A 72089-nucleotide genomic window follows, 5' to 3' on the forward strand; every position below is an offset into this window, starting at 1 on the left:
TGTGAAAATATTATTCGTGTAAGTTTCGTGTGTCACAAAGACGTTTCGGGCAATTAAAGTCAAGTTCGGGCAATCATGGCAACATGTAAATGTAATAACATACATTCGTTTAATCACACGTATTAATAATAATAATTATTAATAAATAAAAGTTGGAAATTCCAGGGTCGTTACATTACTCACCTGTTAAAGAAAATTTCGTCCCGAAATTTAAGCTGAGGTAGATGGAGGAGTCGGGAAAAGGTGAGGATACTTCCGCATCATTTGATCCTCTCGCTCCCAAGTAAACTTAGGTCCTCATTTGGCATTCCATCGTACTCGTACAATCGGAATCTTGTTGCGCTTCAAAGTTTTGATCTCACGATCCATAATCTCAACTGGTTCTTCCACAAAGTGGAGTTTGTCGTCAATCGTAAGCTCCTCAAGTGGTATGATAAGTTCGGGTGCAGCAAGACACTTCTTCAAGTTCGATACATGGAAGGTAGGATGAACTGAGCTCAATTGTGCTGGTAAGTCTAAACGGTAAGCAACGGGTCCAACACGTTCCAAAATTTCAAAAGGACCAATGTATCGTGGGTTCAACTTTCCACGTTTTCCAAAACGGATCACACCTTTCCAAGGTGCAACCTTCAACATTACACGATCACCCATGTTGAATTCAAAGTCCTTACGTTTAAGATCGGCATAACTCTTCTGACGATCACGGGCAGTCTTAAGTATAGCTTGGATCTGAGCAATCTTCTCCGTGGTTTCGTGGACTACCTCGGGTCCGGTGATTTGCTTTTCGCCTACTTCGGCCCAACAAATAGGAGATCGGCACTTACAGCCATACAATGCTTCAAAAGGTGCAGCATTAATGCTAGAGTGATAACTGTTGTTGTACGAGAATTCAGCTAGTGGCAAATGCCTTTCCCAGGCCTTTCCAAAATCAATGACACATGCACGCAACATGTCTTCCAAGGTCTGAATCGTTCATTCACTTTGCCCGTCAGTCTGAGGATGATAAGCAGTACTCATGTCCAGACGAGTTCCCATGGCTTCTTGCAAAGAACGCCAAAATCTAGAAGCAAAACGGGGATCGCGATCTGAGATCATCGATAAAGGTACACCATGACGAGATACAACCTCTTTGATGTATAACTGAGCAAGTCTCTCCATTGTATCAGTTTTCTTCATCGCTAGAAAGTGTGCAGATTTGGTAAGGCGGTCAACAATAACCCAAATAGTATCGTATCCGCCCACCGTCTTTGGTAGCTTGGTGATGAAATCCATTGTTATCCGTTCCCACTTCCATTGTGGGATTTCTGGTTGTTGAAGTAAACCAGAAGGTCTCTGATGCTCGGCTTTAACCTTCGAGCAAGTCAAACACTTACCAACATAAGTCGCAACGTCCTTCTTAAGATTCGGCCACCAATACTGTTCTTTAAGGTCGTGGTACATTTTGCCCGCTCCAGGATGAATCGAATATCTCGATTTGTGTGCTTCATCAAGTATCAGGTTCCGTAGATCTCCATAATAAGGTACCCAAATTCTTCCGGCATAACATCGGAGTCCAGACTCCCTAACCTCGAATCGAGAGACAAGTATGTTCAAATGTTCGTGAGATATGTTCTCCTCCTTGAGAGCCTCAACTTGGGCTACTCTGATCTGGTTGTTGAGGTTCGAATGAATGGTGATGTTCAGAGCCCTAACACGAAGAGGTGTCGTTCTCTCCTTTCGGCTTAAAGCGTCAGCTATAACATTGGCCTTGCCAGGGTGATAACGGAGTTGACAATCGTAGTCGTTGAGCGTCCTAATCCATCGACGCTGTCTCATATTCAGTTGCTTCTGATCAAAGATGTGCTGGAGACTCTTGTGATCGGTGAAAATAGTGCTCTTAGTTCCATAAAAATAATGTCTCCACAATTTGAGCGCAAAGACAACGGCTCCAAGTTCAAGATCATGCGTAGTGTAGTTCCGCTCGTGAATCTTCAATTGGCGGGAGACATAGGCAATAACCTTTGATCGTTGCATCAGTACACAACCAAAACCACTCTTCGATGCATCACAATAAACAACGAAATCGTCACTGCCTTTGGGAAGCGACAGGATAGGTGCGGAGGTTAACTTCTTCTTCAAAGTTTGAAATGCTGATTCATGTGCGGGTTCCCAAATGAACTTCTTGCCCTTGTGAGTCAGCGCAGTCAAAGGACGCGCAATCAGAGAAAATCCTTCGATGAATCTTCGGTAGTAATCGGCGAGGCCTAGGAATTGGCGAATATGCGTTGGAGTAGTGGGGGTCTCCCACTTGCTGATGGCTTCAATCTTGGCGGGATCAACTTTGATACCCTGGTCGCTTACAACATGACCCAAAAATTGTACTTCCTTTAACCAAAATTCACACTTGGAGAATTTGGCGTAAAGTTGCTCTTGTCTTAAGAGTTCAAGCACTAATCGGAGGTGTTGCTCATGTTCTTCTTCGCTCTTATAGTAGATGAGGATATCATCTATGAAGACGATAACAAACTTGTCCAAGTAAGGCTTGCAGACACGATTCATGAGGTCCATGAACACGGCAGGTGCATTTGTCAAACCGAATGGCATCATGAGAAACTCATAATGACCATAACGGGTTCTGAATGCAGTTTTCATCACGTCACTTTCCTTCACCCTCAATTGGTGATAACCGGATCGCAAATCGATCTTTGAGTAGACACTCGATCCTTGTAGTTGATCAAAAAGATCGCCAATTCGTGGAAGAGGATACCGATTCTTGATAGTCAATTTGTTGAGTTCACGGTAGTCGATACACATACGGAAGGATCCATCATTCTTCTTCACAAACAACACAGGTGCGCCCCAAGGTGAGAAACTTGGTTGGATAAATCCACGATCAAGTAGTTCTTGTAGTTGACTCTGTAATTCTTGCATCTCGGAAGGTGCGAGTCTATAAGGTGCGCGATCTACTGGTGCAGCTCCTGGCACTAACTCAATCTGAAACTCTACTGCTCTCTGCTGTGGTAATCCAGGCAATTCCTCTGGGAAGACATCGAAAAATTCGTTCACAATTCAAACGTCATTCACGCTCTTCATCTCAGTTTCTACCGCTTTCACATGTGCTAGGACAGCAAAACGTCTCTTCTTCATAATCTTTTGCGCTTTCACGCAACTAATGAGGTTCAACTTCGAGGTACATCTCTCTCCATAGATAACCAGTGGTTCACCATCTCCTTGTGGTATGCGAAGTGCTTTATCTCCACAGATAATATCAGCCTTTATCTTGCTCAACCAATCCATACCGACGATCACGTCAAAACTTCCCAGTTTGATAGGTATCAAATCAATTTCGAAATCTGCACCAGCTATGTTGATAACAGCTCCACGACTAATATGGTCAACCTTTTCAAGTTTACCATTGGCGACCTCGACAAGCATACTCTCTTTTAACGGGACTAATGACCAATTAATCTTATCGCAAAAATGTCTACATACATAACTTCTATCCGCACCAGTATCAAACAAGACAGAAGCTAAAAGATTGTTGATTTTGAATATACCTGTCACCAAGTCGGGGTTATCGCGTGCATCCCTTGCATTAACATTAAAAGCTCTACCACGGGGTGGCCCGCCATCTTTTCGCTTGTTGGGGCATGCGTTTCTGAAATGGCCCGTCTGCCCGCATTCGTAGCACTTCTTCGGCCCATTGGTGTTTGGCTTCCCATTCAAAGTAGTGACCTTGCAGTCCTTCCCGATGTGCCCAGCCCGTTGGCACTTCTCACAGACAACATTGCAATACCCAGTGTGGTGTTTGTAGCACCGTTTGCATTGTGGTAAGGTTCCTTTGTAGTTCGGGTTGGTGTTGGTGTTGTTGTTGGGATTAGGGTTTCCACCATTGTTGTGCTTCTTGGCGGGGGTTTGATCGTAGTTTCTCCCCCTGTTGTTGTTGTTGTTGTTGTTGTTGTTGTTGTTGTTGTTGTTGTTGTTGTTGTTGTGGTTGTTATCCCATTTCCTATTTTCGCTACTACCAGCTTCAAACTTAGCCTTCTCCGGCTCATCAATAAGAATCTGATTCATGAGAGTATGCACCATGCGCATTGCTTCGGGAACATTCGGTGGTTTGGGTGAGGTGACATTTCCTTTGATGGACTTAGGGAGTCCCGAGAAGTATTTATCCATGCGCTTGAATTCGGGGGTGACCATGGTCTGACACATCAGTGCTAACTCCAAAAACCTACGATTGTAACTGTTAAGGTCGTTCCCTACGGCCTTCAACTGCATGAATTCAATTTCCATCTTCTGAATTTCGGTTCTCGGACAATACTCATCAATCATAGCCGCCTTGAATTCCTCCCATGGCGTAGCATACGCCTCATCGATACCTTTCGCTTGAGCTAACGTGTTCCACCACGTTAGCACGCCGTCAGATAGCGTGCAAGATGCAAACTTGGTCTTATTGTCCTCCGAACAGTTGCTAACTCGAAATACTGATTCAAGTTTCTCGAACCATCTGGTGAGACCAACTGGTCCCTCGGTGCCGCTGAAGTTATGCGGTTTGCAGCTCTGGAATTCCTTGTATGTACACCCATTTCGAACAGGTGGAATAACCGGTGGTGGTGGCGGTGGAGCTTCGAGATTTCTTTCTGCTAGGGCTGCAGCGACCTGTTCGTTGATCATGTCCTCAATCTGGGCGGCGGTAGGTGTGGATCTTCCGTTAGCCATGGTATTCTAAACAAAATTTTTGACTCAAGTCAAAATCCAGTATGTAAGTGGTAGTAATACAGTATATAGTGACCAACATGGAATCAAAACATCACATGTTATTAAATAATGCATCTAGGTACAAATACCACAGAATCATCGTACAGCAATGTAAATAGAACATCGTGCAAGAATTAAATAACGCAAAGTTCCATTCATTAATAATAATAAGTTTCATACATCTGAATAAGTTCGTACAATACATATGAAAAACATGAAACTATATCTAGATTACATCATGTAATCTAAATACAAAGTCCTACAGTGAAGGCAGGTGAACTGCTCCTCGAGCTCAGTGACTCGAGCTCGGAGAGTCTCAATCTCCCTCATCAGTTCCTCGTTAGAGGGAGCTGGTGGGGTAGGCGGTGCAGGTGGGGCGGGTGGTGAGGGTGGTGCCGGTGGTGCTGATGTAGATGGTCCGGCTCCGGATGTAGACGGTACGTCCCTAGATGTAAGTGGTCCGTATCTAAATCTAGGTGGTACGGTTCCAGGAATAGTCAATACGTAACGGGGAACCTTACGTATCTGTGGGTCGGAAGGGTATGGCACAACTCGTTTACGAGCAGTAACCCTACGACGATGGCCAAATGCGTCAGTAAAAGCATGACCTCCATTCACCCCTGGAATGACGGTGCCGTCGAAACGGTACCGCTTCTTCGGCGGGGTGGAGGGTGCCTGAATAGGTCTATCAGCAGGATCCTCATCATCGCTGGAGTCGTCTGATGATGAAGAATCGGCGGATGATGAGTCATCCGAATCGTGTGGTGGTGACACTGGTGGCTGAGCTGGTAATCCGAAGCGTCCGAAGGCGGCCAACATCTGTCTGTGTCTGCCTGGCGAAATCACGACTAAACGTCCATCGGGAGTGCGTCAGCAAGGCATGCGCATGTGGTTACGAAACGGCCCTTCCCCAAACTCCGCGGGGATCTCAATACCACCAATGCGGGGCTGTGACCTCGAGGGTCCGGGAGCAGACGCTGGGGCAGGTGCACTAGTACCAGCTCCGGAAGTAGAAGCGCCGGGATCACTAGTGGGTGTCGGGGCCGGTGTATCGGCAGTAGCAGCAGCAGGTGTAGCAGTAGGTAGGGCGACGGGGTCTGAGTCTGTACTGCCCGAAATGCCAGTAGGTGGAACATCCGACATCTGAACAAGGAAAAATAAATTTTCCATGTCAGTATGTCATAAAGCAAGCAATTAATAGGCCAACAGTTTAAATCATGTATAACAGTAACTATCATGGCAATAACAGCAATTCGTATGAAAGTAGCATGCAATCAAAAGCAAGTAGCATCATGCAGTAGTGATATCATGTAGTAGCATACGGCATATAGCAGAAAAAGTAAGCATTAGCATGTAGTAAGCTCAGCGGAAACAAGTAAACTAGCAAGTTGTAGATTAGTCCTATTAGTGAATCCTACTAGGGTCGGTCTTAGACTCACTAATGCAACCTAATTCCCTACAACCAATGCTCTGATACCAAATGTGATGCCCCGTACAAAACCATCGTGTACGAATCATCAACAACAGGATCATTACAAGGTTAAGTACTATATGCTGTAATTAAAGAAGTTGCATTCACGATAAAAAGGTGATGTCATAACCGACATCAAATGTTTTACATTTCAAAAGCATGCTTCACTAAGTAGAAGCAAATAACAAGTGTATGTGACCACAATGGTCGTTACAAGTCATAGTTCAAAAGTACGAATGTTTAAATGCAAAATAAAGTAGTTCATGCGATGACAACTCTAAGCAGCGGGTGTCTACAACACGACTAGTACACAGCGGAAGCTAACCTCAAGCACCTGAGAAAAACATGCTTAAAAACGTCAACACAAAGGTTGGTGAGCTATAGTTTAAGTATAACAGTATGTAAGATAGGCCACGAGATTTCAGTGCTACAAAGAGCGTTTCAATGCAGTATGATAAAGTATATGTTAACCGTGGGCACTTGGTAACTAACTTAACGTTTATACCCCCTGAAAGTACACTTGGCAAGTGCGTATGTCTACGAAGTATTAAACACTTGTTAAATGCTAGCGCTACTAGCCCGAGTGGGGATGTCAAACCCTATGGATCCATATCTAAGATTCGCGTTCACGGTTCAAAAACCAATGATTAAACGTTACCGAGCTAAAGGGAATGTTTATGCCGTTATATAACCCACACATACATAAGTTTAAGTACTCGTGCCTAGTATGTAAAACATAAAATCCGCACGTATTCTCAGTTCCCAAAATAAGTTAAAGTAAAAAGGGAATGCTATAACTCACAATGATAATGTAGTCGTAAAGTCGGTTCGGAAAAGGTGTGCAAGTAATCGGTCCGAAGGTCCTCAACCTAAGGCAAATAGTACTAAGTTAGTAAATCATCTTAATATGTTTAAAAGTATGTAATTAAGGTCTTAAGGGTCATCATCATTCATCATCAAACAAAAGGCGTAAAGTAAGTTTCGTTTATGAAAGTAGTTTAAAATAAAGTCTGACTTCAGTCAGTCACCACGGCCTCTACCCTTACTGAATTAAGGTGAGACCAGTGGCCATGGATCCATCTATGGGTCCCTTAAGTGTGGTAAAATTTACAGAAGCAAACTCGTCTTCGTTTAACCGTGGTGACGGTTTAAGTGCGAGTAGGTCTGAAATTTCTGCACAACGTTAAAGGACATAGTGACGATCGGAGGGCCATAAATCCTAAACCGTAACTCGGATTAAGACGAGTCCTATATGAAAAGTTATCTACTCGAAAAGTTCTATCTAAAAATCAAGGTTAGAACAGCCCAGGTCTACTGGTCTGTTACAGAAACATCAGATCAGTAGCTTTTGGACAGAAACAGTAAGTTTAAAAGGGTTCCGGTGGTCTTGGTGCTTGATGTTCATCATGGTTCTCATCCTTGATGCATATAGCTTCAAGTGTACAACTCATTGATGTATCTACATCATCTTAACCAAGTCTTGACCATCATAACCCTAGTGCAAGTCTAAGACATGAAGCACAACTCACTTAAGAGTTGTATGAAGTTTGATGAACCAAAGTTACATCAAAGTCTTAGATCTAACACATACATGAACTTTAAAAGAAATATTGAACTATAAACTTGAAAGTTAACTAACTAATCAAGATCTTAAAATGTAGAACATAGTTCTTAGTTAGATCTCGAAGATCCAAGACTCAAAAGTCTAGATCAAGCATAAGTATACGAAGTTATGTTTAAAGAAAACTTATTTGTGTGTTCTTGAACTTTCAAGTTAATTTTTAGTTCCAAGAGATATGAGATCAAAGTTAACTAGTAATATTTGACCAATAACAACCAACAAACATAAATTAAAGTGCATGTAACTAAATAAACAAGTAAATAAGTTCATGGATTGTTCATACTTTTAAAGATTCAACCAAGGTTTGATCTTTAAGTAAAGTAAACTTTAAGTTTACTTCAAGAACTACAAGTATGAGTTACAACACAAGAATTTAATCTTTGAAACATTATATGTAGAACCTAAACTAAAGATTTTAATTCTTGAATGTTCTTGTTAATACAAGATAAAGTAGAATAAACTAGGTAGTTTGATTCTTGAAAACATGTAAGTAGAGAAAGAAAAACAACTAGTAAGTAAGTAACAATAATCAAGTAAACAATTACAAGTAACAAAAGATTATAACAATCAAAGAATGATGATGATTTAAGGGTGTTAGGATTCGGTTTTGGCCAAGAAAGAAGAGAGAAAATATGTTCATGTTACTTACAATTTTGAAAGAAAAAGAGAGGAAAGTTGAGAGAAAATATGAGAGAAAAGTAAGGTGTAATTTTGAAGTGAAGTGTGTGTGAGAATACAAGTGAGTATGTAATGCAAAAAAAAAAGTTTTGAATCCCCTTCTAACCATCTAGGCCGACGGTTTTGGCCTTCAAGGAGGGGGGATGGATTAGTTTTGTGGTCACTAGAATGTAAAGCTTCATAAAGATGGTTAATGGGTGTGTTTACATGGGAATGAGAAGTAACAAGATTCCAAGTGTAACTTAATCCATCTAGTTGCCATCTAAATGATACTTACAAGTCTTAGTGGACTAGTTAATCCACTTAAAATGTAGGGTGGGCTTATAAGCCCAAAGTCATAAGTCCATTTCACCAATAAAGCCCAAGTTCACTTAATTAACAAATTAAGTCCAATTAAAGCCCAAGTAATTAACTAATAACTATAGTTAATTAAAATGATTAATAAAATTAATCATGAATGCAAATAATATGTGAAAATATTATTCGTGTAAGTTTCGTGTGTCACAAAGACGTTTCGGGCAATTAAAGTCAAGTTCGGGCAATCATGGCAACATGTAAATGTAATAACATACATTCGTTTAATCACACGTATTAATAATAATAATTATTAATAAATAAAAGTTGGAAATTCCAGGGTCGTTACACTAAACGTATTTATACTAAATGTATTTATAGTAATCGTATTTATACTAATAAAATTCTTTTATCAAAATTATTATTAATACAACGAGTACATAACAGTCGTTAACGTCAACTAACGACGTTACAACAGTCATATATACATAACGGTTGTTAACGTCAACTGACGACGTTACAACGACTATATTTTTCAAATATAAAATAAACATCTCCGTTTTCACATTTTCACATTTTCACAAATCAATCTTCATTTTCTCATATTACCACTCTCAAAAAAGTTTTTGTAAAGATGATTCACACAAGGATGATTTTTCCTATTGTATTGGTCATACTAACTATCATCATTGTTGCTAATATACCACTGGGTGAACCTATATTCTATTCTGCCCTTGTGGTTTTATTATTTGTAATCATACTATTATTCTATTGTTTGCTACTTATGAATTTAAAATGATTCTAATTTTGATGTTGTTAGAAATTAATTATGATTATGATTTATGTTGTTCATCTTTTTGATAATAGAAATTGTTTAATTTGAAAAGGCTTAAATTTGCTCCTTTAAAATCAAGTGGGAACAACTACTTAACATGGGTTATGAATGTAGAAAAGCATCTCGAATCAATCGGTATTTTAGAAACCCTGAATGAAAATAACAATTGTTCCGAACAAGAGAAAGCAATAGCAAGTATTTTTCTTAGCAAAGATATTGACGAGTCCTTAGAATCTACATATTATATGATCGAAGATCCAAATGTATTATGGAAAATACTCAAAGATAGATACGATATTAATTATCAAGAAATAACGGTGATCCATGAAAGAATAAAATTGAAGATGTTAGTAGACGCTCTTATAAGAATCCCATAGATTCTTATTAGTGATCTGGTAACGTGGATCATCAGTCTAGTATTTATTGAATACATGAACATCTTGTTTATCTCTACAAATAAGTCCCAAAAGAAAAGAAAACGAGAGTGAATCTGTTGAAAAATCTTGATTAAATAAACCCTGAGCTACCTTGAGACTTGAATGGTTTGAATTTTCTAAGATGCCTAGCTTGTTATGTATCACTCATAAATAAATGGTTTTAGACCACAACGCATATGTTTATTAAGTGTTATCTTTTATGTACTTCAGATTGTAACTTGTTTGCAGGTAATATAATTTGATTATCTTGCTGAAATATAACTCATTATTTGCTTATCTTATTTGAAGTTTTAGTATGAATCCTGCTGAAATACAACATCAATTAAATGGTAAAGACCTGTGTATTGCAGATAGTGGTAACATACACACTATGATCAAATCTAAGAAATATTTCATCAATTTAAATCAAATGATGGAATTATAAATACTATATCAGGTCTTGCAAACTTGATATAAGGAATGAAAAAGGCAAAAATTCATATTACCAAATGGTACGAATTTTCTGATAAACAATGCTTTGTTTTCTCCCAAATCAAAGAGAAATTTGTTAAGTTTCTCTGATATATATCATAATGGATATGGTTAAAAGCGGATATGATAAAAAGTGCATATGATAAAAAGCGCATCGCATATGATTAAAAGCGCATATGATAAAAAGTGCATATGGTGAAAAACGCATATGATGAAAAGCGCAGCGCATATGATTAAAAGCGTATATGATAAAAAGCGCATATGATGAAAAGCGCAACGCATATGATTAAAAGCGCATATGATAAAAAGCGCATATGATGAAAAGCGCATATGATGAAAAGCGCATCGCATATGATTAAAAGCGCATATGATGAAAAGTGCATATGATGAAAAGCGCAGCACATATGATTAAAAGCGCATATGGTGATTAATGAAAAAACACATATGGTGATTAATGAAAAGCACATATGGTGATTAATGAAAAGCACATATGGTGATTAATGAAAAGAATATTGAGAAAAAATAACCAATGTTTCTTGAAAGAATTCAAGGTTATATATATGGACCAATTCATCCATCATGTGGACCATTTTGATATTTCATGGTTCTAATAGACGCATCTAGCGGATGGTCTCATGTTTGTGTGTTATCAAGCCGTAATATGGCATTTGAAAAGTTTCTTGCACAAATTATTAAATTGAGAACACATTATTCTAATTACACCATTAAAAGGATGAGACTTGATAATGCTGGTGAGTTAACATCTCAAGCATTTAATGATTATTATATGTCTACAGGGATTGTTGTTGAACATCCAGTTGCTCATGTGCATACACAAAATTGGTTTAGCTGAATCAATAGATAAACGCTTGCAGCTAATAACTAGACAATTGGTAATGAGTACAAAACTCTCAATATTTATATGGGGACATGTAAATTTACATGATGCGATATTAATTCGCATTAAACCAAGTGCAAGTCATAAGTATTCTCCATTACCAACTTAATTTTGGTCGAGAGTCAAATATTTTTCATCTTAGAACATTTGGTTATGCGGTTTATGTTCCTATCGCACCACCACAATGCACTAAAATGGGCCCTCAAAGAAGCGTGGGAATATATGTTGGATATGAAACATCTTCAATCATAAGATATATTGAACCCATGACGGGTGATGTTTATACAGCACGTTTTGCTGATTGTCATTTTAATAAAATATTGTTCCCTAGATTAGGGGGAGTAATAAAAAATAAAGAAAATGATGTTTCATGATGTGAACCTCAATTAATGTATCTTGATCCTCGTACAAAAGAATGTGAGATCGAAGTTCAAAAAATAATGCATATGCAAGAACTTGCGAATAAATTGCCTGATGCATTTACAAATATAAAAAAAAGTGACTAAATCATATATACCGGCAGCAAATGCTCCAGCTCGAATTGAAATTCCAAAAGCTGACAATAATGTCACTCTTGAGTCTTTGCCACACCAGAAACGTGGGAGACCAATTGGTTCCAAAGATAAAAATCCTCGAAAAAGAAAATCATCTGATAATGAGGTAAAAAGGTGTTCAAGAAGAACCACAAATCAATATTCCTTCTGCAGAGGATATTGACGATGTGAATACATAAATTGCAATAAATTATGCAATATTATGGAACCGAAAAAAAATGACAAATATTGATTTTTCATATAATCTTACAATGACATCATGAATAAAGATGATGACCTGGAACCAAAATCTGTCATTGCATGTCAAAATAGACATGATTGGACTCAATGGATAGGAGCAATACGAGCTGAATTTGAATCGCACAATAAAAGAAAAGTTTTCGGATCTATCGTTCTCACACCTAAAGATGTGAAACCTGTGGGGTATAGATGGATTTTTGTGCAAAAAAGAAATGAGAAAAATGAAGTTACAAGGTATAAAGCTAGACTTGTAGCTCAAGGTTTTTCTCAAAGACCGGGAATTAATTATGATGAAACTTATTCTCCTGTTATGGATGCAATTACTTTTAGATACTTAATCAGCCTAACAGTTTCTAAAAAATTTAGAAATGCATCTCATGGATGTTATTACTACTTATTTAAATGAATCACTTGATAGTGATATATACATGAATATCCATGAAGGGTTTAAGGTATCAGAAACATCTAATGCAAAACCCAAAGAAATGTATTCCATTAAATCACAAAGATTTTTATATGGGTTGAAACAATCGGGTCGCATGTGGTATACCCGATTAAGTGATTACTTGATAAGCAAAGGGTATATAAATAATCTTATTTGCCCATGTGTTTTCATTAAGAAAACAATGTCCGGATATGTGATTGTAAGTTGTTTATCTCAATGATCATAACATCATATGAACAAATAAAGAGATCTATGAAATCATTCAACTTCTAAAAAAATTTAAATGAAAGATATTGAAAAAAAAAATCAAGTATTGCCTTGGATTGTAAATTGAGCATATGCCTAATGGTTTACTTGTACATCAAACAAACTATACCGAAAAGATTTGAAAACATTTTTAAAGACAAAACCATTGGTTGATATATCATTCAATATTGACACTGATCCATTTCATCCCCATGAAGATCATGAAGATCTTTACGGATCAGAAGTTCCATATCTTAGTGCAATTGGGGTTATTATGTATTTTACAAATGGTACAAGACCTGACATTTCTTTTGCAGTTAATTTGTTGACAAGGTTCAGCTCAACCCCTAAAAAAAGGCATTGAAATGGGATCAAGCAGATTTTTGATACCCTTGAGGAACTGTTGATTTAAAATTATTTTATTCTAACGCTTCAAAACAAGATTTGGTTGATTATGTATATGCAGGTCATTCATCAAATCCTCATAAAGATAAATCTCAAACTCGATATGTATTCCTAAATGGAGGCACCACAAAATTATGGCGTTCTTAAAACAAACACTTGTTGTAACATCATCAAATCATGACGAAGTGATTGCATTATATGAAACTACTCGAAAATGTGTTTGGTTGAGATCAATGACACAAATCATTATTGATTCTTGTGGACTAGAACGCTATAAAAGACCAACAACTATCTTCACCAACAACTATATATGAAGATAATGCAGCTTGTATAATACAAATGAAAGAAGAGTATCAAAAGTGACAGAACAAAATATAAATGCTGACGAGGCGCCAAAGCCAAAGACGGTCTTCACGGTCATAAGTTTGATGGAAAAGAATGGTATGTTTGTAAGGCTCAGAAAAGACTAAAAGGGAATAGGAATTGAAACAAGGATTTGAGCAAACTATGAAGAAGACTGTAGATAAATCACAGGGGCTAAACTTGTACATAAAAGATTTAGATGATAAAGTTTCAGATGAAAACCTCAGATTCTTCTCATATACTCAAGATCTCGTAAAATACAACCAGATTAAAATGAGATACGTTCAATCAATAACTCTGTTGATCTTTATACCAAAGCATTGTCAACCGCTATTTTCAGAACACACGTTCACAATATTGGCATGAGGCAAGTTCAAAAGATGTGACGACTCAGCGATGTCTACTTGAGGGAGAGTCAACTCTATATTGCACACTTTTTCTCTTGACTAAAGTTTTTATCCCACTGGGTTTTTTTTAGCAAGGTTTTTAACGAGACAGTACTAGTTGCACTCTAATAAAATTGATCATCCAAGGGGGAGTGTTATAATATGAACGTACAAAAAGTCATATGGAGATATGGATGATAAATTTTATAGTCAACTTTGTATAGCTTGCATAGTAATATTTTACACTATAAATAGGCATGTATGGTAGCCATTTAATGGTGTACCATTTTCTCTTAAAATATCAATATCAATATTTCTTCTCTCTCTGTTCTTATATATTGTTACATATTTAAGTAGTTAATAGGCCACTAAAGGTAGTTATAAACTACTAAATTATAAAAAATATGTATATATATAATAGAACCGAGGTTTCGGTGAAACAACATTGAGCAGATCATACCGATCTGTAGGAGTACTTGGTCACAAACGACCAAAACTCATTGACTCTCATTCTATTCGTTCTAACTATGAACGACTACTACAGAGTGAGCAATAATGAAACTACAATAGAATTGACAAACATACAATAATCACCAAACCTAAGCCTAAAACATACACATAAACTCGAACCCGTATCCAACCCCGCATCATCACTCCTCAGAGACCGCCAATCCAAAGCATTCATCGGGCAGCCCAAGAACACCTAACCCGAGGCCTATTTGGCAAAGTCAACTAAGTCAACAACGCCGTCAACAACATCAAGCCCACTAAAGACTCGACGATGGGAAAAATGGAATGAATGAACAAACCGGCAACAACAAAACAGCACAAAATGCAGAATCAAACCATATAGGGACCAGTTAGATAACATATAAGATGTAGATGCTTATTTCTATGCAAACACTAATAATCATCATATTTTATATTTGTAAAGGTACCTCTTCGATTGGTTCTAATTATTGCCTAGATATGCTACAATCCCAATATCAAATTAGCAACGAACGAAAGAATAGTATTCTAATCATATTTAAGAAACAGAATATTAAAAACATATATAAGAAACAGAATATTAAAAACAGAAAACTAAACATGTTAGATGGATGTCCAAAATTGACTCACATTTAAATGTGATAGTTTATTATTTGCATTGAAAATATGTGGCTGCTAGAAATAGTCCAAGACAAGTTTGATTTGGCATGATCACAAGTCTATGTTGGCATGTTTATCATAGTTGCTTTCACATGGAGGTAGGTGTGGCCTGGAAGTATCCTAGCAAGTGTATGCATGTAAATGTTTCATGTATAAACAGGTGTTTCATGGAGAGAGTTAAAATCATCCACATAATAAGATCACAAAAGAAAAATACAGTTGATCGATAATATCAACAGAGAGTGTGTTTTTGTGAGGTTGAGAGTTTTATTCTTGTAAGGAGTGTAAAAGAGTGTACGAGAAACTTAGATTTTATACTAAAATCTAAAGGGCTTGGGTTTGGGTTTAACTCATAGTGTATTTTTTCTTGTACCGGGTTCTTTTATATTATAAGAATAAAGGAGACTCTTGGGGTGGACGTAGGCAGAATTTTGCCGAACCACGTTCAATCGTCATGTTATCAGTTACCTTATTTGCTTTCTATTATTTCTCGCAAATTTGTTTCAAACAAATTATATCCTCGCTTACGCTGGTGTGGGTGCACTAGGCAAATTGTCATAACAAGTGGTATCAGAGCGTATCCAGGTTTATCGGATATTTTTTGGTTTGGAGATGACGGGAAATAGCAGTATGCAATTTAAGGTGGAGCCATTTGATGGAACCGGGAATTTCACCTTGTGGCAAGCAAGGGTGAAGGATGTCTTGGTTCAGCAAGGTTTGGCAAAACCGTTAAAGGGTAAAAAGGACGGAAAGCCAGAAAAGATGACGGATGACGATTGGGATGACATCGAGGAAAGATGTGTCAGTACCATTCGCCTTTCCATCAGTGATAAGATCATTAATAATGTCAGTGGCGAGACAAACGCGACGGGGTTGTGGGTGGCCCTCGAGAAGTTATATCTCGGGAAGAATATGACCACAAAGCTAAACTTGAAGCGTAATCTTTATCGTTTGAAGATGGAGGATGGCGGGAATATCATTGAACACATGAACGTGTTTAATGGTCTGGTGGATCAACTTGCAAAAGTTGAGGTTAATATTGAGGAAAAAGATAAGGCCCTTATTCTTCTTACCTCTCTTCCCAGTTCGTATGATACTTTGGTTATTATTGTTCTTTACGGAAAGGCTACTGTAAAGATGGAGGAGGTAGTACCGGCGCTTTTATCTCAGGATAAGAGACAAAGATCCGATGGCCGGTTATGAGCATGAGTTTGCTATGGTTGGTCATGGAAAGGGAAGGTTTGCCGAAAAGAGATCTGGCAATAAAAGTAGGTTCAGATCAAGAGAAGGTGTGAAGGGTGTCCAGTGCTTCAAATGTCAAGAGTGGGGTCATTACAAGAAGGATTGTCCACTCTGGAAGAATGGTGAAGATAAATCTGGGGGTTCATCAGCTGCAGTAGCAGTTAATGAGTCGGTTAATTTGGGAGATGTTCTCACAGTTTCCAAAAGTTCTACTTCTGCTCAAGATGAATGGATTTTAGATTCTGGTTGTACGATGCATGTGTGTTCCAAGAAAGCTTATTTTGATAAGCTAATATTAAAGAAAGCGGGGGTGATGACTTTAGGTGATGGTTCAACATGTGATGTTGAGGGTGTTGGCATGGTGAAAATAAAATTGTTTCACGGAGCTGCTTACACTTTTGGTGGTGTGGCGTACGCACCAAAGATGTGCAAGAATCTAATTTCCTTAAGCCAGTTGGATTCTCAAGGATACGGCTATTCGGCCGTAGGTGGAGTTATGAAAATCACATGTGGCAGGAAGGTCCTGATGAAGGGAGAGAAGTATGAGGATGTATATCGTCTGATGGCGAGTACCAAATGTACTCGTGTCTTGAAGGTTTGGAAAGTGTGCACACGGGAAATTGATCGGGAACATGTGACGACATGTTTGATCAAGTTAGACGATGGTGAGAAGGGAAATCCTACTGAGAATGGAGAGGTGATTCGAGACTCCTATCCGGAGTCAACTATGTAAGTTGAAGGGGTCAGCTACACATGTTTATTGGCCGTTTTATTTGAATCAGATTCAGGACCGAGGTGATTGAAGGTGTGTGCAGCGGTGATAACGGAGGCCAATGGTGAAAGTACTAGGTGTTAGTATTTTCGGCGACGAAGAAGATAAATGTTCGTCAAGGTGGAGATTGTTAGATGGATGTCCAAAATTGACTCACATTTAAATGTGATAGTTTATTATTTGCATTGAAAACATGTGGGTTGCTAGAAATAGTCCAAGACAAGTTTGATTTAGCATGATCACAAGTCTATGTTGGCATGTTTATCATAGTTGCTTTCACATGGAGGTAGGTGTGGCCTGAAAGTATCCTAGCAAGTGCATGCATATAAATGTTTCATGTATAAATAGGTGTTTCATGGAGAGAGTTAAAATCATCCACATAATAAGATCACAAAAGAAAAACACAGTTGATCGATAATATCAACGGAGAGTGTGTATTTGTGAGGTTGAGAGTTTATTCTTGTAAGGAGTGTAAAAGAGTGTACGAGAAACTTAGATTTTATACTAAAATCTAAGGGGCTTGGGTTTGGGTTTAACTCATAGTATTTTTTCTTGTACCGGGTTCTTTTATATTATAAGAATAAAGGAGACTCTTGGGGTGGACGTAGGCAGGGTTTTGTCGAACCACGTTAAATCGTCGTGTTATCAGTTACCTTATTTGCTTTCTATTATTTCTCGCAAGTTTGTCTCAAACAAATTATATCCTCGCTTCCGCTGGTGTGGGTGCACTAGACAAATTGTCATAACAAAACACATTCAAAATTCACCTAATTTGCTCTAATTGTTGCATATTTCGCTCTGATTATTAAAATGTTAAAAAATTCGCTTTAGTCGTGTCTGATTCAAAAAATAGGAATATTCGCTCGTATTAAGAAAGGTAGAGAAACGTGTATATTAAATCCATTTAACATATATGTTTACGAAAATGAGATATTTATTCCTATATATATTTGAATTTTTTTATTCCATATTTGATTTGATGTAACAGATAATAATTGGAGAGCAGTTATGTGGATGCCCAAAGGAGGGGTTAGAAATTTGGGTGAAAGCAACTTCTTGTTCAGTTGACTGTCATTGACTTTCAAAAGTATAAGTGTTTGTGTGTATAATATATATATATATATATATATATATATATATATATATATATATATATATATATATATATATATATATATATATATATATATACTCTCAGTACCAATCATAAGAATATATTATTATCATCATCGTATATATCATCCTCAAGTTTTTGATAAATAAACAAATTAACAATGTATCTGATTTCCACCATGCATATTTTCAGTCTTCTTACAATGCTCGTTTTCATATTATCGAAAACAGGTGCTAATCATTTTAACAAATCAATAGAAGGAGAAGCTTTGTTGGCTAGTCATTGGTGGGAAGATGGAGTTGTTGGTACAGATCATTGTACTTGGGAGGGAATCATTTGCAACAAAGCAGGAAGTGTTAAAGAGATACTATATGTTTACTATATGGGCAGTAATAAAGGTGTGAGAGACTTGGGAAGCCTACACTTTTCTTCATTACCGAACCTTCAAGTCCTTGAAATTGTAGACATTGGACTTGAAGGAAGTATTCCAGACCAGATTGGTTTGCTATCAAATCTGGTTGAACTTTCACTTCGTGGGAATTGGCTCACAGGTAAAATACCAGCAGGTTTACTAGCCAATCTTACCCAATTAACACACCTTGATCTTAGTTTGAACAACTTTATGGGTTTAATCCCACCATCACTCACCAATCTTACCCAATTAACACACCTTGATCTTAGTCGGAACAACTTTACTGGTCCAATCCCACCATCACTTACCAATCTTACCCAATTAACACACCTTGATCTTAGTCAGAACAAGTTTACAGGTGCAATCCCATCATCACTTACCGATCTTACCCAATTAACAGACCTTCATCTTAGTCAGAACAAGTTTACAGGTCCATTCCCGTCATCACTCACCAATCTTACCCAATTAACAGACCTTGATCTTAGTCAGAACAAGTTTACAGGTCCAATCCCGTCATCACTCACCAATCTTACCCAATTAACAGACCTTGATCTTAGTCAGAACAAGTTTACAGGTCCAATCCCACCATCACTCAACAATCTTACCCAATTAAAACACCTTGATCTTAGCCAGAACAAGTTTACAGGTCCAATACCGTCATCACTCACCAATCTTACCCAATTAACAGGCCTTGATCTTAGTCTGAATAAGTTCACAGGTCCAATCTCACCATCACTCACCAATCTTACCCAATTAACAGCCCTTAATCTTAGTTGGAACAACTTTACTGGTCCAATCCCACCATCCTTTGGCTCCATGACCAATCTTACGTTCCTCGACTTGAGCACAAATCAACTGAGTGCATCCATCCCAAAAGAAATAAGTTACTTGCAACATCTTTATTGGTTGGACCTGAGTGATAACAATCTTGATGGTCCCATTCCCTCAAGCTTTGGTAATCTAACCCAACTTAAGTTTTTAAACCTTAGCATAAATCACATTAGTGGCTCCATTCCTCCAGAGTTAGCTAATTTAAAGATGTTAGAAAATTTCGACCTTCATCGTAATAGTCTTGTGGGTCCCGTTCCACCCGCATTCGGGGAGTTGTTAAGTCTTGGATATCTTGATTTTTCGTCAAACAAGTTGTCTGAAAATGTATTAACGTTTCAGTATCCTTGTTATCTATCTCATCTAGACCTCTCTATGAATCGTATAACTGGAACATTAACAAGACAGCTAGATGAGTGCTTTTCTATAGAGTTCTTGGACATTAGCAGTAATGGTATATCTGGAGACATACCATTGTTACACATTGAACATTTGACCCACATAAATCTGTCTCACAATCATCTCACCGGAATAGTTCCTTCTTATCTAATATCCCAATATATAGATGTTGACTTATCATGTAATAACTTCAGCGGGCAATTTACCCCCAAAGAAAGTCACAATATTCATTTGGTTATTATTCTTCCTATTACTATTATCGTTGGGTTCTGTTTCTTAGTGGCCTGTTATGCGTGCTACCGTCATCAGAGTAAGGCTAAAACAAACACAGTTCATCCAGAAATAGAAAAACATGGAAACATGTGCTCGATATTGAATTACGATGGAACAATTGCATATGAAGACTTCATCACAGCTACACAGGATTTTGACCTCAAATATTGTATCGGAACTGGTGGCTACGGTAGTGTTTACGAAGCAAAACTACCGAGTGGTAAGACTTTTGCTTTGAAAAAACTCCATCAGTTTGAAGCTAAGCAACTTGCATTCGACCAGAGTTTCAAGAACGAGATCGAATTGTTAACCAACTTAAGGCACAAAAACATTGTAAAGCTCTATGGTTTTTGTTTGCATAACAAATGCAACTTCCTTGTATACGAGTACATGGAAAAGGGGAGTCTATTTTATGCATTGAATCGTAGTGAACTAGCCGTTGAGTTAGATTGGATGAAGAGGGTAAACATTATCAAAGACGTGGCCCACGCTTTGGCGTACATGCATCGTGACTGTAACCCACCGATTGTTCATAGAGACATATCAAGCAACAACATTCTTTTGAACTCAAAAATGGAAGGATTTGTTGCTGATTTTGGAGCAGCCAGGTTACTTGACCCTGATTCGTCCAACCAAACCGTGATTGCAGGAACCTTAGGATATATTGCTCCAGGTATTACAGTTAACCGAATTAAATGAATTGTAGTTTTAATTGTTGGAAGCTTTGACGAGCCCAACACACCCACTATAGAGGACCTAGGTTTTACTCACTCACTAGACCAACACTTTGACGTTGGTTAGCCTTTAATTTTATAAATCCTTAGTGCACAATAATATTTAGGCGACAGTGTCGACCATATATCTTTAGGCGGTATAACCGACCATGTATTACTTATGTAACGACCCGCACTTTTTCGATCATACTATACTTATAAGATTAATATTTACATAAATTAAACCTTGCCAACATGATAAGCAATCCAAATTGTCGAGATTTATATTTCCGAAAAGAGTTTTACACAACGTTTGACCGTCTAGTTTGACCGATGATATCACGAACTATACAATATATGATAACTATACGTTTGTGTATATAAATGTATATATACATATTTAACATGATTAATAAATGTTTTAATATCTCATTTTGTATTAATAACAACAAGTTATATGTGTATTTTGAAACTACTAACTTAAGTTTTCAAAACGATAACTATACGTAACGTTATTTGACATAAATACTTAAGACATATAATGTTTATACATATATTGTATAAGTAATGTATTTAATCACTTTTAAAGACTTAAATACATAAAACCATATAAGTATATTCACAAAAGATAGCTATATTTGAATCCTCATTCCATTTTTCACAAAATTTCTATACGTATATTTAGAGTATTTGTACTCGTATCATACCTAGCTCCTATACGTATTTACTAATAGTAAATACACATCAAAATCACCACCTAACCAGCCATTATTCATGCCCTTAGAGCTAGGTAATTACTTTTGAATCATTGCAAGACTAATTACAAAAATACAAACTAGAATTTTGTCATGTTATCCTTAAAGATCACATTTTTAGGAGTATATATGTATCATCATTTTTGATTCATTTTTACTTCAATCTCTTAACTAAAAACACACACTCTTTCTTACTCTCTAAACTCCATAACAACCCAGCAAAATTCCATAAAGATCTAGCTTCAAAAACCATACTAAAACACCATAAGAAAACCATACAAAAACATTTCAAGAAAACCCTCCAAGAACACCAACTTACTTCCAATCTTTCATCCACTTCCATCACCCTTTTGATTCTAGCTTCTTACTTCTCTTTTACAGCAAACTTATCCAAGGAACTTGAGGTAGAATCTATGTTCATAACCTTATTCGATTCATATATATATAGCTATCTTATTTTGTGGTACAAAAGTTTAACAACAAGAACATAGTTTGAATGTTTTCAAACTTGTTTGCAAACTAAATAGATCCTTCTAACGTAACTTTTAAAATACTTCAAGACCTGTAATATAACTTATGTATATGCTAATTTAACAAGGTAAAACTTGGTTTTTCAAAGTATAAGTATTTTTAGAAAAATGGTCATTAAATGATTTTGTTGTAACAAAAATGTTTAACTTCATATGTTTCACTAATGTTTCACTTATGCCGTATGATTTTGAATACAAACCAAGGTATTTACAGTTCATAGTCTTAAAGAAGAACTCGATCCAAGAAGATGGCAATTTGAATCAACGAAAACGGACTTGTAACGAAGAAACTATGACCGAAACAAAATTGGCTATCCTAGATCATTTCAACTACGGGATCAATTGGAAAAAAATGATATAAATCACATATTTCTAAGATAACATGATATTTTATATATATGTACTTATAATTCAATTTTATATGGTTCAGGATCACCCGTAAGCAACACGAGAAGATTAATCATAAGATCTCATGATTGTACGCAACACGTCATTTGACAACACCGGTACTTTATGTACGCAACACGTCATTTGACAACACCGGTACCATGGGTCAAGATTAATCTCGACCAATACATATACGATGGGGTTTTATTTATTTCGTTGGGGGTTTTATTTATTTCATTGCGGGTATATTAAACATCTAAAAATGAACCATTAAAAATTGAATTGCTAACCTCGGACAGCTAACTACGGACTAAGGAAATATTCAAAATATTAAAAGTATAACAAGTATATATATATATAACGTTTGTTTTAAAATGAAAACATATTGATATATTATATATGGATAGGTTCGTGATATCAACCGGAAGACCGAGTCAAATTATTTATATCATCAAGACAAGAGTGAGTATATAGTCCCACTTTTAAACTCTAAATATTTCGGGATGAGAATACATGTATTTTATGTTTTACATTATGGACACAAGTAACTGAAAAATATATTCTACGTTGAGTTGTACCACTGGCATACTTCCCTGTAGCTTGGTAACTAATATTTACAGCGGTAATGTAAACGCGAATCCTGTTGATAGATCTATCGGGCCTGACAACCCCAATCGGACTGGACGACCAGTATTCAACGGTTGCACAGTACTTCGTTTTGTGACTACACTTGGTACGGTGTAGTAAGATTTCATATTAAAGGGAATATGCGACGTGAAAATGTTAAGTATGGTTACCAAGTGCTCAACCACTTAGAATATTTTTATTGAAATGTTTATATACGAAATCTTGTGGTCTATATATATATATTGCTGCGCACTAAACCTATATCTCACCAACTTTATGTTGACGTTTTTTAAACATTTTTATTCTCAGGTGATAATTAAAGCTTCCGCTGCATTATGTTGAATCTAAGCAGGATCATGCGTACTCATATTTGTGTCAAAAATAAAACTGCATATCCGAGGACGTGTGTTGTAAAATATGCTAGAAATCGTGTTGTTATTATCATTTGTAAAGTTTGTAAGTCGAAGATTATCGTTAAACGATAATCATCTTTTTATTGTCTAAAGCTTGTAACAAAAATAATGGTTTGGTTTGTAATGTATAATATATGCAGTTTTCCTTTTTAAAAATGTCGCATATAGAGGTCAATACCTCGCAATGAAATCATACGTTATCTAACACGTTCTTATGGTTAAGGACGGGTTATGACATGTGGTATCAGAGCGTTGGTCTTAGCGAACCAGGTCTGCATTAGTGTGTCTAACCGAGAAGCCGTTAGGATACATTAGTAAGTCTGGACTTTGACCGGGTCTGATTTAAAAAAAAAAAAAAAAAAACCATTGCTTATCACTGTTGGTTAAAATTTATATGTAAATATTATATAAGTACTAATGGGTTAGTTGTTGTGTGATAGATGTCGAGCTCAAAAATTGTTATCACAATCAACGACTCCGAATCAGAATCTTCAGATGGCGTTCCAGTCATTAACCTATCCGATGACGAAAATGATATCCTTGGGGAAGACTCACAAATTCCGGATGAACCAACTATAGAGAACCCGGAAAGTGAACCCGAGGAGGAAAGTGAACCCGAGGAGGAAAGTGAACCCGAGGAGGAAAGTGAACCCGAGGAGGAAAGTGAACCCGAGGAAGAAATACAGGAAATTACAAAAGACGAGTTCGAACTAGGAAAGAAACGAAAAGCTAGTGAATTAGAAAATCCAAATCCCGAGTTTAATGAGAATGATGTGGCACCAATTCCACTCAACACTACCACCCCTATCCCCGCTATTCCTATTCGTTCTGTCCCGGCATCCAGTTCTTCAGTCCCACAGCCAAAATATAGGCAGACAGTTAGGATAAGCGTTAAGCAAATCTTTGTGTCTAAACGTCCTAGAAAATAGATCAAACGATGCGCTGCTGTGTCAAACCATGGAACCGAATAATGTTTTGTATAATATTAATAGTGTGGTTTGCTTAATGTTCGATGTAAGATAAGCATATGTAAAATATTGAAGTATGAAATGCAATAATTTTCCATGGTTAAGTATTATTTAGATTGTAGTAATTGATTCTGTACTAAGCTGTTAAGTATGAACATTAACGGGTAGGTACTACCCAAGATATAATTATAAAACGCTAATAAGAAGAAAAGGCTTTTATAATAATACCTAGTTCATATTATTAATAAGCTATAATGTACTATAAATACACACTACATCTATAATAATCCATGTGAATAATTATTTTCTTTCATTAGGAAATGGCGCGATTGAATCGAATGACGGAACAAGAACTCGAGGAACTCATCAACCAGCGAGTGAACGACAGAATGTTATGGGTTGAGGCTGCAAGAGCTGCTGCAGTTAATCCAAATCCTCGTGTAGGATGCTCCTACAAGACGTTCCAAGCTTGCAAGCCATCATCATTCAGTGGAACCGAAGGACCTATCGGTTTAACCCGATGGATAGAAAAGATGGAGACAGTGTTCAAAATCAGCGGTTGTGATGAAAAAGACATGACCAAGTTTGCATCGTGCACTTTACAAGATAGTGCACTCACATGGTGGAAGAATTATGTGAAGGCGGTAGGAGGAGATGTAGCTTATGATACTCCATGGGAAGAATTCAAAGCAATGATAATCACCGAGTATTGTCCAAGGAATGAGGTTATTAAGTTAGAAGATGAGTTACGAAGTTTGAAGGTGGTTGGTACTGAAATCACCAACTACAACCAGCGATTCATGGAATTGGTTTTACTATGTCCTGAATTGGTTCCAACCGAAGCACGGAAGATTGAAATGTACAAAGGTGGTTTGCCCAAAAAGGTCAAGGCAAACGTTACGGCGTCGAAACCTAAGACAATTCATGAAGCTATAACCATGGCGAACGAGTTAATGGATCAGGTCATTCTGGATAAGAAAGCATTCACTACTGAGGTGAAGGTATCAAGTAACAAAAGGAAGTGGAACGGAAATTATGATCGAGGTTACCAACAGCAATCTTTTAAGAAACCAGAAACCCCGAAAGGTGCGGGTAGCGGTTCAGGCTTTGGTTACAAAGGACAAAGTCCTTTATGCAACCGTTGTCACAAACATCACTTTGGTTACTGTAGTGTGTTGTGCACCAAATGCAATCGACAGGGACATCTTGCTGAAGATTGTAAGGCTCTCGTTACAAATGCAAATGGTAACAAGACTCCTGCCACCAACGCAAATAGAACTGCTTTGGCTAACATTACTTGTTTTGGGTGTGGAAAACAAGGTCATTATAAGAGCCAGTGCCCGAATCAGAATGGCGGACCTGCACGTGGAAGAGCGTTTGTTATTAATGCTAGAGAGGCACGAGAAGACCCGGAGCTTGTTACGGGTACGTTTACCATTAATAACTTATCAGCATCTATTTTATTTGATACTGGCGCCGATAGAAGCTACGTGTGTATAAATTTTTACACTAAATTGAATTGTTCATCATTACCTTTAGATGCTAAGTACTTGATTGAGTTAGCTAATGGTAAACTAATTGAAGCCGATAAAATTTGTCGTGATTGTGAAATAAATTTAGCCGGAGAAACGTTTAAAATCGACTTAATACCCGTAGAATTAGGAGGTTTTGATGTAATAGTCGGCATGGACTGGATGTCCAAAATAGGAGCGGAAGTTGTTTGTGCCAAGAAGGCAATTCGTATTCCTGGTAAGGATAAAATGCCGGTGATGATTTATGGAGAGAAGGGTAATTCAAAGCTAAAACTCATTAGCTGTTTGAAAGCCAAGAAGTGTTTAGAAAAGGGATGTTACGCTATTTTAGCACATGTTAATAAAGTCGAAAAGAAAGAAAAGTGCATCAACGACGTGCCTGTGGCAAGAGATTTTCCTGAAGTTTTTCCGGAAGAATTGCCGGGATTACCTCCATTTAGATCTGTAGAATTTCAAATAGATTTAGTACCAGGAGCTGCACCAGTGGCTCGTGCGCCATATAGACTTGCACCGTCCGAATTAAAAGAACTTCAAAGTCAGTTAAAAGAATTATTGGACCGTGGATTCATACGACCAAGTACATCACCGTGGGGAGCTCCAATTTTGTTTGTCAAGAAGAAAGACGGATCTTTCCGAATGTGTATAGATTATCGTGAATTAAATAAGTTAACTATCAAGAATCGGTATCCACTACCGAGAATTGATGACTTATTTGATCAATTGCAAGGATCATGTGTTTATTCGAAAATCGACTTAAGATCGGGCTATCATCAACTACGCGTTAAAGAAGAGGACATTCCGAAAACTGCTTTTCGGACACGTTATGGTCATTACGAATTTTTGGTTATGCCGTTTGGATTGACAAATGCGCCAGCTGTATTCATGGACCTCATGAATCGAGTTTGTAGTCCGTATTTAGATAAGTTTGTTATCGTTTTCATTGATGATATTCTTATCTATTCCAAGAGTGAGCAAGAGCATGAAGAGCATTTAAGGTTGATACTGGAATTGTTGAGAAAAGAACAACTTTATGCTAAATTTTCTAAGTGTGCTTTCTGGTTGAAAGAAGTGCAATTTCTTGGTCACGTTGTTAATAGCGAAGGAATTCAGGTTGATCCAGCAAAAACTGAAGCTATTGAAAAATGGGAGACTCCTAAGACACCAACGCAGATACGCCAATTTTTGGGTTTAGCCGGTTATTATAGAAGGTTTATTCAAGATTTTTCTCGAATAGCTAAGCCGTTGACAGCATTAACGCAAAAAGGGAAGAAATACGAATGGACCTCGGAGCAGGAGAACGCATTTCAATTATTGAAGAAGAAGTTAACTACGGCGCCTATTTTATCGTTACCTGAAGGGAACGATGATTTTGAAATATATTGTGACGCTTCGCGACAAGGTTTTGGTTGTGTTCTTATGCAACGAAAGAAAGTAATTGCATTTGCATCCCGACAATTGAAGATTCACGAGCGGAATTATACGACGCATGATCTAGAACTGGGAGCAGTCGTGTTTGCATTGAAGATGTGGAGACATTACTTGTATGGGGTTAAATTCACTGTGTTTACTGATCATAAAAGCCTTCAACATATTTTCGATCAAAAACAGCTGAACATGAGGCAACGTAGGTGGGTTGAGTTAATAAATGACTATGATTGTGAAATTCGTTATCATCCCGGGAAAGCGAACGTGGTGGCCGACGCTCTAAGCAGAAAGGAACGAGAACCAATTCGAGTACGAGCGATGAACATAAAAATTCGCATGAATCTCAACTCACAAATCAAAGAAGTTCAACGAGAAGCACTTACTAAAGAAAATATAGGAAATGAAATAATGAAGAAGTATGAGAAGCAACTCGTTATGCGGGAAGATGGAATTCGATATTTTGCAAATCGTATTTGGGTACCGAAGTTGGGTGGATTAAGGAAGTTGATATTGAACGAGGCACATAAGACAAGATATTCGATACATCCTGGAGTTGGAAAGATGTACCAAGATCTTAAGACGCATTATTGGTGGCCTAATTTAAAAACAGACGTTGCAACATATGTTGGGGAGTGTTTAACTTGTTCCAAGGTTAAAGCAGAACACCAGAAGCCGTCAGGGTTACTTCAACAACCAGAAATTCCAGAATGGAAATGGGACGGTATTACCATGGATTTCATCACGAAGTTACCAAAGACTGCCTGGGGATACGACACCATTTGGGTGATTGTTGATCGTCTCACCAAGTCTGCACATTTCTTGCCTATAAAGGAAACGGATAGAATGGAGAAACTATTACGATTGTATATAAAGGAAGTTGTTTCAAGGCATGGAATACCTATTTCCATTATATCCGATCGTGATAGTAGATTTACCTCAAAATTCTGGCAATCACTACAGGAGGCACTAGGAACTCGGTTGGATATGAGTACCGCATATCATCCACAAACCGATGGACAGAGTGAAAGAACGATTCAGACTCTCGAAGACATGCTCAGGGCATGTGTGATCGATTTTGGAAACGGATGGGATAAATATCTACCGTTAGCAGAATTCTCGTATAATAATAGTTATCATGCGAGCATTGGAGCTGCGCCATTCGAAGCATTGTACGGAAGGAAGTGTAGATCTCCTATCTGTTGGAATGAAGTAGGAGATCGACATTTAACTGGTCCCGAGATCATACATGAAACGACTGAGAAGATAGTGCAAATCAAGGAGAGATTGAAAACAGCCCGTAGTCGCCAAAAGAGCTACGCCGATGTCCGAAGGAAACCATTAGAGTTTCAGGTCGGGGACATGGTTATGCTAAAGGTGTCACCTTGGAAAGGTGTAATACGCTTCGGAAAAAGGGGTAAACTGAACCCAAGGTACGTAGGCCCGTTTAAGATCATCGAACGCATTGGACCGGTAGCTTATCGACTCGAGTTACCGCAACAACTCGCTGGAGTACATAATACCTTTCACGTCTCAAACCTGAAGAAGTGTCTTGCAAAGGAAGACCTCACCATTCCTCTTGAAGAAATCCATGTCGACGAGAAACTACAATTCGTCGAAGAACCAATCGAAATCATGGACCGTGAAGTTAAACAGCTCAAACAGAGTAATATACCGATTGTTAAGGTTCGTTGGAATGCTAGAAGAGGTCCCGAGTTTACTTGGGAACGAGAGGATCAGATGAAACGAAAGTATCCGCATTTGTTTCTCGATGACGCAAAATAGGTACAATTTTAAAATTTCGGGACGAAATTTATTTAACGGGGAGGTAATGTAACGACCCGCACTTTTTCGATCATACTATACTTATAAGATTAATATTTACATAAATTAAACCTTGCCAACATGATAAGCAATCCAAATTGTCGAGATTTATATTTCCGAAAAGAGTTTTACACAACGTTTGACCGTCTAGTTTGACCGATGATATCACGAACTATACAATATATGATAACTATACGTTTGTGTATATAAATGTATATATACATATTTAACATGATTAATAAATGTTTTAATATCTCATTTTGTATTAATAACAACAAGTTATATGTGTATTTTGAAACTACTAACTTAAGTTTTCAAAACGATAACTATACGTAACGTTATTTGACATAAATACTTAAGACATATAATGTTTATACATATATTGTATAAGTAATGTATTTAATCACTTTTAAAGACTTAAATACATAAAACCATATAAGTATATTCACAAAAGATAGCTATATTTGAATCCTCATTCCATTTTTCACAAAATTTCTATACGTATATTTAGAGTATTTGTACTCGTATCATACCTAGCTCCTATACGTATTTACTAATAGTAAATACACATCAAAATCACCACCTAACCAGCCATTATTCATGCCCTTAGAGCTAGGTAATTACTTTTGAATCATTGCAAGACTAATTACAAAAATACAAACTAGAATTTTGTCATGTTATCCTTAAAGATCACATTTTTAGGAGTATATATGTATCATCATTTTTGATTCATTTTTACTTCAATCTCTTAACTAAAAACACACACTCTTTCTTACTCTCTAAACTCCATAACAACCCAGCAAAATTCCATAAAGATCTAGCTTCAAAAACCATACTAAAACACCATAAGAAAACCATACAAAAACATTTCAAGAAAACCCTCCAAGAACACCAACTTACTTCCAATCTTTCATCCACTTCCATCACCCTTTTGATTCTAGCTTCTTACTTCTCTTTTACAGCAAACTTATCCAAGGAACTTGAGGTAGAATCTATGTTCATAACCTTATTCGATTCATATATATATAGCTATCTTATTTTGTGGTACAAAAGTTTAACAACAAGAACATAGTTTGAATGTTTTCAAACTTGTTTGCAAACTAAATAGATCCTTCTAACGTAACTTTTAAAATACTTCAAGACCTGTAATATAACTTATGTATATGCTAATTTAACAAGGTAAAACTTGGTTTTTCAAAGTATAAGTATTTTTAGAAAAATGGTCATTAAATGATTTTGTTGTAACAAAAATGTTTAACTTCATATGTTTCACTAATGTTTCACTTATGCCGTATGATTTTGAATACAAACCAAGGTATTTACAGTTCATAGTCTTAAAGAAGAACTCGATCCAAGAAGATGGCAATTTGAATCAACGAAAACGGACTTGTAACGAAGAAACTATGACCGAAACAAAATTGGCTATCCTAGATCATTTCAACTACGGGATCAATTGGAAAAAAATGATATAAATCACATATTTCTAAGATAACATGATATTTTATATATATGTACTTATAATTCAATTTTATATGGTTCAGGATCACCCGTAAGCAACACGAGAAGATTAATCATAAGATCTCATGATTGTACGCAACACGTCATTTGACAACACCGGTACTTTATGTACGCAACACGTCATTTGACAACACCGGTACCATGGGTCAAGATTAATCTCGACCAATACATATACGATGGGGTTTTATTTATTTCGTTGGGGGTTTTATTTATTTCATTGCGGGTATATTAAACATCTAAAAATGAACCATTAAAAATTGAATTGCTAACCTCGGACAGCTAACTACGGACTAAGGAAATATTCAAAATATTAAAAGTATAACAAGTATATATATATATAACGTTTGTTTTAAAATGAAAACATATTGATATATTATATATGGATAGGTTCGTGATATCAACCGGAAGACCGAGTCAAATTATTTATATCATCAAGACAAGAGTGAGTATATAGTCCCACTTTTAAACTCTAAATATTTCGGGATGAGAATACATGTATTTTATGTTTTACATTATGGACACAAGTAACTGAAAAATATATTCTACGTTGAGTTGTACCACTGGCATACTTCCCTGTAGCTTGGTAACTAATATTTACAGCGGTAATGTAAACGCGAATCCTGTTGATAGATCTATCGGGCCTGACAACCCTAATCGGACTGGACGACCAGTATTCAACGGTTGCACAGTACTTCGTTTTGTGACTACACTTGGTACGGTGTAGTAAGATTTCATATTAAAGGGAATATGCGACGTGAAAATGTTAAGTATGGTTACCAAGTGCTCAACCACTTAGAATATTTTTATTGAAATGTTTATATACGAAATCTTGTGGTCTATATATATATATTGCTGCGCACTAAACCTATATCTCACCAACTTTATGTTGACGTTTTTTAAACATGTTTATTCTCAGGTGATAATTAAAGCTTCCGCTGCATTATGTTGAATCTAAGCAGGATCATGCGTACTCATATTTGTGTCAAAAATAAAACTGCATATCCGAGGACGTGTGTTGTAAAATATGCTAGAAATCGTGTTGTTATTATCATTTGTAAAGTTTGTAAGTCGAAGATTATCGTTAAACGATAATCATCTTTTTATTGTCTAAAGCTTGTAACAAAAATAATGGTTTGGTTTGTAATGTATAATATATGCAGTTTTCCTTTTTAAAAATGTCGCATATAGAGGTCAATACCTCGCAATGAAATCATACGTTATCTAACACGTTCTTATGGTTAAGGACGGGTTATGACAACTTAGGCGGCAGAGCCGACCATATAATAAGAACAACAAAAGTGCACTAAGAACTTAAACACAAACTAAGGCTTGATTGAGAAACTTAACAAAAACACTTATATTAAATTACAATTACAATATTACTTACAAGCTTTCTTTTCTCTACTTTCTCTAACTCACACTCTTCTTCTCTTCTTCACAACTCACTTCTTATTTCACTCTCACAACTTCACAACTTACTTCACACTCTACAAATGAAATCCTCACCCCTATTTATACTACTCCATGGAAGTTTCTAGAAACTAGATATTTCCATGGATATATATAAATATCTAGATATTTTTATACATATAAATATCTAGATATTTCTTACACACATAAATATCTAGATTTTTCTTTACATTTTAATATCTAGATATTTTTCATATACATATTAATATCTAGATATTTTACCCATATACATATACTAATTCCATATTATTCTAAATTTGCATTGTATTTTAACACTCCTCAATGCAAATTTTCTTCCAACGATGTCTTGCAGACCATTCCAAGTGCTTCTCTGAATTTTGTAAACTTCGGTTTACTTAGGCTCTTGGTGAATATATCTGCTACTTGTTCATCTGTCTTTGTTGGCACCATCTTGATCTCCCCTTCAAGGACCTTCTCGCGAACATAGTGATAGTGCACTTCTATATGTTTTGTCCTCGCATGAAAGACTGGATTTTCTGCTAGACGTATAGCTGATAAGTTATCGTAGAAAAGCTTTACTTGATAATCTGTTGATTGATGAAGATCTTCCATTATCTGCTTCAACCAAGTAATTTCTTGTGTTGCTGATGCTGCCGATCGATATTCTGCTTCGGTGCTTGATAAGGATACAGTTGGTTGTCTCTTGCTGCACCATGATATTACTCCCGATCCAAGACTAAACATGTATCCAGTTGTTGATTCTAACGACCCATCCCAATCCATCTGGACGAAGTCCATATCGATTATAAATGATTCACAGTAGTTGGTTACATCGCGAGGTACTTGACCTCTATATGATACATTTGTAAAACATTGCATTCATTTTAAAAAGACAAACTTTCATTTACATTGAAAGTTGACGGCATGCATACTCTTTCATAATATATCCAACTATAATTGACTTAATAATAATCTTGATGAACTCAACGACTCGAATGCAACGTCTTTTGAAATATGCCATGAATGACTCCAAGTAATGTTTCTAAAATGAGCAAATGCACAGCGAAAGATTTCTTTCGTACCTGAGAATAAACATGCTTTCAAGTGTCAACCAAAAGGTTGGTGAGTTCATTAGTTTAACATAAATAAACATTTCCATCATTTTAATAGACCACAAGATTTTCATTTCTCATAAATATACGTCTCATGCATAGAGACAAAAATAATCATTCATATGGATTGAACACCTGGTAACCGACATTCACAATATGCATATAAGAATATCCCCATCATTCCGGGATCCTCCTTCGGACATGATATAAATTTCGAAGTACTAAAGCATCTGGCACTTTGGATGGGGCTTGTTGGGCCCGATAGATCTATCTTTAGGATTCGCGTCAATTAGGGTGTCTGTTCCCTAATTCTTAGATTACCAGACTTAATAAAAAGGGGCATATTCGGTTTAATAATCCAGCCATAGAATGTAGTTTCGATTACTTGTGTCTATTTCGTAAAACAATTATAAAAGCAGCGCATGTGTTCTCAGTCCCAAAAATATGTATATTGCAAAAGCATTTAAAAAGGGAGTAATGAAACTCACAATACGATATATTGTAGTAAAAATATTCATACGACGAAATTGAACAATGCAGGGTTGACCTCGGATTCACGAAACCTATATCATTTATATATATATATATTAACACATATAATTGTAATCGAACAAGTTTATATATTATTAATGATATAATTGCTATTTTAATAAATTATATATTTCATTAATAACTAATTTAAATATTTCTATTTTATGTACTTTAAATAAATAATTAGTATTTATTATTAAATGTTAATATAGCTTTGTTATATGTATTAACTATAGTGTTATATAGCTAAGAATCATTTGATAAAATAATATTAATAAAAATAAATAAAAAGTTGTATTATTTTATGATAATATCATTAGTAAATATACTTAATAATGATAATAATAATAATTATGATATTAAAAATAATAATACTTATAATGATAATAATATTGATAATAATAATAATTAAAATAATAATAGTAATAATAAAAATGATAATAATAATAATTATACTACTAATAATAATACATATAATAATAGTAATAATAATAATAATAATAATAATAATAATAATAATAATAATAATAATAATAATAATAATAATAATAATAATAATAATAATAATGGTAATAGTAATTACTACCTCAAAGAGTAGCCCTAAAAAAAAAATGCCCAAGTCCAGGTTTGAATCCCGACGTCCCGCTAACCCGATAACATCCTTTAACCATTCCTTTGTCACCTCACTTCTGATTTAATTGCTACACCAAATCTATTTATCCTAATACAACTGTCTGTCTTCTTCTTCTTCTAAAAAAAATGTTATAACTCAAGCTCGAACTCGAGACCTCTTGTTCAATGACAGCACCCCTAACCATCACTCCATCCGTTTCATTTCTATTATAATTACCCGATTAATTACTTTTAACACTTTATGACTGTTTATCTTCTATCATTACCATTATCGTCATATTTTAACACGTATCATCATCATTCTATCATACCCGCTGCAAATTTCATATTGTGTATCACCATTTTATTTCCTAACATCTCGGCCCAATAATAAACCGCAGCCCAATAAGAAACTTTAATGAAGTAAATGGTGGTGATTGATGGTGTGGGTCTTTGGATTCTGTGGGTGATTGATGATCAAAAATGGTGACAGTTTGTTCATGGTCGATGGTATTGGTATTTGGATTATGTGGTTTATGAAGAGGATGGTGGATATATATATATATATATATATATATATATATATATATATATATATATATATATATATATATATATATATAATGGGAAGTTGATCAAATGAGACCAACAGAAAAACAATAATAGATGGAATCACGTGGATTTAAATTGTATAGTAATATAGAAGATATTTGGCTAGTTTGCAACCCCACACAAAAATCAAAAGGCAAAAAATATTCGAGTAGTACTATGTGATGATTCATATTATGTGTTAGTGCATGTATGTGGTACATATTATGTATATAAATATAAATAACATAATAATTAACTAATCTAAAAGTTAAAAGAAGACGTGTGGTTTGAAAACATGGTAGCCACCATTTGTTGTTATATGCCGTCAGTTATTTACGGTTGTCTATATTGTGTCCATTGCTAAACAGTTAATACATAAAAGTGTTCCTAAAAATCCCAAACTTTTAGATTAAATATAATTAATTATTTCACTCATTAACTGTTTGAAACCTGATCAAAAAGGTTCGATAATTGTTTATTTTCTGTTCCAATTTATGTGTACGGAGTACTAATATTTAAACTTAAAAATGTGAAAATATTTTTAACAAATCTAAAATCTTCGTAATCGATTTACAGTCCAATTTTTATTTCAAACCTTCCAGATCATGTACTATACCTATATTAACACTAACAAAACATCAATCGAGTGTTGCTGAAGTTTACTAATTAAGCTCGAATTCATTTATTTTTACTATATTCACTTTCTATATATAAACAGTTTTAAAATAGTAAGACTAATTACTAAAACAAATATATTAAATAGATTTAATATAACTTTATATATTTACAAGAAATATTTATATATACATATATATATATATATATATATATATATATATATATATATATATATATATATATATATACATACATATCTATATATTTATAATAGTAGTTTTCATTACATCGCATATTATTTTACATAATTATTTCTTAAAATTTAATCATATATTATATCAAATAATATTTCAAATTATTATATATATATATATATATATATATATATATATATATATATATATATATATATATATATATATATATATATATATAATATATATGTATCTATTTACAAATAGTTGTTCGTGAATCGTCGAGAGCAGTCGAAGGTCAATTGAATATAAGAAACAGTTCAAAATTTTCTAGACTCAACATTACATACTTTGCTTATCGTATCGAAATCATATAAAGATTAAGTTTAAATTTAGTCGGAAATTCCCGGGTCGTCACAGTACCTACCCGTTAAAGAAATTTCGTCCCGAAATTTGAGTGAGGTCGTCATGGCTAACAATTAGAATGTTTTCCTGACGAATATGAGATGATAAATAGAGTTTTATCATTATTGAATAATATAGATAAAACAACTCGATTATGTGAAGCGTACGAGTGAAGCTATCACTAAATAGTGAAATGAAAATGACAATTTTCATCATAACTTTTGACGTTGTTTTGATTGAATTTCGGAATTCAAGGGATTTGAAGAAAATCTTCGAAATCTATAAGATTTGATTCTTCGGTGAATAATGAAATGAGGATCTCTTTAATTAAATGCGACCATCTGCCTCGATTGCGTTGTCTGATATTTTCACTATAAATTTACCTTTTCCGTTCCATTATTTTCCACTCCTATACTAAATTCCTAAATTCAAAAGATTATGAAAATGCTTAATCCAGTTCTGATCATTGTCCTCACCCTTACTATCGGAATATTCCTTCTCCTTTTCCAACTTCCACCAGAGGAGTCTGCTTTCTTCTACTTCGCCCTTGGGGTTATAGTGTTTTTAATTTTCCCGTGTCTTTATGTTGCGATAAACATTGATATACACGGTTTGTAATTTATGTGTTGTTATCGGGATTTATATTCTCCCTTATATTTCGAAGCTCTATACTTTTGTTTTCTCTTCTCGACTTCAAGTCAAGCGAATAATGGTCCAGAATTTGTAGAGATAGAGTTCCGAATGATTATAATGTTCTAGAAAGGAGCGTGATAGCACGATTTGATTTTCAAATTTATCAATATCACGGAATATAGAACCACCAAGAATACATTTTCTTGATATGTTTAGGAGTTAAGTAGAATGAAAGAGTTATGTAACATGGCACATGATGACGTTATGATCTGTGAATCATCATGTTCCAATAGAACTTCCAGCATGACTTACTATAATATAATCACGTTGGCCAAGCGCCATTATATTATACTAACTCATGCTTCAATTCCCAACACTTCTCCACAATTCATTCATAATTTATACTTAGATTTTTTAGAAATTTTCAATATAATGGAATACAGAAAACACGAAGAGGTAGATAATTTCGAACAAGAATATTTATGAAAATATCCTCAGAAATATCGAAGATATTTATGATGATATTTTGGAATTTCTAAATTCGAAGGTTGATGAAGAAAAATTTTCCGCAAGATTTTAACATGACTTCGGAATAAGATATTCTCTAAAGATTTCGACGGATCCAGAATTACCTGGATTCTTTGAATATAGGGTTTGGTCCTTGTATTTGTCCTTGGTCTCTTTCATGGTTAGCTCAATCCGTTTTTCAGTACCAAACTTTTAATCGAGCGTTCCCAACACTCCATTCTTTATCATCAACCTCTTGGCCACTTAGGCCATCTATAATTTTACTGTTTCGTCTGCATTTAATGCAGCCATATCTGAATCGTCGGTTATCAATCCGAGGTGTTTCAGGAGAATTGTGTTTTTACATGATTAAACGCTGATGGTAGTATGGTGGAATATAAAAGGTTCCCAGTTAACAATAAAAGAGCACACATATATATCAAGGTTATAATAAGGTTATTTCGAACGAAAAGTCGATGTTGACTTGTTGGAGCTGTGACAAAATTTGCTACTTTGAAATGAATTTCCAAGTTATTTTGGGTAATAATAACACTAAGGAATTAGCATAGCTACGTTTTAAACGTTTACTCAATTGCCGAGAGTTTCTCATGTGCATAACTATATGCATCAATCTTTTTTTCCGTAGATAAAGTGCGGTTGGTTTATCATTTCGGTTGAGGTGTTTTCAAGAATCATGAAATGTTTGAACGTAGATTGTAATCGTCAAGATACAAATGAGGTTTAAGATGAAATCAAGTGGCAAACTTGAAGAATTGTTTAGTTTAATATGTTATAATCAATATTTTAATTCATTTTAATTATTCAATGTTATTAGTCCACAGTTGATAGTCCACAGTTAACAGTCTAATAATTCATATATAGTTTAATTTATAATATTTGAATTAATTAATACGTATCATGACCCGTATACGTCTTAGACTCGATTACAACTCAAATTATATATATTATTGTAGAATCAACCTCAACCCTGTATAGCTAACTCCCGCATTACTGTATATAGAGTGTCTATGGTTATTCCAAATAATGTATATATATATATATATATATATATATATATATATATATATATATATATATATATATATATATATATATATATATATATATATATATATATATATATATATATATATATATATGCGTCGATATGATATGTCAAAACCTTGTATACGTGTCCCGATATTTAAAGTGCGTAAAATAAATAACAGAAATTAAATGACGATAAATAAAATTGCGAGAATATAAATTGCGATAAATAAACTGCGATAAAATAAAATGTAATACGGAATTAACAGTTAGCTAGGAACAATTAGTTAGGATCTTGTTAGCATGGTTTCTTAACAAAATTTCATATTGTTAATTAGTCTGTTTCTAATCAATTTTTATTGTGTCCATTATTTCTTCATTATACCACTTGTTGGATTCTGATAGATCAAAATCCAAATATCAAATGGAATTTGAATGAAAATAGTTATTCTTTGGTGAACGGATATGTATATCGATGATTGTAAATTGAATAGTAAATGATCGTTGAATCAAATTCGAAGAATGTACAGTGTAACTTATTAATGTGAAATCTAAATATTCCTCGGGTATTACCTACCCGTTAAAATATTTTCACCATTAACAGTTTGTACAAAAGAATTTTTAATTACAATTTTTATGAAAACATATACATATATATATATATATATATATATATATATATATATATATATATATATATATATATTCAGATGTAATTATGGATTAAATGAGTTAATATAATATTAATCTCATTTGATTTACCGTTAGAATAAGAATATATAATCTCTAAAACATTAGAGATTACATAATCGCCATGTCGAACGAAGATAAAATAGATAGAACGATACGTAGTACGATGATTATATTCGAGGTATAGAATGAGATATTGAGGCATGGATTGTTGATGGTACTGGTATTGATGTTGATGGTACTGTTGGTGCCGTTGATGTTGCTGAAGCTGGTACATTTTGCACCATATTTTTCAAGGCTACAACTCGGGCGAGTAGTTCGTTGACTTATTACTCCGGGATGATTGTTTGTAAGAACGGGCGAATGAATAAAGTTTAGAATTTTAGATAGAATATAATCGTGGCGAGATATTCGGGAAATGAGGGTGAAAATGGTGTTTCGGACTGGTTCACCGGTAAGTACTTCGGGTTCTTCGTCAAGAGGTAAATTCGGTTGGTGAAAAGAATCGCCTTCTTCGCGTCTCCATTGATTAAGTCGACTACGAACCCATCAGATCAATTGGGGATGGATGATTGGTTGATTCATTCTGGTGACTCTGCTTTCAGAGCTCGAGTGAAACTCTATGTTGAAATAACTGTCGGAATAACTATCGGAATAGCTATCAGAATCTAAAGTACTCGAACTGGTTGAGGGATTCATCTCGTACGATCAGATGAAGGATTTTAGATAAGAAATAGAATAGGATGTAGATTAGTACACTACAATACATAATTCACATATGCATATGTAATACTAAAATCCCATAAATTACAGAGGAATCTACGAAAACTGTCAAGCAAAGTCTACAGTAACAGCTACGCTAAGATGTGAATTAGCAGATATGCTAAGATATGAATTTTGTCTATAAAATAAACATGTAATTAATGCAATAAGATGTGTCTAGACTAAGGATGATAAGCAAGTGATTCCCTAAGAATGATAAGCAGGTAATTTTCGACACGAAATGATAAGCAAAACTTTTGAGATGCAGACACGGTCGAAGTTCAGACTCACTAATGCATCTAAACAACTATCAGTTAGACACACTAATGCAAGACCTGGTTCGCTAAGATCACCGCTCTGATACCAACTCTAACGACCCGTCCCAATCCATCTGGACGAAGTCCATATCGATTATAAACGATTCACAGTAGTTGGTTACATCGCGATGTACTTGACCTCTATATGATACATTTGTAAAACATTGCATTCATTTTAAAAAGAAAAACTTTCATTTACATTGAAAGTTGACGGCATGCATACTCTTTCATAATATATCCAACTATAATTGACTTAATAATAATCTTGATGAACTCAACGACTCGAATGCAACGTCTTTTGAAATATGCCATGAATGACTCCAAGTAATGTTTCTAAAATGAGCAAATGCACAGCGGAAGATTTCTTTCGTACCTTAGAATAAACATGCTTTCAAGTGTCAACCAAAAGGTTGGTGAGTTCATTAGTTTAACATAAATAAACAGTTCCATCATTTTAATAGACCACAAGATTTTCATTTCTCATAAATATACGTCTCATGCATAGAGACAAAAATAATCATTCATATGAATTGAACACCTGGTAACCGACATTCACAATATGCATATAAGAATATCCCCATCATTCCGGGATCCTCCTTCGGACATGATATAAATTTCGAAGTACTAAAGCATCCGGTACTTTGGATGGGGCTTGTTGGGCCCGATAGATCTATCTTTAGGATTCGCGTCAATTAGGGTGTCTGTTCCCTAATTCTTAGATTACCAGACTTAATAAAAAGGGGCATATTCGGTTTAATAATCCAGCCATAGAATGTAGTTTCGATTACTTGTGTCTATTTCGTAAAACAATTATAAAAGCAGCGCATGTATTCTCAGTCCCAAAAATATGTATATTGCAAAAGCATTTAAAAAAGGGAGTAATGAAACTCACAATACGATATTTTGTAGTAAAAATATTCATACGACGAAATTGAACAATGCAGGGTTGACCTCGGATTCACGAAACCTATATCATTTATATATATATTAACACATATAATTGTAATCGAACAAGTTTATATATTATTAATGATATAATTGCTATTTTAATAAATTATATATTTCATTAATAACTAATTTAAATATTTCTATTTTATGTACTTTAAATAAATAATTAGTATTTATTATTAAATGTTAATATAGCTTTGTTATATGTATTAACTATAGTGTTATATAGTTAAGAATCATTTGATAAAATAATATTAATAAAAATAAATAAAAAGTTGTATTATTTTATGATAATATCATTAGTAAATATACTTAATAATGATAATAATAATAATTATGATATTAAAAATAATAATACTTATAATGATAATAATATTGATAATAATAATAATTAAAATAATAATAGTAATAATAAAAATGATAATAATAATAATTATACTACTAATAATAATACATATAATAATAGTAATAACAATAATAATAATAATAATAATAATAATAATAATAATAATAATAATAATAATAATAATAATAATAATAATAATAATAATAATAATAATAATAATGGTAATAGTAATTACTACCTCAAAGAGTAGCCCTAAAAAAAAAAATGCCCAAGTCCAGGTTTGAATCCCGACGTCCCGCTAACCCGATAACATCCTTTAACCATTCCTTTGTCACCTCACTTCTGATTTAATTGCTACACCAAATCGATTTATCCTAATACAACTGTCTGTCTTCTTCTTCTTCTAAAAAAAATGTTATAACTCAAGCTCGAACTCGAGACCTCTTGTTCAATGACAGCACCCCTAACCATCACTCCATCCGTTTCATTTCTATTATAATTACCCGATTAATTACTTTTAACACTTTATGACTGTTTATCTTCTATCATTACCATTATCGTCATATTTTAACACGTATCATCATCATTCTATCATACCCGCTGCAAATTTCATATTGTGTATCACCATTTTATTTCCTAACATCTCGGCCCAATAATAAACTGCAGCCCAATAAGAAACTTTAATGAAGTAAATGGTGGTGATTGATGGTGTGGGTCTTTGGATTCTGTGGGTGATTGATGATCGAAAATGGTGACAGTTTGTTCATGGTCGATGGTATTGGTATTTGGATTATGTGGTTTATGAAGAGGATGGTGGATATATATATATATATATATATATATATATATATATATATATATATATATATATATATATATATATATATATATATATTTAATGGGAAGTTGATCAAATGAGACCAACAGAAAAACAATAATAGATGGAATCACGTGGATTTAAATTGTATAGTAATATAGAAGATATTTGGCTAGTTTGCAACCCCACACAAAAATCAAAAGGCAAAAAATATTCGAGTAGTACTATGTGATGATTCATATTATGTGTTAGTGCATGTATGTGTTACATATTATGTATATAAATATAAATAACATAATAATTAACTAATCTAAAAGTTAAAAGAAGACGTGTGGTTTGAAAACATGGTAGCCACCATTTGTTGTTATATGCCGTCAGTTATTTACGGTTGTCTATATTGTGTCCATTGCTAAACAGTTAATACATAAAAGTGTTCCTAAAAATCCCAAACTTTTAGATTAAATATAATTAATTATTTCACTCATTAACTGTTTGAAACCTGATCAAAAAGGTTCGATAATTGTTTATTTTCTGTTCCAATTTATGTGTACGGAGTACTAATATTTAAACTTAAAAATGTGAAAATATTTTTAACAAATCTAAAATCTTCGTAATCGATTTACAGTCCAATTTTTATTTCAAACCTTCCAGATCATGTACTATACCTATATTAACACTAACAAAACATCAATCGAGTGTTGCTGAAGTTTACTAATTAAGCTCGAATTCATTTATTTTTACTATATTCACTTTCTATATATAAACAGTTTTAAAATAGTAAGACTAATTACTAAAACAAATATATTAAATAGATTTAATATAACTTTATATATTTACAAGAAATATATATATATATATATATATATATATATATATATATATATATATATATACATATCTATATATTTATAATAGTAGTTTTCATTACATCGCATATTATTTTACATAATTATTTCTTAAAATTTAATCATATATTATATCAAATAATATTTCAAATTATTATATATATATATATATATATATATATATATATATATATATATATATATATATATATATATATATATATATATAAATATAAATATATATGTATCTATTTACAAATAGTTGTTCGTGAATCGTCGAGAGCAGTCGAAGGTCAATTGAATATAAGAAACAGTTCAAAATTTTCTAGACTCAACATTACATACTTTGCTTATCGTATCGAAATCATATAAAGATTAAGTTTAAATTTAGTCGGAAATTCCCGGGTCGTCACAGTGATCGTCGTGTATCATAGTCTCCAGCGTAATCGGCGTCACAATATCCAGTCACTTGACATTCTTTTGTTTTCTTGTATAAAATACCAAAGTTAATAGTGCCTTTAACATACCTTAAGATGCGTCGTACAACATCAAGGTGAGGCTTCTTCGGATTGCTCATGTATCGACTAACCACTCCAACTGCATAAGATATATCTGGCCGGCTTAGTGTGAGATAAATAAGACTTCAGACCATCTTTTGATACATGGTAACATCTTGAAGACTTTTTCCTTCATCTGCTCGTAGTTTTGTATTCGGATTCATTGGAGTTGAGATAGGTTTGCAATTAAGCATTCCGTACTTTTGTAAAAGATCTCGCGCATATTTCTGTTGTCCCAGAAATAATCCTTCTCTTTTCTGCTCTATTTCGAGTCCAAGAAAATGTTTGAGTTCTCCAAGCTCCTTCATATGAAATCTGATAGACAGATTCTCTCTTGTTCTTTGGATCTCCTCATAGTGATCTCCCGTGATGATTAAGTCATCCACATATACTAGCACTATGGCTAGTTTTCCTTGATCTTGTTTCACAAATAAACTAGAATCTGAAGGAGCAACTGTGAAACCACTTTGTACTAAGAACTCGCCAATCTTCCCGTACCAAGCTCTTAGAGCCTGCTTCAAGCCGTATAATGCTTTCTTTAATTTGCAGACATGCTCAGGATGGATCTTGTTCTCAAAGCCTATTGGTTGCTCCATATAAATGTCTTTGTCAAGTTCTCCATGTAAGAAAGCGTTCTTGACATCCATCTGCCATAACTTCCAAGATTTGCTAGTAGCTAAAGCTAGTAGAGCTCGAATTGTTGTGATCTTTGCCACTGGACTAAACGTTTCTTCATAATCCAGCCCATATTGTTGAGAAAAACCTCTAGCAACAAGTCGAGCTTTATACCTTTCAATGGAGCCATCTGATCGAGTCTTCACCTTGTAAACCCATTTACAAGATATTGGTTTTACATCTTTTGGCTTTGGAACTAAACTCCATGTCTGGTTTTCTTTTAGTGCATTAATTTCTTCTTCTATCGCTTTCTTCCATTCTTGACTTTGTGCTGCTTCTTCATAAGAGGAAGGCTCAATAGGTATTGATTCATCCACATGAGCAGCATTGGCATACCTCGAATTAGGTTTCCTCGACCTTGTTGATCTCCGTAATTCTTGCACGTGCTCCTCGGCATCCATTTGGCTTGGACGAACCTCTTCGGATGTAGATTGATGTACCCCAATTTTCCATGGACTCGTTTCCTTAGAGTACGATCCATCTCCTTCTTTAATTGGATCAGATATGTGCTCTTTATGTTCTTCTTTTTCTTCTGGACCTTCTTCTAATCCATGAGATTCTGGAAGCTCTATCTTTTGAGGTGACCACCATGAAGACGCTTCATCAAATACCACATTTCTTGAAGTATGGCACTTTCCGGTATTTGGATCACAACATCTCCATCCTTTTCTTGATTCATCATAACCGACAAAAATGCACCGAATTGCCTTCTTCTCAAATTTGCTTCGTAGATGATCTGGCACGAAGACGTAGCATACACATCCAAAAACTTTGAGATGGTTGACTGTTGGTTTGATCTTCCATAATCTTTCATATGGTGAAATATATCCCAACTTTTTTTGTGGGAGTCTGTTAATCACGTACGATGCCGTCCTCATACATTCGGCCCAAAATCTGCCTGGTACATTCTTACCATGAAGCATACTTCGACAAGTTTCGGCAAGGTGACGATTCTTGCGTTCCGCCACTCCATTCTGTTGTGGAGTATTGAGGCAAGTTAATTGCCTTCTGATCTCGTGCTTCTCAAGATACATATTGAACTCAGTCGATAAATATTCTCTTCCATTATCTGTGCGTAAGCACAAGATCTTAGTATTGAGCTCACTTTCTACCTTGTTCTTGAACTCTTTAAACTTCAGAAAAGTCTCCGACTTCTCCTTCATGAAGTAAACCCAAACATATCTTGAGAAGTCATCAATGAATGTCACCATATATTTCATACCTCCAAGTGATGTTTGTTTCACTGGGCCGAAGACATCTGAGTGTATGAGCTCTAGTGGTGTCTTGGACTGATGCTCTGGCTCCTTGAATGGCAATTGATGATCTTTGCCAAATTAACATCCAGCACATATTGTATCTGTTCGGATATCAATTTGAGGAAGCCCATTTACTACGCGTTTCACCATCATGTCCTTTAACTTATTGTATCCCACATGCCCAAGACGTTCATGCCACAGATCAGCCGTCTCATTCTTTCGAGTCTTATCCACATAAGCTGTTTCAGCAGATAATACATAGACCGATTTTATTCTTCTTCCATGCATAACTGGATTGCCAACCACCTTTACTCTCTTGAATACGGACACATCTTCTGGTCCAAAGAGCACATAGTTCCCTTCTGCTGTTAATTGTGGTACTGACAGTAAATTCTTCTTTAGGCCAGGGACAAGATACACCTTCTCGAGTTGGAGCTTATGAGAGTCGCCTTCACTTGGAATTATTGTCTTTCCAATGTGAGAAATAGACAACCTTGAATTGTTGGCTGTCAACACGACTCTCTTTCCTTTGTAATCCTCCATTTCTTGCAGCTTCGTCCCATCGTTGGTCATATGATTTGAGCACCCAGAATCGATGATCCAATCATCTTTGTAGTTTATTTTTGACTTTAAAGTTGTTGTAAGAGCTTGATCATCTATGTCAGCTTCAACAGAGAGTCCAGCTTCTGCATCCCATGTTTCCCCATTAATGGTTGCTTCGAATGTGACCTCTTTCTTCTCATCTCTTGCGGCGGCTACATTTCCTTCGAAAGTTCGCCTTCTGGGGAATCTACAATCTCGAGCAAAATGACCCTTCTTGCCACAATTGAAGCATTCACCATTCTTTCTCTTATCATTTTCCCCGTATTGTTGGCGATGATCTCTTCTTCCTTGTTGAGCTTCCCGAGCTCCCCCTGAAGTGTTGCCTTTTGACTTTGGGTGACTCTTCCATCCATATGTCTGACTTTCTTTCATCGCATCTTGTCTTCGAGATGTTGCTTTCTTCTTATTGGTGAAGAGTGCATCTTCTCCGTCTTTTATGGTTACTTCATTCATCTGCTTAGCTAATGCCTCTTGATTAGCCAATAAATTCTCCAGCTCTATTAATGATGGTTGAGTAGTCCATCCTCTCACAGCGGCTATAAATCCATTATACTCGGACCTTAAGCCATGGATGATAATTCTCTTCATCCTTACATCACTCACTTTCTCTTCAGGAGCAAGTTGAGATATCTCACGACAAATAGATTTCACCTTGGTGAAATACTGAGAAATAGATAGACTTCCTTGTGAGATAACTTCGAGTTCATTTTCCAAGAGTTGGAGGCGTGCTTCATTCTTCTTTGAAAATAATTTTTCAAAAGTTTCCCAAGCTGCCTTTGGTGTTTTCTCGTCACGGATGTGCTCCAATAGATCCTCCTCGATTGTAGTCTTCAATATAAATAAAGTCTTCCCGGCCTTGATGTTCCATTTTCTCAAGGCTTCGGCATTTTCTTTCGGTGGAGGCGTTGTGTCACTGCCAGCAACTATTTCCCACAAATCCTGTCCTTGTAGGTAGGATTCTATGCAAGTCCGCCAATAACCATAGTTGTGGTTATTGAGACTCTTGATTCCACTGCTCGTACTTGCAAGATCTGCCATCATGACGTCCAACGTCCAATAAGCTTGGTCCCAGACCGATGAGCTTTCACAGTTCCTAACTGTGCTCCGACAGAATCTCCCTTAGAACCTTGGTGAAAACAAGTCGATGTAAACGTCCAACGTTTACCGATGATTTCCTCCACTAGAGATGGTCCCGAACGATCCGCTCTGATACCAATTGTTGGAAGCTTTGATGAGCCCAACACACCCACTATAGAGGACCTAGGTTATACTCACTCACTGACCAACACTTTGACGTTGGTTAGCCTTTAATTTTATAAATCCTTAGTGCACAATAATATTTAGGCGACAGTGTCGACCATATATCTTTAGGCGGTATAACCGACCATGTATTACTTAGGCGGCAGAGCCGACCATATAATAAGAACAACAAAAGTGCACTAAGAACTTAAACACAAACTAAGGCTTGATTGGGAAACTTAACAAAAACACTTATATTAAATTACAATTACAATATTACTTACAAGCTTTCTTTTCTCTACTTTCGCTAACTCACACTCTTCTTCTCTTCTTCACAACTCACTTCTTATTTCACTCTCACAACTTCACAACTTACTTCACACTCTACAAATGAAATCCTCACCCCTATTTATACTACTCCATGGAAGTTTCTAGAAACTAGATATTTCCATGGATATATATAAATATCTAGATATTTTTATACATATAAATATCTAGATATTTCTTACACACATAAATATCAAGATTTTTCTTTACATTTTAATATCTAGATATTTTTCATATACATATCTAGATATTTTACCCATATACATATACTAATTCCATATTATTCTAAATTTGCATTGTATTTTAACATTAATTACATCTATTAGTTGTTGAAACTTTGGTAACAATTAATATTTTTGGTTTGGTGATACAGAACTTGCATATACCATGATTGTGACCGAAAGATGTGACGTTTATAGTTTTGGAGTGGTGACCCTCGAGACTATTTGTGGAAAGCATCCCGGAGATCTTCTGTCAACACTAAGCAGTTGTGCTGGTGATAATATATTATTGCAAGATTTACTCGATTCGCGACTGCCTCTTCCAACTGACCGCTTGATTCAAATGGAGATTACTCGTGTTTATCAGGTAGCACGGGCCTGCATTCAAACAGATCCTAAATACCGGCCCACAATGAAAAGCATTTCACAGGAATTATCACGAGCTATCATTCGTTCGGGCTACTAATCTCCAGCTTCAAGATATGTATCTGCATATTGTTCTTCACAGTTTTATTGGGTAGCAATGTATGTGTTGTGAGAAATGATCCCACTAATATATATAATCAATGGCCTCAATAATATTCTTCATTACTTATAAATAATAATTATAATGTATGATTAACATGTTCTACATACTGAAAAGAATGTTCAGCGATTGTATCCGGTACAGTACCACTACGATTCACCATCTGATTGGAACTATTTGGAAAAAGGGCGTAAATCTGTCCTTGACCCGGATCTTTCGTCTGGGTCTGACCCGGTCAGGACTTCGCGTGGACCGTATTGATATTCCTGATGCGGAAAGCTACTCCTACCGCCGGCCGGATAACTCGGTGAGGATTCTTCGGGTATGTATTCTTCATTAATATTCATATTGCTGCCGGAATGTTTATACATGTAACCGGAGTTATGTCCTGAAGAGTAGCTATTGTTACTCATTTTTTAGCCTGAATATATTGAACAAGATGTATGTATAGTTTCGTTTTGAAATTGGGGGTAGGTGTTCGTATTAATTAACACACATATATCTACCACACAACTGAACCCACATTCAGCTGAACTCAAAATCAACCAGTCCATATATGTTTCCATTTGTATTGGCATATAATATACTGTATCTTTTTTAAAAGCAACTCATACACCTACTATCACGAATTAATCCACAAAAAATGTATACAATTGTCTCATTCTAGGACCTCAAAGTTGGAAGGGCCTCCTCAATACCGTGGGACATATATAACGCTACCATGATGTTTATTTGTTTGTGTTGGAGCCGATTGGATCTTGGGATCGAAGGTTTGTGTGAATCGTTGACGTTGGGGATCGAATGAGTCGAACCGGATCGTTTTGGATCGGATTAGAACGATGCCCTAGAGTCTTGATTCGACTTGGTGGGTTTTTGCTTCAGTTGTAGATGAGAGAACGCCTGGAAACTGATTAGGGTTTATAGAACCATCAATCACCAAATGAATACTAAGTCACCCTTATATACTCATTTGGGTCTTATAGTGCTTGATCCGAACTTGGGCCTTTTATGCACCAACATACTCCCCCTAGGACCTAGTTCGATCAACATTCCTTCTTTTCTCGAATTTATACACCAACAAACTCCCTTGAGGATCATCATACTCCCCCTCGGATGTTGTATTACTTTCAGTTTCACAAGATTTCCCTTTACGCACCAATAAACTCCTCTAACTGGCACATATCTTCTCTCTTCATCTTTATCCTTGTTATATTCCAATGATAATCGCAAGTCGATACAATTACCAAGAAATACAACTTGTTGAACCTTTGAGTAAAATCTATGTTGATACTCGGAGACTTATTCTCAGCAATCTTCAAAGCACACTAGTCATCAGATTAACCCTAACTTATGACTGTTGTGACTTCAGGTTCTTCAATCTCTTCAAATCTTCATATACGCAGCGGAATTTTAAGATTTGACATTGTTTGGCCCATAAATAATCAGACGAATCTGATTGCCCCACATTAACTTCAATATATTTCTAAAGCTTCGTAACCTGCACATGTAAACATCACAAAGTACAATGACATATATAATCATGAGCACGTTAGGTATAATCAATCTCTCGTTTCTATACAACATAAACATCATAAACATCGAGACGATTAATTAAGCAGCTTTATTCCTTTCTTTCACGTACGCCATTCCTTCACTTCATCAGAACTCCAGAAGCTCCAACTTTAACTTCTTCGCAGTTAACATGGCTCGTACGTATATCAATTTTGACAAAAGGTTGGTCATATCAAACATTTAGTTCAAACACACACTGGTTTAACCATTTTGACACAACATTCTTCACAAACATTCAAAACAAATTGTTAAAACATTTTCAAAACACTTTAACTTTTCAAACAACGCTCATTTTCAGTCTGACACGTCAATTTCATTTTACATGAGTAACCACAAAATAAATAAAACGACAAATATTTTTGTATTTTATAAATTTATGCTAAAACACAATGAAATATTTTTGAATTTTTCATAAAATGAATGCAAGCACGCGACAAATAAGATACAGAAAGTAATCTGTATGCAGATACAGTGTAATCATGTAATGAAGCAACTACTACAATGCAAGACATCTTATTTTACATAAACTTAAACATGCACGAATTAAACTACATCATAATGAAATCAAACATACGAAATTTTACATATTTTTGGGAGTTATTTATCTTAACCTGAGATCATACATGAACTATAGTAGCATTATATTTGCGTCCATTTCTTCATATTAAGTACATACAGATTAATCTTCTAATTATTGTTATTAACCTCATTAAGCTTTCATTAACTTTCCTTTTAGACTTTTTGATGATCACGTTAGCATTAATTACTTTAACATATCGCTATGTTAGATTTGATCAAGATTCTGTCCTCACATGAGATCGCACAATTTATTAGGTAATCAATTGAGCACGAAAATCCCGACGCTGACCGTTACCACAAGCACATATTTTTGATCTAATTGAACGGAAGAGATTCTCAAAGTATTTTGAGTATTCCTATCTCAACCTATACTTTCAAATCAGATGCTCAGATAAGTCTCACAGTATATTGAATATTCTGAGATATGCATACACAAACGCTATAAGCCCCATGCTTTAACCCGTGATAGCACAACTTAGATTACATACGGGTAGATATATTTCTAGCTTCTTGTCTTAATGGGTATATTCTATATCATAGGCAAAAGATGCTCGGCAGTTCGATGTGAACCCCTGGATCAACAATCCAAGCCACCCGAGAGCGTCACACTAAGAATGATTTGAGTTTTTCTTGAGCAGCATCATTCACATTGACTTTGATATTCTTTGAATATTTCTTTGATCAGCATATTGTATTTCTGATTTTTATTGATTTTGAACTGCATCGCATAATGTATTTTTTTATGTGTTGTACATTCTTCATTTTTCTTTGCGCATTGCTCAAATCATTCAAAGGTGTTTTCCCTTAAAGACAAGGACGGCCCATGATAGTCGGATATACTTTTATACATTGGTTTCGAAATATATTAATCTCTATGTACGCTAACTTTTCTATATTAGGATTCAAGCATTACAAGCCGATAGAATTTGATATACACGGTACAGATTGTTCTCACCTTATATTGATCACCTGAGCACCAAATATTTCCAGTATAAGTCTTAATAGGGAATACCCTCACCTTCTGTTGATATCCCGATCAGTTATCTCTAGAGTATGTACCTGTGGTACTTAGGTGATTACCGTCAACCGCTGTAAATCTTTTCATGATTTCCTCATCTTGATATTTACTTGGTTCTTTGTGTGATCACCTCATCATAAGATTCGGTTAGTTCAGATTAATTTAGAAATACCCAATACTTAGTTAACTAATCTGCATCACTTACTTTTGTACGCAGAACATTATTCATGTCAGTTCAGTAATACAATCATCTCTCATCACATAGAATAAGTAACCCATTTTATAATTTTTCTATTTTTTTGTATTTTCTGATGTTGCCATTTTCTCCCCCTAAAATACTAAAACTGAAAATCTTTTTGGCTTTTTGGATTTTAAGCAAAACAGAAAATAAAATGCAATGCAGAAATTTAAACTACCTAACATGCAAATGTAAACAAATACAATAAATAAAAAAAATAATATAAAAAGAGTTGGTTACTCATTTGACGTTTCGCTTCTGGGACGATATCAGACTGATTTTGACACCAAATTATGTTACTAAACGCGTTCTACACTGAATTGTGTAGAATCAAACAACATACGTTTCAATCCGGGTTGCATACTGAAGTATATACAAGCCATTCTCCTGGGCAGATATGTGCATGACCGCCCTATTGATGATAATCCAGGTACTATCAGCAAGGTTAAACTAACATGGCGACCTGCACAAAGCTCAAAAACAGAATTAGTTCACAGTGGGAACCCAAGCCCGAATGGCAGTGGGTTTCCCGTCGACACCAACAACCTGTAAATCCACCCATTTTCCTGTAGATCTCGACGAAGTCGTAATCACATCATCGCCACTTGAACTACCACCTCCATCAGACTTAGCTTTCCAAACCTGACGCTTAGATGGCGACTGTTTACGATAAACAATTGCCGAGTCAAAGTTAGGAGGTGTGGAAGTTCTGAAAGTTCGGGTGGAAGCACGTTTCTTAATAGAAGAGGCTGAACGATTCTTGAAAAGTCTGTTGTTTTTCCATTTTGACCTAGACAAATTTTCATTAAAAGTTTGGTTCAGGTCAACCTTCCTATATGGTGTATGAGACCTCTTTGGACAATTTCATGCAACATGTCCTAATTCTCCGCAATCAAAACATGTTATACGGTCAGCCAATTTACCTGAATAATTACCTGCTCTCCTGTCAAGTCTACACTCGTGACTCACAGTCCGTCTATGTGGAGGTATGTACCTATTTTCGACATTCGGAGTCTTTATGGGGACCCCAGGGATAGTCTTGTATTCTAGGTCTCCTTCCTCAGTAACAGGCTTGGCCACAGAATTGTGATCAGACTTAACCTTAGATTTTGATTTAGAATTATAGGACTTAGATTTAGAGGCCTTTCTTGGTTTTAACTCAGGTCTATCAACAGGTTTTGACACAATCTCCTCAACTGTCTCATCATTAGAAAGAACTTCGTCAACAACCTTAGGCACACTGCTAGTCTTAGAACTCTCACTCTTAAAAAGTTCTTCAGGTGGTGGAGTAAAAACATACTCATTTTCTAAGTTCAGTCCTTTCTCATACGTAACAGGTGTTTGAAACACAAGCTTCTCCTTAGGGTTCCTATACTTCTCATCAGATTTCGGCTTAGGTTTCTTAGAGTCACTATCCCTACGAACATTCTCGGGATTTTTCAAGATAGTAATGGGTTTCATCTTAGCTTGAAATGGTTTACTATCTTTCTCAGTGTCTATATCAGTATCTGACTCTGTTTCATAGACACTTTCCATCGGTTTTCTAACCTCTACATCCTCACTCTTATTCTCAAGCTTAACAGATGTCTCACTCGACTCACTATATTGCTGCTTAAGAATGTCATCCTTACACTTCTCACTAGGTTTATTAAAATATTCATCCATAAGAGGAGGCACACACTCGTTGTAACTAACACCTTTCAGTTTGTCATCCTTAGAAGGATTTGAGGTCTGTAGGACATACTTTGATCTCTGCCAATTGTTAATGCTAGCCTTTTCAATTTCATATTTTATCTTAAAAGATTCTTTTTCCTCCTTAAGGCTTTCTATCTGATTCAAGTACATAGTAATGACCTTCTGATCATCTATAATAGTTGCTTTTAAGAACCCTATTTGTTTTTCTAAGGTCTTAATAACATCTACGTACTCCTTCTGCTTATTGAGATAATACACTGCATCCTTATAATTCTTCAAGTTTGTCTGATTATCTATACTTAAGTTTTTGAGCTCTAACTTAAGTTTTGGACAATTCTCACAAGTTAAAGGAATTTCACTAAGCTTAGAAATGACACATTCAAGTCTATCAATTTCCTTCTCAAAATCAATGCATTTAGAACAAACATAAGTAGATTCAATGTGTACCTTATCATTGCTTGACGTATTGGCCATGAATGCACAGTTGGTTGTCGAGTTCGAGACCTCAATTTCAGACTCCGACCCAGAACTGTCTGACACTATCTCCAACTTCTCAATACTATCAGCAGCAGCATTCACAATTGGCTCTTCTTCCCTAGCCGGTTTTTCAATCTCAGTAGCAGCATCACCATTGTCATCTGAAGATTCATCCTTAACGTAATCACCAACAATCTCAACCTCATTCTTAGACACGGATGTAAACTCAACATTTATCTTAGAATCTTGAAGCATATTCCCTCTATTACATTGGTCCAATTCCTTCTTTCTCAACTTGGAAATAAATGAATTGAGAGTGAGAACATTATTTGTAGCCCAAGCTCTCCATTCAAGCTGCTCAATGTATGCATCCCATTTTCTTTGCAATCTCTCTTTTAGAACTTTTACAGCTTTAGATTGTGTCACCTCAATTCCACAATTCTCCATCTCGGATATTAGACGACGATACCTTGTTACCGTGTCCTCTAAACTCTCAGTACTCAGTGCTGCAAAATTTTTCCATTTCAGCTTCAAGGTCTTTTCCTTATTTTTCTCCATTCCGTTAACCATTGCAATGAATAAAACTAACAAAGACAGTCAAAGTTTGATGGGCAAAGTCAACTTTTAAGTGTCAACTCTGGTCAACCTAAAGTCAACTTGGATCAAGTTTTATCAACTCGTCGAAAACCAGTACAAAATATCATTAATCATTGCTTTCATTCTTTTTGTGTAAACCTTTAATTAAATATTTAACAAAGAAAAGTGACCGAAGTAAACAAATAAAAACACTAAAATCACTCCCTTGTTTTATCCTTTTCGTATGATGCCACCAACACCAAAAACTTAAACAATTTAATTGCTTTTTGCTTTATCTTTTCTTTTGTTGTGTATTGACCAAAACAAACCAACAGGGATCTACCTTTTCCTTCCAAACCACACCAACAATTGCATTTTGTCTTTTTGTTTCTTTGAACACGTGATCTCAACAATACAAGAGGTGGGTCCAACCTTGTCAATTAATTCAAACTAGTAGGCACCAAACTCTTCTTTTTTTATTTTTTATTTTTTTTTCTATGAGCTACCAAACCCAAAAAGGCACCACCTTCTATACTTTTAAACTTTATACTCTTCACCCCAAAAATGACGAATAGAAGCTGTGACCTGCAACTAATTTTAATTCAACTTCAAAAATTTAGATCCCTTCTTCCTTCACAGTCGGTCAAGGGTTTGCAAACAAACGGTCGAGGGTGATCACTGTCGGTCGACAGTCGTGGAGTCAATCGGTCGAATGTTGGTCGTCGAAAAGTTAATTGGTAAGTTCACAGTCGGCCGAGTGTGTTTCGTCAATCGGTTGAGTGATGGTAACAGTCGGTCGAGGGTGAAATTGACAATCGGTCGATGGATGTTGACAGTCGGTCGAAGGAGGCTAGACAATCGGTCGAGGAGGAAAGACAATCGACCGATGGTGTTCTTGTTTCAAACTGAAGTTTCAGGCGACGGAAGTAGGTGGTTCACGGTGGATTCGACGGAAACAGAGAATTAGACAATAATAAACAGCAGTAAGGTACGTTATCTAATCTCAAAACACTTTTGCAATTTTAGTTTCTCAATATAAACACTAAATCAATCGATCCCGATGGAGTTTTAAAACGAAAAAAAATACGAACTTGAAACCCAGATTGCTTGATGATTTCGAAATTAAAATGGGATCTGTAACTACACGAACGATTGTCTGATAATCAGAAATATATATCACAGATCAATTTTGATTAACAATACCTAAAAACGATTTTTGAACTTTTGGAACAGAACGTAAAAACACAAAAGAAAATCATTTTTTTTTATTAAGACTCAGAAACGAAATCACTAATTGAACGATCGATCCTACAAGCCACAGCTCTGATACCACTTTGTTGGAGCCGATTGGATCTTGGGATCGAAGGTTTGCGTGAATCGTTGACGTTGGGGATCGAATGAGTCGAACCGGATCGTTTTGGATCGGATTAGAACGATGCCTTAGAGTCTTGATTCGACTTGGTGGGTTTTTGCTTCAGTTGTAGATGAGAGAACGCCTGGAAACTGATTAGGGTTTATAGAACCATCAATCACTAAATGAATACTAAGTCACCCTTATATACTCATTTGGGCCTTATAGTGCTTGATCCGAACTTGGGTCTTTTATGCACCAATAGTTTGTACCAATATATGTGTAGACTGTAGTACAAGTGTTGTCAGTGTAGATATATAGCCATATATAGGACGACACTCACGAAACCGAAGAAATTCTTCATCCTTAACAACATAAACCTTTTATCAGATACTATATAAACTCTCAAAACAGTAGGTTATTCTCAAAGCCCATTTTGAGTGCATTATTGCACCTCATGGACTAAATCTTGATAGACCCCCCTATAACGAGCCTTTCCATGAGGCCATTTATTATTTATTATTATTATTATTATTATTTTAACTCAAATTCAGTCTGAATCAACTGATCATTAACAACTAGATGGAGGATTTTGGTAGAATCATTTTATAGTTTCTGATTAGCAGGATCAAATGGCAATTATGAGGTTCATAACAATTCGTGTTTTACTCCAGTCCTTGATCAAAATTCAGTCAAAAAAGTTAGTGTTACTAACTGATCTGAGCCGGAAATATTTTCAGAGAGATTAAACGATTTATACTAATGTAGTACTAATCATCTAGTGATTACTCGTTTAAAATTTCAGAAGTTAATTACAAGAAACTAGCTTTAATTTGAATTTTTTCAGTCTGAAATAACCAGGTCACAGATCGTATTCATGTGATCGATTCAGTGCGTTTGTGGAAAAAGTAATGACATAGAAGTGTTAAGACTCGATTACCTCAACTTTATGCAAATTTTCACGTCCTAAGTCACGTTTTTTACCTATCTCCACAGTAGCTCCGCATCCGACCACCATGAACCACCACTTTCCGATCACCGGAATCTGAACAACTTTCTCAGTTCACGAGAACTTGTTTCGCACGATACACAGATCTATTTCGCATCACATTTCACATGATAGTCATCTTCGTTTCAATAGCGTACGATACACACCGTCGCATCAAATGTTTGATTTTGGGAACGAAGCTCTGTTGGTTTAATTAGGAGACTGTCGCATAAAACTGGAGACCGTCACATCATTTACACGACTATCACTTGAAGAATGAATCCAAGATTGCAGGCTACGATTTCTAATTTGCAGGTTTCAGAGTTCATCAGAGTATAGCTCTGTTCTTGATTATATTGCAAAAATATAAGGGAGGTGATCCTTTGAAAAGGAATGTCTTGCATATCAATCAAGAACGTCGCAGGTTCAATTCCAGCCACTGATTGTTTTTTTGTTAAATTAAATTTCACCCCTAGCACTCTAGCAGTCCAATTTATTTATTTATTTATTTTTTAATTTTTTTTTTCAAAAAACAAGAAATAAGATAGATAACAATTTTTCACTAAAATCTGAAAAATTGAGGAATACAAAGAAGTGCATGATGGAGTTGGACCAAACTTGTCCACCTGCTATACCCATACAATACATTGAAAGACCATGAAACCTATTCTATGTTCAAGGTCGAATTGTCTAAATTATTCAAGCTGTTGAATTATACAATCAGTAACCATATTCTTTTTGACACTCATAGCCATATTTTTTTTGAACGGCAAGCTTGCATCAGCGTATCATTTATTTCAACGACACTCATCATTTGCACACACACACGCGTTCGGGAGGAAACCCGAATCGCATTACAGGAACCCGATCCTTTAACCATCCCGTGTAGTGACCCGAACTTTTCCATGTTTATATATATTAATTGAGATTGATATTTACATGATTAAATGTTTCCAACATGTTAAGCAATCAAACTTGTTAAGACTTGATTAATTGAAATATGTTTCATATAGACAATTGACCACCCAAGTTGACCGGCGATTCACGAACGTTAAAACTTGTAAAAACGACATGACGATATATATATGGATATACATATGGTTAACATGAGATTATGATAAGTAAGTATCTCCATAAGTATATTAACAATGAGTTATATACATATAAACAAGACTACTAACTTAAGGATTTCGAAACGAGACATATATGTAACGATTATCATTGTAACGACATTTAAATGTATATATATCATATTAAGATATATTAACATATCATAATATCATGATAATATAATAATTTAACATCTCATTAGATATAATAAACAATGGATTAACAACATTAATTGAGATCGTTAACTTAAAGGTTTCAAAACAACACTTACATGTAACGACTAACGATGACTTAACGACTCAGTTAAAATGTATATACATGTAGTGTATTTAGATGTATTAAAATACTTTTGGAAGACTTCAAGACATATATCAAAACACTCATACTTAACGAAAATGGTTACAGTTACTTTCCCATTCTTTTCTTTCATCAAGAATTCTAGTCGTATTCTTACCCGTATTATACACAGCTTCAAAACGTAATTACTATGGGTATATACCAATAGGAACTAGCATGGGATTCCACTCTTGATTATGTCATGTATGACTAATCAATTTTAACTTCTACCATGAGCTAGTCAACTAACTAGAACTCCTTTTAACCCCACTCACCACTCACCAATTACCACTCATCATTCACTCCATTTCACTTCCAATTCTCTTTCTAATTCTCTCTCAACACACACACACACTATTATGAACGTATTTTTCCAGTAGTTAATCATCACCTTCATCAAAAATCACTTCAAGAATCAAGCTATAATCATCATAGGAAGAACACTTCAAAAATCCCTTCAAGTTTACTAATTTACTTCCAAGCTTTCTAATCCATTCCAAGTAATCATCTAAGATCAAGAAACCTTTGTTATATACAGCAGGTTATCTTTCTTATTCAAGGTAATATTCATATTCAAACTTTGATTCAATTTCTATAAATATAAACTATCTTAATTCGAGTAAAAATCTTACTTGAACTTGTTTTTGTGTCATGATCCTACTTCAAGAACTTTCAAGCCATCCAAGATCCTTTGAAGCTAGATCATTTCTTGTCACTTCCAGTAGGTTTACCTACTAAACTTTAGGTAGTAATGATGTTCATAACATCATTCGATTCATATATATAAAACTATCTTATTCGAAGGTTTAAACTCGTAATCACTAGAACATAGTTTAGTTAATTCTAAACTTGTTCGCAAACAAAAGTTAATCCTTCTAATTTGACTTTTAAAATTAACTAAACACATGTTCTATATCTATATGATATGCTAACTTAATGATTTAAAACCTGGAAACACGAAAAACACCGTAAAACCGGATTTACGCCGTCGTAGTAACACCGCGGGCTGTTTTGGGTTAGTTAATTAAAAACTATGATAACTTTGATTTAAAAGTTGTTATTCTGAGAAAATGATTTTTATTATGAACATGAAACTATATCCAAAAATTATGGTTAAACTCAAAGTGGAAGTATGTTTTCTAAAATGGTCATCTAGACGTCGTTCTTTCGACTGAAATGACTACCTTTACAAAAATGACTTGTAACTTATTTTTCTGACTATAAACCTATACTTTTTCTGTTTAGATTCATAAAATAGAGTTCAATATGAAACCATAGCAATTTGATTCACTCAAAACGGATTTAAAATGAAGAAGTTATGGTTAAACAAGATTGGATAATTTTTCTCATTTTAGCTACGTGAAAATTGGTAACAAATCTATTCCAACCATAACTTAATCAACTTGTATTGTATATTATGTAATCTTGAGATACCATAGACACGTATACAATGTTTCGACCTATCATGTCGACACATCTATATATATTTCGGAACAACCATAGACACTCTATATGTGAATGTTGGAGTTAGCTATACAGGGTTGAGGTTGATTCCAAAATATATTTAGTTTGAGTTGTGATCAATACTGAGATACGTATACACTGGGTCGTGGATTGATTCAAGATAATATTTATCGATTTATTTCTGTACATCTAACTGTGGACAACTAGTTGTAGGTTACTAACGAGGACAGCTGACTTAATAAACTTAAAACATCAAAATATATTAAAAGTGTTGTAAATATATTTTGAACATACTTTAATATATATGTATATATTGTTATAGGTTCGTGAATCAACAGTGGCCAAGTCTTACTTCTCGACGAAGTAAAAAAATCTGTGAAAGTGAGTTATAGTCTCACTTTTAAAATCTAATATTTTTTGGGATGAGAATACATGTAGGTTTTATAAATGATTTACAAAATAGACACAAGTACGTGAAACTACATTCTATGGTTGAATTATCGAAATCGAATATGCCCCTTTTTATTAAGTCTGGTAATCTAAGAATTAGGGAACAGACACCCTAATTGACGCGAATCCTAAAGATAGATCTATTGGGCCTAACAAACCCCATCCAAAGTACCGGATGCTTTAGTACTTCGAAATTTATATCATATCCGAAGGGTGTCCCGGAATGATGGGGATATTCTTATATATGCATCTTGTTAATGTCGGTTACCAGGTGTTCACCATATGAATGATTTTTATCTCTATGTATGGGATGTGTATTGAAATATGAAATCTTGTGGTCTATTGTTACGATTTGATATATATAGGTTAAACCTATAACTCACCAACATTTTTGTTGACGTTTAAAGCATGTTTATTCTCAGGTGAATATTAAGAGCTTCCCCTGTTGCATACTAAAATAAGGACAAGATTTGGAGTCCATGTTTGTATGATATTGTGTAAAAACTGCATTCAAGAAACTGATTTCGATGTAACATATTTGCATTGTAAACCATTATGTAATGGTCGTGTGTAAACAGGATATTTTAGATTATCATTATTTGATAATCTACGTAAAGCTTTTTAAACCTTTATTTATGAAATAAAGGTTATGGTTTGTTTTAAAAATGAATGCAGTCTTTGAAAAACGTCTCATATAGAGGTCAAAACCTCGCAACGAAATCAATTAATATGAAACGTTTTTAATCAATAAGAACGGGACATTTCAGTTGGTATCCGAGCGTTGGTCTTAGAGAACCAGAATTTTGCATTAGTGTGTCTTATCGAGTTTGTTAGGATGCATTAGTGAGTCTGGACTTCGACCGTGTTTACTTGAAAAATGATTGCTTAACAAATTTTGTTGGAAACTATATATTTTTAACATGTGAATATTATGTGATATATTAATCTCTTAACGCGTTTGATATTATGTGATAGATGTCTACCTCTAGAACAAGTCCCATTGACTCACCTAATAATAATGAAGAGTCAAATGTAAATTGGAATGATTCGTGGACTGATTCAAAAGTTCCCGAAGAGGAACCGGAAGAAGAGTCGGAACCAGAAGAAGAATCGGAACCGGAAAAAGAATCGGAACCGGATGAAGAAATAGAACCGGTGGGGGAAATAATAAAACGGTTAAGTAAAAGAAAATCCTCAACCAACCGACCAAGGTTAATTATGGTCAATGGTGTTTCCGCTAAGGAAGCAAAATATTGGGAGGATTACCAATTCTCCGATGAATCGGATTCTGACGAGAATTCCGATGATGTTATAGAAATTACCCCAACTAAATTTAAAAAGGCAAAAGAAAATAATAAGGGAAAGGGCATAAAAATAGAAAAGTCTAATTCCAACCCCGATGAACTTTATATGTATCGTCAACCCCCGAAGTCCTTAAGTTGTAACAATGACCCGGGAACCTCTAAACCACCAGGTTTTTCTAAACCAATGTGGAAAACGACGGCTCGTATTAGGGGAACATCATATATCCCAAGAAACTTGGCAAAACGAACCAAAACCGAAGAAGAAGAAACAAGCGAGTTGGAATAAGATAGTTGTATTCGTGTGGTGTAATATATGTAATATAGTGTGCTTATGCTTTATGATATATGTAAAAATTGCTTGTATTAATAAGTATTTTTTTTATGAATCTAACTCTTGTCTATTTTACAGTATAAAAACACAAAATGGATAGACAACCCAATATTTTAAGAGACCTACCCGGAGACATGATTGATGAAATCTTGTCTAGAGTAGGTCAGAATTCTTCGGCACAACTATTTAAGGCGAGATCAGTTTGTAAGACATTCGAAGAACGTTCCAAGAATGCCTTGGTTTATAAAAGGCTTTCGTTCGAAAGATGGGGGATATCACATTGGGAAATCCATAAGTTACGATGTGTTTACTTTGACGCATATATTGCGGGGAACCCAAATGCTATTTTACGCAATGGGTTAAGAAATTATTTTGACTCAATATATCCGAATATTGGAATTCGTGATTTAGAAAAAGCGGCTAACATGCAACATAAAGAAGCATGTTATGCTTACGGATTAGTAATGTTCTCTTCTCACCAAAGTGAGAACAAGAACATCGGCCTACAACTATTAAACAAAACGTTCCCACAAGTGACGGAGTCGGTAATTGGGGTAAGAAATGAGGTTTTTAGATTGTTACGGGACTGTTGGACATTACGTAACCCTCGTCCCTTTGACGACGTTACAACACGCTGTCTTATCAACGGCCATAACGGTTATGTTCCACAAGACCAAGGATGGGAAGTAGTCCTAGTAAAACCAGAATGCATGACTTGTTTCTGGACGTATGAATTACGTGTCTTTATTGCCTTTGCTGAACGACTTGTGTACTAGCTAGAATTATCTTCACAACTATCTTGTATCAAAGTTATTGTGTGCTATATTTCATGCTATATGTAAAATAAGCGGTATTGTAAGTTTGTAAAATATTGTGTAAAAGTTTGAACGCGAAATATTATTATAATCAGTTTTTCATATAGAATTGTAGTAGTTGAATTGTATATTAGCTACTAAGTATGAACTTAACGGGTAGGTACTACCCGAATTTAAACTTATAAAACGCTAATATGAAGAAAAAGCTTTTATAAATGAGTTCATATTATGCTACGAAATACTATTAACTACTCTTAATATTCTGTATGATTAACTTGTTCCATTTGACTATTTTGAAGGAAATGGCACCGACTACTCGACACACCGTGAATATGAATGAAGAGGAATTCCGTACTTTTCTAGCTTCAAACATAGCCGCAGTACAGGCTGCGCTACATACCAACAATAACCTTGGATCTAGCAGTACAGGAAATCGTGTAGGATGCACCTACAAAGAATTCACTGCCTGCAAACCTTTGGAATTTGATGGAACCGAAGGACCGATCGGATTGAAACGGTGGACCGAGAAGGTCGAATCGGTGTTTGCCATAAGTAAGTGTACTGAAGAGGACAAAGTAAAGTACGCTACGCATACCTTCACAGGTTCTGCGTTAACATGGTGGAATACCTATCTAGAGCAAGTGGAACAAGACGATGCGTACGCACTACCGTGGTCAGCATTCAAGCACTTGATGAACGAGAAGTACCGTCCCAGAACCGAGGTCAATAAGCTCAAGACAGAACTTAGAGGGTTACGAACCCAAGGATTTGATATTACCACGTACGAAAGACGATTTACAGAATTATGCCTATTGTGTCCGGGAGCATTCGAAGATGAGGAAGAGAAGATCGACGCGTTTGTGAAAGGATTACCGGAAAGAATCCAAGAAGATATAAGTTCACACGAGCCCGCCTCCATACAACAGGCATGTAGAATGGCTCACAAACTAGTAAACCAGATTGAAGAAAGAATTAAAGAACAGACTGCTGAAGAGGCCAATGTGAAGCAAGTCAAAAGAAAGTGGGAGGAAAACGGTGATAAGAATCACCAATACAACAACAACAGCAATTACAACAATAATCGCAACAATTATCCCAACAATCGCAACATCAATCGCAACTACAACAAACGGCCCAACAACAACAACAACAACAACAACAGCAACTACAACAATCATCCCAACAACAATAATAACCGCAACAACAACAACAATCAGAAGCAGCTATGCCAAAGGTGTGAAAAGTATCACTCAGGGTTCTGCACCAAATTTTGCAACAAGTGTAAAAGAAACGGTCATAGCACGGCGAAGTGTGAGGTCTACGGACCAGGGGTTAATAGAACGAAAGGAACAAATGGTATCGGAACGAGTAATGGCGGAGCAAGTAGTGTCGGAGCAAGTTATGCCAATGTAGTTTGTTATAAATGTGGAAAACCGGGCCACATTATTAGAAATTGCCCGAACCAGGAGAACACGAATGGACAAGGCCGCGGAAGAGTTTTCAATATTAATGCGGCAGAGGCACAGGAAGACTCGGAGCTTGTTACGGGTACGTTTCTTATTGACAATAAATCTGCTTACGTTTTATTTGATTCGGGTGCGGATAGAAGCTATATGAGTAGATATTTTTGTGCTAAATTAAGTTGTCCATTGACGCCTTTGGATAGTAAATTTTTACTCGAATTAGCAAATGGTAAATTAATTTCAGCAGATAATATATGTCGGAATCGAGAAATTAAACTGGTTAGCGAAACATTTAAGATTGACTTGATACCAGTAGAGTTAGGGAGTTTTGATGTGATAATCGGTATGGACTGGTTGAAAGAAGTGAAAGCAGAGATCGTTTGTTACAAAAATGCAATTCGCATTATACGAGAAAAAGGAAAACCCTTAATGGTGTACGGAGAAAAGGGCAACACGAAGCTACATCTTATTAGTAATTTGAAGGCACAAAAACTAATAAGAAAAGGTTGCTATACTGTTCTAGCACACGTCGAGAAAGTACAAACTCAAGAAAAGAGCATCAATGATGTTCCCGTCGCAAAAGAATTTCCCGATGTATTTCCGAAAGAATTACCGGGATTACCCCCACATCGATCCGTTGAATTTCAAATAGATCTTGTACCAGGAGCTGCACCAATAGCTCGTGCTCCTTACAGACTCGCACCCAGCGAGATGAAAGAACTGCAAAGCCAATTACAAGAACTTTTAGAGCATGGTTTCATTCGACCAAGCACATTACCGTGGGGAGCTCCTGTTTTGTTTGTCAAGAAGAAAGATGGTACATTCAGGTTGTGTATCGACTACCGAGATTTGAACAAACTTACCATCAAGAACCGCTACCTACTACCGAGAATCGACGAATTATTTGATCAACTACAAGGCTCGTCTGTTTATTCAAAGATTGACTTACGTTCCGAGTATCATCAAATGCGGGTGAAAGAAGATGATATTCCAAAGACTGCTTTCAGAACACGTTACGGTCATTACGAGTTTATGGTCATGCCGTTTGGTTTAACTAATTCACCAGCTGTGTTCATGGACCTTATGAACCGAGTGTGTGGACCATACCTTGACAAGCTTGTCATTGTTTTCATTGATGACATACTTATTTACTCAAAGAATGACCAAGAACACGGTGAACATTTGAGAAAGGTGTTAGAAGTATTGAGGAAGGAAGAATTGTACGCTAAATTTTCAAAGTGTGCATTTTGGTTGGAAGAAATTCAATTCCTCGGTCACATAGTGAACAAAAAAGGTATTAAGGTGGATCCGGCAAAGATAGAAACTGTTGAAAAGAGGGAAACCCCGAAAACTCCGAAACACATACACTAGTTTTTAGGACTAGCTGGTTACTACAGAAGGTTCATCCAAGACTTTTCCAGAATAGCAAAACCCTTGACTGCATTAACGCATAAAGGGAAGAAATTTGAATGGAAGGATGAACAAGAGAAAGCGTTTCAGTTATTGAAGAAAAAGCTAACTACGACACCTATATTGTCATTGCCTGAAGGGAATGATGATTTTGTGATTTATTGTGACGCATCAAAGCAAGGTCTCGGTTGTGTATTAATGCAACGAACGAAGGTGATTGCTTATGCGTCTAGACAATTGAAGATTCACGAACAAAATTATACGACGCATGATTTGGAATTAGGCGCGGTTGTTTTTGCATTAAAGACTTGGAGGCACTACTTATATGGGGTCAAAAGTATTATATATACCGACCACAAAAGTCTTCAACACATATTTAATCAGAAACAACTGAATATGAGGCAGCGTAGGTGGATTGAATTATTGAATGATTACGACTTTGAGATTCGTTACCACCCAGGGAAGGCAAATGTGGTAGCCGATGCCTTGAGCAGGAAGGACAGAGAACCCATTCGAATAAAATCTATGAATATAATGATTCATAATAACCTTACTACTCAAATAAAGGAGGCGCAACAAGGAGTTTTAAAAAAGAGAAATTTAAAGGATGAAACACCCAAAGGATCGGAGAAGCATCTTAATATTCGGGAAGACGGAACCCGGTATAGGGCTGAAAGGATTTGGGTACCAAAATTTGAAGATATGAGAGAAATGGTACTTAGAGAAGCTCATAAAACTAGATACTCAATACATCCTGGAACGGGGAAGATGTACAAGGATCTCAAGAAACATTTTTGGTGGCCGGGTATGAAAGCTGATGTTGCTAAATACGTAGGAGAATGTTTGACGTGTTCTAAGGTCAAAGCTGAGCATCAGAAACCATCAGGTCTACTGATAATGCTAAAAACGAACATATATTTCATAGCATTATTTCTCAAGAAAGACAAGCTTTTAGTTGCAATTGTTCTATTTAAAAGTGATATTCGTTTAAATAATAAAAGGTGAAGACAAAAGACAGATTCGACGAATTGAAGACGCAAACGACCAAAAAGCTCAAAAGTAAAAAAAAACAATCAAAGAGGTTCCAATTATTGATAAGAAACGTCTCAAAATTACAAGAGTACAAGATTCAAAACGCAAAGTACAAGATATTAAATTGTACGCAAGGACGTTTAAAAATCCGGAACCGGGACCAGAGTCAACTCTCAACGCTCGACGCAACGGACTAAAAATTACAAGTCAACTATGGATATGAATATAATATAATATATAATTAATTCTTAAAATTAATATATATATTATATTATATTTATAAAACGTCGGCACAAGGAAACAAGCAACATGTGAGCTCTCCCAGCTGGCCATGCAATCGCATGGCCAGGAAGAAGAAAGTCCATGCGATCGCATGGCATGAAAAGTCAGGCCACATCTCCTATAAATTCGCAGTTTGGTGAACGCAAAAACATATATATCCATCCTCTCTATATCTATACGTAAATATTTATATTTATATTTTAATTTTAATTTTAATTTTAATTTTAATCCTAATAATAAGGGTATGGTAGCAAATGTTGTAAGGGTGTAAGTCGAAATTCTGTCCGTGTAACGCTACGCTATTTTTAATCATTGTAAGTTATGTTCAACCTTTTTATATTAATGTCTCGTAGCTAAGTTATTATTATGCTTATTTAATCCGAAGTAATCATGATGTTGGGCTAATTACTAAAATTGGGTAATTGGGCTTTGTACCATAATTGGGGTTTGGACAAAGGAACGACACTTGTGGAAATTAGACTATGGGCTATTAATGGGCTTTATATTTGTTTAACTAAATGATAGTTTGTTAATGTTAATATAGAGATTTACAATTGGGCGTCCCTATAAATTACCATATACACTCGATCGGACACGATGGGCGGGTTATTTATATGTACGAATAATCGTTCATTTAACCGGACACGGGAATGGATTAATAGCCACTAGAATAATTAAAACAGGGGTGAAATTATGTACAAGGACACTTGGTATAATTGATAACAAAATATTAAAACCTTGGGTTACACTCAGTCGACATCCTGGTGTAATTATTAAACAAAGTATTAAAATCTTGTTACAGTTTAAGTCCCCAATTAGTTGGAATATTTAACTTCGAGTATAAGGATAATTTGACGAGGACACTCGCACTTTATATTTATGACTGATGGACTGTTATGGACAAAAACCAGACGGACATATTAAATAATCCAGGACAAAGGACAATTAACCCATGGGCATAAAACTAAAATCAACACGTCAAACATCATGGTTACGGAAGTTTAAATAAGCATAATTCTTTTATTTCATATTTAATTTCCTTTATTTTATATTTAATTGCACTTCTAATTATAGCACTTTTATTTATTGTTATTATATTTAATTGCACTTTTAATTATCGTACTTTTTAATTATCGCAAGTTTATTTTATCGCACTTTTATTATTCGCAATTTCATTATCGTTATTTACTTTACGCTTTAAATTAAGTCTTGTATTTATTTATTATTTTACATTTGGTTTTAACTGCGACTAAAGTTTTAAAATCGACAAACCGGTCATTAAACGGTAAAAACCCCCCTTTATAATAATAATATTACTTATATATATATATTTGTATTTTTATAAAAGTAAACTAATATAGCGTTAAGCTTTGTTTAAAGATTTTCCCTGTGGAACGAACCGGACTTACTAAAAACTACACTACTGTACGATTAGGTACACTGTCTATAAGTGTTGTAGCAAAGTTTAAGTATATCCATTCTATAAATAAATAAATATCTTGTGTAAAATTGTATCGTATTTAATAGTATTTTCTTGTAAAATTTAATAGTATTTCGTACCACTCTGCTCAAACATCAAGTATTTTTGGCGCCGCTGCCGGGGAACTCAATTTCTTGCTTAAAAGCCGGAAGCGCAACGCTATATATATAAAAAAAAAGATTTTTATTTTTAAGTTTACTTTTATAAAAAAAAATACGCTTTTGTAAAAATACGTTTTAAATATTCTAAAATATAAAAAAGAAAAATAAAAATATAAATATTTTTAAGAATTTGTTAAATATTTAAGTTCTATAAAAGTTTCTTTATCTTTATTTTATAAAAATATAAGTTTTATTTAATTTATATAAATATATTATATAAATATATAAAACAGAAAAATAAAACACAAATCAGAAAAAAAAAAAACACTCGAGTCCAGTACTGTAGCAGCCCAGTACCTGGCCCGAAACCCTAGCCCATGCGATCGCATGGCCGGGTAACATAGAACTCATGCGATCGCATGAGCTCACCTGAAACGTCTGATTAGTCTGTCAACTGCATTAATTACGGTGTAATAATAATTATTATTATTATTTAATTAAAACCCTAATTAGGGTTAGTATTTTAAATAATTAATTTAGTTTTATTTATTTAATTTGTATTATTTAGTTAATTAGTTTAATAAATTAATAGTTTTAATAAATAAATAATATAAAAATAATATTTTTATAAAAATTGTACTTTTTGCAACTTTTTGTATATTTTTATATATTGTCCCTTTTTAATAGTTTTAGCGTAATTTTTGTATTTTTCGCTCGTATTTATTTTTAACTCATAGTTTTTGCCATAGTTATTTTTACTTCTAGATTTTTAGGCTTTGCCGTAAAATCCCTTAAGTGCTTTTTCTTTAGACCAAGATTTAGGTGCTTTAGAATTTTGCGACGCCTTTTTAAGTTTTTGTTTCTTTTTAAGTTATTTCCATTTGGGATATAGTTTTTCCTGTAAGCTTTAATATTTTTAGACGACTTTTACCTATGTATCAATTATCATTCCAATTAGTAATCTCAATTTGCGATTATAATTTTAAGTTAGTTGTAGTAATAAGGTTAGGTTAGTCAAGTATTTTTAAGTGTTATAAGTTTCTTTTATTTTTCCGTCACCTTTTATTTTTCAACCATTTTTCTTTTTCGACCTTTTTCGACGAACTCTTTTTCTTTCTTATTTCTCGCTATTCTAGTTTTTAGGACATAGATTTTTAATCTACTTCTTATCTAAATTTCTTAAAATTACGAAAATTTATTTTAAGTGGTTAAATTAATAGACATCAAAATTTTCTGGTTCGTAGTAATAGTTGAATTTGTACGTGGACCGGGTTATTGGAGCCAAACAGTCCTCAATTATATTGAGACCAAACGAATCCTGCCCCTCTGCTGCATCTTTTGGCTATTCGAAACGTGGGCAAAATCAAAAAAGTCTATTGATTGGATAACTTATTATAATTTTTCTTTCCTTTTAAAAACTAATAGGATATTCAGTGAATGCACCGAGCAAGACGTTCACCACCTTTTGTACGTTCACCACCTGTAACTAGATCAAGACATTTAGCAAATATTACCGCCGTTGATTTTTCTTTAGAATCGTCATCCAGTCGACCAAGTACTCTAGTTCAAATTTTCAATAATCCATTTTTTGAACCCGACCTCACAATTGAGAATCCGGAGAATATTCAGGGACGATTCATAGATCCTGAACCACTAAACTTTCCTCCGGAACCACCAATCATTCAAACAGAGATTGTTGAGGAACGAACCATTAAATCAGAATCCTCTAGTGATTCCGATTCAACAAATTCAATTATGGAGAATCTGGAACCTTTAAGTATGGAAGACCGAATGAGAGCTAAACGCACTGGCCAAGGTCACGTAATTACTCATCCAGACATTAATGCACCAGATTATGAAATCAAAGGACAAATTCTACACATGGTGACTAATCAATGCCAATTTAGTGGTGCGCCGAAGGAAGATCCAAATGAACATCTACGTACCTTTAATAGGATCGGCACACTATTTAAAATCCGAGAAGTGGAGGATGAACAGATATATCTCATGTTATTTCCCTGGACTTTAAAGGGAGAAGCCAAAGATTGGTTGGAATCGTTACCTGAAGGGGCGATTGATACATGGGACGTTTTAGTTGAAAAATTTCTTAAACAATTCTTTCCGGCATCTAAAGCCGTAAGACTTCAAACAGAAATTGTTACGTTTACACAGAAGCCAAATGAAACTCTATATGAGGCGTGGACTAGATTTGGAAAGTTGTTAAGAGGATGTCCGCAACATGGTTTAGACACCTGTCAAATAGTACAAATATTCTACCAAGGATGCGACATCACTACAAGGAAAGACATAGATATAGCAGCTGGTGGTTCTATTATGAAGAAAACCGAAACTGATGCTTACAAAATTATTGATAACACTGCTTCCCACTCACATGAGTGGCACCAAGAAAAAGATATCGTTAGATCATCTAAAGCAGCTAGAGTTGATTCTAGCCATGACTTAGATTCCATTTCCGCAAAGATAGATGCTGTCGAGAGACGAATGGAAAAGATGACTAAAGATATTCACTCAATACGAATTAGTTGTGAGCAGTGTGGAGGACCACATTTGACAAAAGATTGTCTCAGTATTGAATTAACAATGGAACAAAGAGAGAATATTTCATACATAAACCAAAGGCCTGGAAATAATTATCAGAATAATTATCAACCGCCAAGACCGATTTACAATCAAAACCAGAATTATAACAGAAATATTCCATACAACAACCAACAAGGTCCTAGCAATCAACAAGTATCCAATAATACTTACAATCAGCAAAGACCTAATTTTCAAAACAAACCACCACAACAAACCGATGATAAAAAGCCGAATTTAGAAGATATGATGACGAAGCTAGTTGAAACTCAAACGCAGTTTTTCACATCTCAGAAACAAACTAATGAACAAAATGCTCAAGCATTTAGAAATCAACAAGCTTCTATTCAAAATCTGGAACAAGAAGTAAGTAACCTAGCAAGGTTAATAGGTGAAAGAAAACCGGGAAGTCTACCTAGTGATACAAATGCTAACCCCCGGAATGAAACAGCTAAAGCCATTACCACAAGAAGTGGTACAACTCTTAAACCACCTGAAATACTTGTAACTTCTGATAAAGCTATTCCTACTCCACAAGAACCACAACCTGATCAAGATAAGGAAAAAGAACCGGTAGTTGAAAAGGTTAATGATGATAACACAGTTAAGGCTAAACCTTATGTTAAACCATACCAACCACCACTTCCTTA

The 72089-nt window shown here is 35.1% G+C and overlaps 1 protein-coding gene across 1 annotated transcript; it reads left to right on the plus strand.

Annotated features, from left to right (window-relative positions):
* The first annotated feature begins 18656 nt into the window (after positions 1-18656).
* On the plus strand, positions 18657-48809 carry LOC139894380 (uncharacterized). The gene is made up of 2 exons (XM_071877635.1): positions 18657-20943; positions 48396-48809. The coding sequence occupies exons 1-2, from the start codon at positions 18741-18743 to the stop codon at positions 48707-48709; spliced, it is 2517 nt and encodes an 838-aa protein (XP_071733736.1). The 5' UTR covers positions 18657-18740; the 3' UTR covers positions 48710-48809.
* Positions 48810-72089: the final 23280 nt, after the last annotated feature.

Source organism: Rutidosis leptorrhynchoides, chromosome 2 (assembly GCF_046630445.1).
Source record: "Rutidosis leptorrhynchoides isolate AG116_Rl617_1_P2 chromosome 2, CSIRO_AGI_Rlap_v1, whole genome shotgun sequence".
Taxonomy (NCBI): domain Eukaryota; kingdom Viridiplantae; phylum Streptophyta; class Magnoliopsida; order Asterales; family Asteraceae; genus Rutidosis; species Rutidosis leptorrhynchoides.

Coding starts and splice junctions, on each gene's coding strand:
- LOC139894380 (XM_071877635.1), top strand. CDS start 18,741: ATGGGCAGTAATAAAGGTGTGAGAGACTTGGGAAGCCTACACTTTTCT. Junction 20,944..48,395: donor CTTAGGATATATTGCTCCAG/GTATTACAGTTA, acceptor TTGGTGATACAG/AACTTGCATATACCATGATT.